The sequence below is a fragment of the Arctopsyche grandis genome, chromosome 9, assembly GCF_051622035.1.
Source record: "Arctopsyche grandis isolate Sample6627 chromosome 9, ASM5162203v2, whole genome shotgun sequence".
NCBI lineage: Eukaryota > Metazoa > Arthropoda > Insecta > Trichoptera > Hydropsychidae > Arctopsyche > Arctopsyche grandis.
Window position 1 is genome coordinate 12,715,595 of NC_135363.1, and position 72,089 is coordinate 12,787,683.

Genomic DNA, 72,089 nt, shown 5'->3' on the forward strand with positions numbered 1-72,089 from the left:
TCTACTATCAGGATTATATAATATTATATATGTATTATACATTTAGATGTACATATAGAATAGGTATTGCATTTTCGATTTTCACTTCATCCATATACGAAGCATCAATAGAAAAGGTTATTTTTTAATCGTGACAAAATTTGACTTCAAGATACTTCTATGGTGAAAAATAGTTTTAAGCCTTCAATTATTTAAGTTTAATTCACACCTTGGACGATTCGTTCACAATAGAAAGATAATTTGCATTAAAAAGCTCTATATATAGAGGTTTGGAATTTATGTAGCTTTCACAAAAATAATTTTTATCGTAAAATAGGTTACAGGTTGAATTTAAATTTTTAATTATTAGATACAGTCTTCATTACAACGATACATCAATATTATCTACCATTTAATTGCATTCACTGTAATCATGGTTTGAGTAAGTGCGAAAACACACAGCAAGGAACGTGGCACGTGGAATGTTGACGAAAAGTTCTCATTTTTTTCTCACGTTTAAAACTATCTAAAAAAACCATGTACCACGTTCATCGCTGCGTGTTTTCGCCCTAACTGTTGTGAAAAGTGCCAAAAGAAATTGGTACATTGCACTTACATATTTCAAGAGTATCCAGTCAGAATCTTATAAGACTCTTTACTAAGCACATTTCAAAACAACACATTAAATCAGGACTATAGAGTCGGGGTCATGGAGTTGTAGTTTTTTAACTGGATTGGAGTCGTTAAAAATTCAAGCGAATCCAACACCGATTTAGCCATTTAATTGCATTTATTTATTATTGTATTTGAATATTTAACTACGAACTAAGACCTACTCAATAATATCCTATGTATGCATATCTGAAACAGTGTTTCTATCTTTGGCTTCTTCTCATATTTATATCAAATTGAGGAGAGGCCTGATATTTGACAAATGCGTTACGTCAAATGCATTCATTTCATTATTTACATGTCACCATCACCATCATCATTTACAGTTATTCTCTATCCACTGTTGGATGAAAGCCTCTTCAACACATTAGTTTCACGTATGCCAGTGTTCCCTAAGTGAGCTGTTTTTGGGCGCAGTTTATATTTTGAACCTTGTACAGTGAACCTTTTTTTCAACTAATTAAGTACGAATACTAATCAAGAAATTGATATTGTTCACGCATCTTTTGAAAGGAAATAATTGCAATGAATACTACTTATTGTATTTCATTACCTGCTCTGCCCGTTCATTGAGACTATATTTTTGTATGAAATTACTGTTAATTAAATACTTTTTTCTCTATGCTAGACATGGTAAAAGTCGGAATTCTCGACAGGGCGGACCCTCTAGGCTCGGAAGCGAGGCTCGGTCGACCCGCTCCTCCCTGTGATTGGCTACTCTTTGCGATGCCAATAGTATTGCCGTGCCCTGAATTAACTCGATTTTTACCTGATGAAATACTCCGACGTATACTGCCAGGTTCGCATATAATTTCGGACGGTTGGGCAGCGTACGGAAATATTCCAAATTCCGGTAAAAGTGGTTCACCAGGACAATTTCGTGGATCCAAATGATAGTGCCACACGCAAAAAATGTGGAAAATATGTGGATGCGTGTGAAAAGAAAGATGAGGCGTCAATTTGGCACAACGCCTGCCCGTTTTGATTCATAATTAGATGAATTTGTATTGAACCACAAACCAATGCGTGTATATTACATTCGCAATATGTGGAATATTCCGTACGCTGCCCAACCGTCCGAAATTATATGCGAACCAGGCAGTATATGTTGGAGTATTTCATCGGGTAAAAGTCGAGTTAATTCAGGGTACGGCAATACTTAGAGTACTCGCAAAGAGCGACCAATGACAGGAAGGAGCGGGTTGACTGAGCCTCGCTTCCGAGCCTCGTCGAGAATTCTGACTTTTACCAATTTTGTTAACTAAGTTATATTTTAGTTGTTAGTTTTAGTTTAAAATTGTTAATTGTTAAGAGGGCTGTACACCCGAAACCTTACTTTTGTTTCCGTTCCTTTCTTCGATATATACATATATTGAGTGAATGCGACAATATATATCTATATATTGAGTGAATGCGACAGTCCCGCTTCGACCAGATAAAACGTATTTTAAATTGACAAAATCGAGGTTTCGTATTGTCCTATTTTCTCCTCCGAAACTGGACCAATTTATAAAAAATTTCATCATCGGTATGAGAAAGATATTTTCTGTGCAACTCGACCGTTAAATAAGCACGCTGGACTCTTTTCGTTGGTGTAAAAAAGAGGCGATTTTATTGACGTTTGGCGGCTTCTAGCTCCTATAAAAAATAAATAATCAAAAAAATAAAACGATAGATCCAACCCAATGGTGGATATCCATAGCATATTAAAAAATAATTTCACTAGTGCCATAATTGAGGAAGTCTAATAAGTTTGTATGGACAAAGCGCTGGTGTCCAGCCCTCTTAATTCATTAGCAATTTGCTATTTAATAATAAATAAATAAATAAAAAACACAAAACATTTGTCATGCTGCCGAAGGCATTTCTTGCTATTCGGATCCTTCTTCTTATCTCCATTTCAGAACTGACGTCCGAATTGATCATTGCTCCTAGGTATTAATAATACTACAGAACTATTCGAAAATGAACCCAATGTGAAAAATATAAAGTCGAAGTCGTATTTGGATAGTGGGAAATTGAATCGAAGTTGGAGTCGTGTTTTTACTAACCTCTTCGTACTTTTTAACGACTCCACTGTTGAATAGAACGTTTCGTTGCAGTACAAATTGCATACATACGAGTAGTGTGCAAACGTACATGTTTATGTATGTAAATACTGGACACGCGTGCAGGCATCGCATAGCTGAGAACGAATGCAGTCATATATGTAATATGAATTGGGCTCGTATAATTGTAATTGTGGAAGAAATGCGTTGACCAATAGCGTGCGAGGTAGCCAGCAACGCCCGCCTCTCGCCAGTCCTGCGAGCCTATCTCTGTCCTTGTCTCGGACCGGGGGAGGGGCTTCAGGAGCGGGTTGAGGAGGCTGAGGGGTGTGGGGGGAGGGGCGCGCTCCCTCAGTCAGTGTTGCCGGGATAAGCGTCGCGACAGCATCGCCGACACGCTATATTTTTTACTCGCGTTCAAACACCGACAGTTGGTGAAACATGGCCGTGGAGAGTTTTACGGTAATTTCGATCGCTCGTGTTGGATCGATTTTGAGAATATATTTTCCCCGTGAATGTTCCCGTTCCGGTTTGTTTTGAACGATTGATTTCGTCACAGTGACACGTGAACATAACCTCGCACGTAGACAATAATATTATTCAATGTATTATATCATTTATTGTTTTTAATTACATATTGTATCAAGATTTATTCTGAGCTTTCGTCGAAGTACCAAGTAACTATTTTTGCGTTTATTGAAAATTAATAATAAGAATTACGTTGAGCTTTCAAGTGGGTTTGGTGCATCCGCTCTAAAATCGCCAGACAAACGAACGACAGATTAACAGAACGGCAGCTTTAAACGTAATTCTCTTTTTCTCGAATGATAGATTGCACATCAGATGACGAGTAACCTTTCGATGTGCACAGATGCAATTATTAAAATTGAGTTGGATCTTTCTGGCGAGTTTAATAAGGCAAGATTCGGAACTTATCGAATCTTGCCTTATTAAACGCGCCTGAAAGATCCAACTCAATTTTAATAATTACCATTTTAATTATTGCATCTGTGCACATCGAAAGGTTATCCGTCATCTGATGTGCAATCTATCATTCGAGAAGACGAGAATTGCATTTAAAGCAGCCGTCCGTTAATCTGTCGTTCAATTTGTCTGGCGATTTTAGAGCGGATGCACCGCATCCCTTTCAAGTATACAAGTATTATATTTATCTATGAATAATGAGGAATTTTTCAAATGTTGGTGTGTTTTTTTGAGAGTTTTTGGTTTTCTATTGCAAATAGATACATATATAAGGAAGCTTTCCCATCATAATGATGTTATTACATTGTGAGTGATTTTTTTGTGTTTGTTTGCTTGCTAATAGATTTGGATTTAAAAGTAGGTACCAAATTACATTGCAATTCCATGTTAAAATTTAATAAAAAGCATTATTTTCGATGTAATACAAATTAGATTTTTTTGGCATTGAAGAACTAAAGTCTATTTTTACTTTATCTATGTACGTAGTAACAATAGATGAAGTTTTGTGATTTTATTATCAAATGTGGTGCATAATAAGTAACATTTTTAAAAAATTGTTTGTATTATATGTAATACATATTAAGCTTTATCTGAGTAAGATATTTTATCTTAGAATTTATTGTTAATATAATATAATATAATACATAAGAGCAAAAGCAAACTTTTGGCGGTGAAATTATTATTTAAAATTATTATAGTATTAATTTATTCTACATAAAATTAAGTATGCAAAAAAATATAATATTATTTATTAAAGTTTTGAATGCTTTGAAAAATTGATTGTGCAAGTGATGAAAATTTTGTTTATATTATACGTTTTATTATATGCTAGTGTTTTTACCCGGCTTCGCTCGGTATTTGTAATATAAACCGCTTAAACATTGCCAATCTAATAGTCAACATTTTATTTAAATTTATTTGAATATTCATTTGTTTTTCTATGAACCAACAATAGTTATATACAAAGTCTCTTTCGAAATTATATATTAGATTCAACAGGCGTTTATTAATATGGATGTTAGAATTTTAAAGCATTTTGTCTTTAGCGGTTTTTATATTTATATAAAATCAATGCGATCTCGAGAATCGAATGCCGTCGGCAGATTGGCGCGTTCTGATATTTATTAACTGATTCTAAATAAATAATTTGATACACATTACTTTCAAAATGCACAAATGTATAATAATATAATCCAGTATTTGGCCGTAAATCACGTTAACTTTGGCGTCTCATAAAAAATATCGACAATGGGATTTTCGAAGATCTTGAGATTCCGACATAAATCTTAATCCGATATTCGAAAATCTTTCCACCGTACCGCAAAAAACCCTTTAGTTGGCTTAATCCTTTTTTGTATACGCTCGATTATTTTTCTTATAGTTTCAATAAAGAATTAAAAAAAACATTTGACTGTGTATAAAATATAATATACCCATTTATGATATTTTATTATATTATCTAAAATCAATATTTGACATACTCATTTAGTTATGTTGGTTACAATACAAATATATTTATCCCAATTGTATTTTTTTTCAGTGTGGTGATACTACTTGTACCAAAGCTGCATCTGAATGAAATTTTCACATTGGGCGATGACCTAATAAAATGTGATTTAATATATATATGAAGTAAACTAGTACAACCGTAGTTTATTATGTGCGCGTACAGTGCAAAGTGACGCTAGTGTACGTATTTTGTCTATGAACTTTACAAAGCCATAAAACAATGGTGTCCATGCAATATATTTCATGATGAACGCCTTCATGGAGACGTCCCACGCTCATTTGGCGACCTTCGGCTTGAAGATGTCGCCCCCACAGGCTGAACCACACCATCCCCATCCACACGGCCATCCTCACCCTCTGCCTCACACACAGACCAACGCGTACCATCCTCATTTGAATCACCATCCAGGCTATGCGACGAGAGACTTCCTCTTGAGGAGAGACGATTTCATGGCGCAGACACCCTCATCCGAAAGTGTCATCTTTCCACCGGCCTTGCACGACCACCAGGGTCTGAACCACCACCATCAAGGATTAGGAAACCACCACTTCAACCATCACCACCACCAAATGAGGCTGGGGATGGAATGGCGAGGCGAGCATCACTACCACCCTCAAGCACCCCCTCACCAATTCGCCATGTCGCATCACATCGGATCTTTGCCACATCATCCGGCACACGGCGCTTTCTTTAGATACATGCGTCAGCCGGTGAAGCAAGAGATGCAGTGTCAATGGGTAGAGCCTGAGCAGCCGATGCCTAGGAAACAGTGCGGGAAGAACTTCAGCAGTATGCACGAGATTGTGACCCATCTGACGGTGGAGCACGTCGGAGGACCAGAGTGCACGACGCACGCGTGCTGCTGGCAAGGATGTTCGAGGAATGGAAGACCGTTCAAGGCCAAGTACAAGTTGGTCAACCACATCAGGGTGCATACTGGTGAGAAGCCGTTCCCCTGCCCGTTTCCAGGGTGCGGGAAGGTCTTCGCCAGATCGGAGAATCTCAAGATTCACAAAAGAACTCATACCGGTGAGTGAAATTAGATACTAAATAATACTTAATTTAGATTAGGATTAGAATTTTTTATTATATATATGTGGTAGGTTTGTGTACATATGTAAATACATACAATATATACCCATATATATGTATGTACGTTAAAAGAACAGTGACTATTTTGAACTGCATCTATTACGAATATATTTTTGTGCAGTGGTGCTGCAATGAAAGCAATAAATTTCGCATTTTGGCTGAGTTTATTCAAATTCAGTGAACCGCTTCGACCTCTTTTAAATAACAGACGATTCTTATTCATATTAGAGATTTTCTCTATTTATATTAAAAATATATTATAATAATATTCAAAAATATGGGATATATTTTTTTGATAAATATTATACATGTTATACATAGGTGAGTTGAATTTATACTACACGTAATACAAATAAGTATTGCAGTTTTCACTATCAATATAAGTGTCGTATTTATTCCGATTTGGTGATCAATTTTACTATTAAAAAAGACGGAACTAAAAAACATAAAAAAGTGAGATTTGTCGTATTTTTTGTACCTTTTGATTTATTATGAATAATTTGAATGAAATCAAGGACATTATCCATTTTTTTGTTATTTATAGAACGATCAAATTATACATGTTAGATATATGTAGATGACAATTTAACAACCCGGAAAAATATTTTAAAAAATGTGCAATAAGGAATTTATCACCTTTGATATCATTAGTAGTCACCGGAGCCTGAGGGGCCGTGTATTGTTCAAAGGTTGTAAATGCATTGTTAAAGATTTGCCGAACAATGGATAGCACTGTAACTATCCTACCTCTAATCATTAGATATGAAGGTACTAAATAAGCATGTATCTCACAATTTTCAAACGCTTGTACAGAAAAAAAAGAACTGAAGCAAAAAGTGCCAAAATTATTATTTTTTTTATTTTTCTTATAGTTTATAGGATTAAATCCCAGTTTCATTGCGGTCATAAATATTAATAAATCTATAGATTCAGTAAGTCTTTATTTGTTTCTTTGCTTTAATGTTAAAATTAATAAATATCTTAATAATAGGACCTATTGTTTTTACAAAATTAGTAAATCTGTGCTCCTTATTGAAATATTAAAAATAATACGACATTTTATATCAAATATTCAATCTACATAATTTAAGTTATTTTGGCATTCACTCTCAAATTGAATTTCGTATAACATATTAAAGTTATTTGAAATTTATTCGTAAGATACAGATCAGTGTTTGAATCGTATAAAATAAAGTTATTACACATATTATATTTTGGGAGCTTGTATATCTTTTACACAATAAAAAAATGGGAAAATGTATATAAATATAATTTTGAGCCAAAAGATGTTTTACGATAATGGCTGCGACCTGTGATTTTGGGACCACGAGTAGCTCCGGTGTCACATTTCTTTACGGTGGCTTTCGGTGGTTCAACGAAACCTATCTATCGTTCAACAAATTCCACCATATCGGTTTCATCTACAATACAGATGTCCTTTGCGTTTATGTGGGTGTTATAATATTTTTTTCCAAATTTTTTCACCTCAGAACACACATATCGCGCACCCTGAAACGGAAAGTATCGATCCGCTCAGTTCATTCGCTAACCAACCTATCGTCGTGCTATACCCAAAAAGTATTATAATATACTCGTATGCTTCGCACAAAAGAGGACATGTCGTAATATTTACACGAATATTCATGTATTTAAAAAAAATTACAGTAGGTATGTGCGGTTATTGTGATCGTCTCTCCCCCGTATTGTGAGTCCCTCATTATTCGCGTGTTTGGAGTTCATTCGTGTGCGTTCATTCGCGTATTCGGAGTATCTTCATTCATTTTGTCCACAGCACCGTGATTACATTCGATGTTGAATAATAAATAATAGCTGGAGCATCACTCGACACATGTTCCACGACCTAATCTCAGCCCCTGTAGATTCTTATGAATATTTTCCGAACGCAAAACGTATCAATTTGAGTTTGAAGTTTATCTTGTATCTACGAGCTCACCTGCTATTTGATTTTGATTCGTCTTTTGTACTTCGAGACGGTCGAACGCGACTTCCCGGTAAAGAAATAGAAGCCTGGTCAACAAAAGATGGGAACTATATTCAACGTTCGAACGCTATTATCCACTTCTAGAAAGTCGTTTTGGTTGGAAACCAAAACATCATAAATTACTAGTCCGTCGCCCGGTGGGCCTACAATGGCGCGATTTCGAACGCCCGCCATTTCACAAGGAAAAAATCGTCCACCCTCATGCCCACCCCTATAGTACTGGGTGGTCGAAAACGATCAAATGAGCCCACTACTCCTATATAAATATAAAAGATTCCTAATGAAATAATTAGACAGTAATGCAACTTTATATTTACAATCATTAATTTATACCATTACAGAATTTTCATTATTTTGCATATGTGAGTTTAAAATTTCATTGATTAAGTACATAACTGGTTTTAAGATGTGTTTAATTTCATTACCTCGTTGATTATGCTTTCATGGGAAATTATCGTATTATATGTAGCTATAGGTTTTACGAAATATCTCAGATATGTTGAAATTTTTGTGTTCTGGACCGAGTTGGGTAAGTTTACTCGCATAGGTACTATTCAGATTCTTTTATAAATTGTAATGAGAAAATTTTGTGATATTGTTAAGATTTTTTTTAATCCTACTATGTCTAAAACGATTGTTCAAAAATTTAAGAAATAGGCTTGCATTGTTCCTTTTCCACAGATGTATCGCTTTTGTTGACATTCCAGTAAATCTTTTCAAATTTCAGCTGTAAATTATTCTCCAAACCTTTTCTTTGTCAATTGTGCAAGCTGTCAGCTATTTTTGAATTCACTCCGTTCTCTGCTTAAATTGCATTACGATTGCAATTAATTATTTTTCGGGCGTTTTTCTTAATTGCTGCGTTGTAAATAAATATAATGGAAAGGGTTTATAATTCAGACATAAAATTAAAATATAATAATTTATCTATAGAGCTTCGTGCAAATGCGCTTTTGTGCTTCGTTAGGTCTCCATTTGAGTTTTTATTTTTCGAATGATATTATGAGTGAAATATGTGTACAATGATCCTGATGGCCGCGGTCCCGGGCCATGTGTGGGCGAGCAACAGATATTTTTAATTTATTGTAAGTTTTGGGTCAAGATACCTCGCTCGTGGGAAACGCACAAATTAACCCATTAAAGACTCAATCGCCGTCTCGCCTCATCTCGTTTGACAATCGAGCGTGCGTGCACGCTAATTATTATCGTAGACCCGTCGTCGACGGTCGAGAATTCGATAGCGTTTTAATTTAACCTATTCGCACGCTTTTTATAGGTATTTTTATATTGTCGGTTTTGATATATGTATGCGGTTTTTGTCCGGCTAGGCGGGTCAGTATAGTGCGCGCGTTTAGCGCTGGCTCACAATGGCGGCTCATCCGAGCGGAGGTGAGCGGACACAATGCGGATTCGAACCCGCAGCCGCCGCCTCTCCAATCTCACAATGCTGTTTGCAAACAAAAACTTAGGATAAGAATGCCCTTTCAGAATGTTGGCAAGCGTTTGTCGACACAGTGTCAGGGTCGTGCGCACCCTCTGACGATTGCGCAAAATTCTACCGGATTTTTACCACAGGAAGTCTATCCATTTTAAATATTAAAAAATATTACACTAGAATCGAATTCAAAATAAAATAAACTGAATGAATCTATCTACATATAATATAAATTAGAATTTTTGTTTTGTTTGTTTAATATGCAAATTTACAGTAATCAAATTTGGTATATCTGCTCATATAACGGTTAACGGTAAATTTTATTTTATTTTATTTTTACATAGATACCAGGAAAGCCTAACAGGTAAAACCCAATTCGCCTTCCTAGCGCCCAAAACGTCTTCCTACCAATTACAAACATTGCAGCATTTTTTGTATTACATAAATACCACATCGCTGAATTTCTAGATGCTGAAGAACTTGAAATCAACTACCAATTAATTAATGAATTAATCCGCATAGACATCTATGGATTTAGACTTGTACATACATTTTTACATATTGTACATAATGGGTAGGATGGTTTTTGCCAATTTGATGGAGGAAACATTTTAACAATGAAATCAGATACATTGGCAAACTCTGGTAGGAAACGATCTACTTGGAGTCACAAATATCCAAGTATGACCAGCAGCATTAAAGATTAGCACGGGATCAAACCCAGTAACCCCTCGGTGCTTAACGTAAACGCAACCACCGAGTCATACTGCTGGCTATGGTGACATATAGCGAATAATTCGTGTCTGGACATTTTATCGCATGACTATTTTATCGCAGGGATAAGTCACTGACAGATTTCTCACAGACAAAATATGTTTTATCCACATATTGACTTTTTGAAATTTATATTGAAACCGTTATTCAAATATTTGGAGCAATGATTTCTTGAATCATGCACATGTACATAGTTATTCCTTTTTAATGAAATTAATTGAAAACTTTCTAGCTCTCTTTTATCAACAAAAAAAAGCTATACCCAAATTTTGGTCAAAATTTTTTATTGCCGTGTATTGTATAATTAAAAAATAGTTGTATGAAATCTGTCGGCGAGTTGCCCCCGTGAGGTCGTACAATGAATTGTCCTAGAATTCTGTAAAGTTCGATTTGATCAATAAATATAAAATGCACACTATTTAATTGATAGATATATTGATTTGTAAAAATATTGTACTTATGCACATATATGAATAAGAATTTTGTATTGGAAAATTTCACACGAATCAAAAAGTACATTGAAACGTGTTCTGAAATTGATATTACTTGATGCATAATTTTAATGGTTTTTGTAATGCGATAGTTAAAAAAAACTTCAACAGTCAAATTCAGATTCAAAATGAGCCCCTCTCAATAAACGTTGTTATAGAATTTTTGCATCCATAACATTATCCAGTATTAAGACATCAATCTACTTAATTGCAATTAAAAAAGCACAACACGATTAAAAACCACATCTTCCATTCACGTAATGAAATCTTAATGAACGTTTGACTTCGCAAGCTAATGATTTTTTTATATTGCAATTAATACATAAATTAAAAATAATACCATTTAAAAATCACTACTGACTTAACATCGCATAATATGATTGGTCCGACGTGTACACATTACATATTATTTTTCATAGTGAATTTATTCTTTACTAAAAACATATCTTACCTACTAAGTATATTTATACAAATAAAATTGCCTCAATAAAAATAAACAACATTACACATCCCTTGTAAGCGTATACTGTATCTAATGTGAGCTCTTCTATTCATATTTGTTGGCTATTATGATCTCGTTTTTACCTGGGCGTATTTTCTGCTCCTTGATTCCTCGATTTATCCCTGAAAACACTCTTCCGTCTATTTATTTACAAGGAGCTCGGGCTCGTTGTTATTGAGTCCTCAACTGGGACGGTTTCATTCGTGAATCGCTATTTACCCAACACAAAACACCCATCGGTTATCTTCCATCTTTACGCCTCTCTCGCCGCGTGCACAACCATCGTTTTGGGTGGCAGTGGGCTTCTTTGCGACCGTGACAATCTTATCTGACAATCAGACAGAATAAAGTCAAAGGATTCTATTAAATCGAGACGACACACTCGTAGCGACACTTCATGTGTTAAATCGGGTATCCGACGTTTTTGTAACACTCTGTATATACATATACAATGTATAAACGTTAATTTGGATGTAATAGCTATCGTGCGTCCGTCCAATGGGCGAGCGAAAATCTTGCTATCGCTTTTTTACCGGCTTGTCTGCCATTTTGAATTCACTAGGGTTAGGGTTGGGGTTGTAAAATCACACCTGCACAAGGGGAGAGTGTGCGTGACGTCACTTTATTGATTTAAAATACGATGATACATAAAGCACAATTTTACAATGCATTTTTAAAAATGAAATAGCTTGAAATACTAAATAAAAATTTAAAAGTTTGGAACAATAGCACCAGTTTTTCTTTAGTGAATATTTATTATATTAGACTTGAGACGATTCTGTACACATTAGAATAGTCGTATCTAATATCGTAATAATAATTATTCATCGCTTTTTTTTAATTTATATTTTCCCATGATGCCATTACGGTTGCCACTGAGCGAAACCTATGATATTAACTTGTACAAATATAAATTTGAAATCGTATTGAAGTAGTAGTGACAAAGTCGGTAGAATGGTTTTGTCAGTTTTATGAGGAAGCGTTTCAACAATGAAATCAGATAAATTTTACCAATTTATAGGAAACAATAGATAGACTCTGATAGGAAACGATAGACACTACATATATACTTTTCAACTCAGGTCAACTCAGAGCTTAAACCCAAGAACCTCTTGGATGGTTAGAATTAACGCAACTACCTATCTACACTCTGGGCTATCTAATTTATATCTTATATTAAGCAATGGAAAGTCACACATGTGTAGTACAATGATATAAAATATTCAGGATACGATATATAGATACATCAGGCCTTCATCCTGCAGTGGATGGAGAATGGCTGTAGATGGTGATGATGATGACATATAATGATATTCTTCATGATATCGAATATGCTATGCCTTATAGCAAAAAATAATTATAAATTAATTAATCGAACGTTTTATCTCATGGAACTAACTCACATTACTAGACTTAGGCGTTGACTTGGTGCTATTTAAATAACAATAGACCTCTCCATTACTCAACAAAGCAAGAGAGCAAAATAGCATGGTTGACAATAATAATTGACAATAGTGAATCATTTTTTTTTTTGCAAAAAGCATCGTCCCAACATGCGCATGACACCCCACGACTTTTATGTATTGTGAAAAATATCTGCATTATCAAAATATTACTCGTATGAATTTGTTCTTGCGAACAAGACTACATACATAGATCTAGTTTCTAAAGCCCGATCCAAATGAATTCAATTAAAATAAATATAGGTTGAAGTACTGAAATCAAATTCCATGCAAATATATGACTGAATGTTTCATTTGCAATTTTTATACAACAGGATAATCTTTTCTCAATCGAACTGTGTGAACTCGATTCTGCAGTCGGAACGATGATGGATTGATTGTCAAATATGCGCATCCTTGTCGGCGCAAGAATGCATATTAGCAACAGCGATAATGCACATCCTGTTCACTCACACGCTTGTACAAACAGGGTTTTCAAACAACGGACGAGCGATCCGTTTCAAATGCAACAATGGGTATTTGGATACGATTGTATTGTAATATTATACTTGAGGGTATATGTATGTACATATATCTATATTCTAGAAAATTGTTGTATCGACACCATTAGGGTCATTCGCAAGTTTGGAATGTTACATAGATTCGATTCAAATGATTATGCTCTTGATCTATTCCGTGCATTTTGATCCCTTCATAGGGTCGGTCACTCTATTGGTTGGTTTGCTACCCCTGCCGTGTTAAATGCGCCGTACGAAAACGCGACGTAAATATTTTGTAAACACCGCCCTTTGATATGAGCCACTACGCCCATGGGGCCGTTTTGGTGGTGAGGGAGCATTAACCCTCCCCAGGCCGAAATTGCACAGATTCTAAATCGAAATCCCTTTGATCTATAAATAATCCAAAGTTTTTTTTTAAATTTAATTTAACTTAATCTTGTAGTTAAACTAATAAGTAGGTCAAGAGAATATGCTCGCGAACATTTTTTAAATATATCGCACTATACTAGAAAAGCCTTTCGGATATTATTAACCTTTTCGTGTGGTTTTTCATGAAAATTTTAATAATGTTGTATGAAAATGTAATTATGTCAATCAAAAATTTTGATATTTTTTAATGATACAATCATGTTGTTAAAATATAAAAATCAATCATCGTTGTTATGTAATATTTCAGATTAAAATTGTAATCAAGATTGTTTTCAAATAAGTTAACATATAAAATTGATTTAAAAGCAAGACTTTGGAGTATTTCAAGTGATGTCGGAGATAAAAAAAATCAATCTTTTATTTAAAAATTTCTTTAATAGTTTTACGGTATGTGTCAACTAGTTTCCAATTTTATTGAAGTAAGTCCACTAATGAATTTAAATTTAATAATTCTTATAAAAATCATGAATTTGCTAAATTTTTATTTATAATTATTTAATTACCAATAATTCAATAAATTGGTTTATTGGTAATTAAATACGTGTAAATTGTTAGTGATTTTTTTTAATTACTTTCATTTTTTTATATTTTGAAAATTGCTACTATTTTTATTACTAAACATTTTATACCTTGGCAAGAAAGTCAATTTTACTAAAATCGTTCAAGTTGGAGTCATAGTTTGGAGTCGGGAGTTGGAGTCGGTAAATTTTGAACTGACTCCACAGCTCTATTTATGAAAATTGTTACTATTTTTATTACTAAAAATTTTATACGTTGGCAAAAAAAGTCAATTTTACTTAAATGGTTCAAGTTGGAGTCATAGTTTGGAGTCGGGAATCGGAGTCAGTAAATTTTGAACTGACTCCACAGCTCTATTTAAAAGATTAATGATTGAATTAGTAACTTCTAGTAACCTAATCCTTTTTTTTTTAAACAAATTTGATATTTCAGTTTATTCTTTTCATTTTTAATTGTTTGTTTTTTATTTTATTTTCCTCCATTTTAGAATTTTTCGATTTTTGTTTATCTTTTTTGATATTTGTATTTTTTGTATTATAACTTTTTAAATTAGCAAACCCCTTGAGTTCATCGGCTATGACACCTTTGCGAAGTATTTTTAATTAAATAATGAATTAAAAAAGACATCATTTTGACGATCCATAACCAGCGAACAGAGGCTACTCAGTTTGAAAACTACTGAATAGGGTTGCTCCTCAAATAGGCGTATGAAGAGCGTCACCCCATTAGGGGTGAAATTTTGTAGGTTTTCTTACTCCATATGTTCAATACTTGATAATGGACCATGCATAAGCAAAACAAATGAGTATATGGGGAGAATTTCCATTCAAAAATTTGTTTGGATCAATTTGAGTTTTTTTGCTAATCGGACACAACTTGTATTGTGAATGATTTTCCCAATTTTCCTTTCCCAATTTCTCGCTTTCCGACCGGAAAAAGATTAGAGACGCGTTCGTCCGGCTTGCGAGGCTACTCTCGGTTATCCGGTCAGCTGATCTGAGCGTATCGACTTGCGACGATCTGGACAGGGTCCATGCCGATTTACGACACACGCCGGCTCGGAGACAACTTGTGTGACCTTTTATTTCGTTCGCGTGATATATTTTATATAATCGAACGCCACTTTCGCATACAAATAAATAAATAAATATGGACGCGCGCATTACCTACTCTGGCTTCGGTAGATTTATCGATTCGTGGGCAACGGCAGCAGCGTACGTTAGAACACGAACATATCGACCGATATTGCAATAGCGAACGATAATTCACCAGTATCGTTGTATCAAAATGCTGAAGCCAACGACATGACTGAAACGTGCGTCGCTTATCATAATAAAAACAAGCTTCAGATCCAATTTAGTATGTCATCGAATTATTTCATAATATATTTAAGTGCCCGCACCGTTGAGACAAAACTAAGCGCCTGTCGGTGCAAAATTTGGCACTTAAAAATGTACTTGATAAAAATCTAATTTTTAGATATACTTGTAATATGTGATAATTTTTTTTAAGACTGTCTTCTTGATAGTCGAGTATTATTTTACTGAGAATAATTTTTCAATTATTCTAATAGTGTAGAAATACTACAATATATACTGAAGTAAGGGGATACAATGTACAACGTGCATGTAATGGGACTTTTTATATCCAGTACTTTGCATAAATTTATAATAACTTCTAAGATTGCATGTCGGTTATTACAGTTATTAATTGAAATTTATTTTTATATTACCCTTTTAGTGCGTGTTATTTATCGATCAAAGCGATAAGTTCATACGATTTAAGTTACAGTCACGTTGGATTAATTTATACAAAATATGTAATGTAATATTATGAGCGATAGTCAACGGGTCAAATCTAAATACGTACAATTAGATTTGATCTCATTGACCAATGACATTGTATCACCCCTACCCTTAGAATCATTTGCGACACACCCACTATTCTATCATACATACATATATTCAACCATTGGTTCTCGTATTTATTTTAAATAACTTATTGAATTTTTTTTTCAAAATGGTTTTTTTTATTTATTATTAATATATTATACATAAATTCCGTAAAAAAAACCATCGTTCAAATAAATTTTGATTTAATGCATTTTAAACCTATTAGCTGGAATGAATTTAGAAATAAAAAAAATATATAGCACATGATGTTGAACGAAAAGGTAAACTTTGCATCGGACATTAATGTGCGCGTTTAGGATGCCATTCGCATTCTTACCTTTAGATTGAACCTGGCATCTCCTTCAGGTGTGTTCAATATTTTAATATATTCAATTAAATGCATTCTAATCCTATTTATTATACATATTAATTTAAAGTACATATATGTATGGAACACTGTGCTTGGCATAACGAGAAGAGAGAGAAAACGGAATACATGGGTTAGAACTATGACAAAGGTGGCTGATGTAATAACGAGAGTAAATACATTGAAATGGCAATGGGCGGGTCACGAAAGAACGATAGTTGGACGAAAGAAGTGCTCGAATAGTACCCGAAAGAATGTCAAAGGGTACAAGGAAGGCCACAGGGGAGAAGGGTGGATGAAATCAGAAAAAAATGTGCAAATCAGATGGATGAGAGTTGCTCAAAACAGCAGAGACAAATGGAAACATATTGGAGAAGCTTTCATCCAGCAGCTGATGACGAATGATTGTGAATGATGATGATCTTACAACAAGAGCTCATCTTACATCAATTCAAATGGAAAAAGACGCTGACATCGTAAGTTTCTTTAATTAAGAGAATGTGCATCTCTGAAGTCAAGTGAACGCTTAAGATATTCGATTGTTGTTTGTAAGAAAATATAATGTGTACATATATAATATCCTCCCTCTTCCGTTTCTCGCAAATTCATTGCATATCGAATTTGTTGATTTTACCAGTTTTTTCATAGATGACGCTGTTGTATTGTATAATAATAATTTTGTCGTAATGTTTAGTACTTATGTACAAAAATGTGATCAAAGGTGTAGCCTTGGGGAAAGCTGTAAGGGCACATATGATAGAAATTTATGTATAATACATAAATGAATAAAGTATGCTTTTTACATGTATACATAAAAACACAATAAAATATTAGGATTTGACAGAATTTGATACATCCCAAGGATATAAAATTAGATGCGGTTGTTATTGTTAAATATTTATCAGTTCTCGATCCGCATTGTGTTGATTTTAGTTAATGTTATCGTTTTCGTTAATTATGTATGTTGAAGTGTATTTTAGTACCGTTATGTTCGGGTCGAAGGTTGAAAATCCCACCGCGCAGATCCATAGGTTTCCACGCCTCGAGCGTTTGGGGATCTCTGCTCGTCTGACAAGAAATGACGCACGAGAATGTTTGAAAAAAAAGCCAAACACTATAACAAATTAGACACGAGTTCGGTCGAAGACAAACAATAAATTAAAAAGATATATGTATATTTCACTTTTATATATGAAATTCTAGGTCAAGAGTACTTTTTACTTAATTTTTTTTAATTATGCAATCATGTATGATGCTGTAAATTTGCTACGCACTCGATTATTACGAATTCGCCTTTGATCCAGTGAGGCTAAACAGTTCTCATTTTCATTCATAAAAATTCAGACATGTAGATTTATGCACTTCGCATTATTTACGTTTATTACACGTTATTTTATCGCGTGGCGTCACAGGGACGAGCCTCGAATTCGTTTTTATTTTATTTTTACTTTTCTTTTTGTTATTTGTAGCCAGGTGAAGACATTACAAATTCACCCGGACAGGCCTTATATCATTTCTGACCTCGGAATATTAAAACATTATTCGGTCCCATGTTAACTCGAAACATACGAACGTGTGTATATATGTAATTTTTTTTTAGTTTCATCCATTTTTGAAATTCTCTGAGTTTCGTATACATTTTTTTTCGTAGTCGGGTTTTTGGAATACCTCTTCTCGGAACGTGCCCATCGCATTCCTATACTGATTTATAGATTCAGGCGCACACATAAAAATTGAGGATATCTGAAAGATACTGTATTTGGTCTCGGATGAAGAAGTTAAAATTTACTACCAACTATTTTTGATACTTTCATATAAAGTCGTTATTTTTAAGATAAATCTTTATATTTAGATTTATCTTTGAAAAAGTCTTTTATTTGATGCACACGACCTTCGCATTGTCTCGTGGCCGCTAACAGGTACGCTTTGAACCAAAAGTCGTTTAGAGTCTCGTGAACTTGCGACCTCTCCCCAAAATAAAATAACAAACTCATGCTAAGCGAAGGAATCGTGCATTTTACATGCCTAAGCTCGTATAACACGTCGCATCAACAATTATGCAAAATAAGTAGATTCGGTTTAAACAGACGTGAAAAAATAGTGCAGTGCTGTTGTTTCGTTTTCACTTTTTGTGTGTGTGTGTGTGATATGAAAATTATGATTTGTTCGTGTTGGTTTAATCAAGATGATTTGACGTTTCAAGAGGTCACATGGACCCCTCATCAGAGCATATGACGGCTCGTGACGAGGGAAAACTTCCAAAAGTTTTTGTTTCGACGATTGTAAAGCGGGTGAAATTGATGCTGTGGACTTCGGTTGCGCCGCGTTAAACCGACAATTCAAGTATGAAAGATATAAACATGGAGATACGAACGTACGTTCGTATCCACATACATACATACATACATATATATGTATGTAGGCTGGTACGTGGAGACTTTAGTAGGTGAGGTACATAAATTTGTGTCTGGGCCAGAACCGAAAATGAAATATGTAACCGCTTGGGAAACCACTTCTTCCCAGATCCACCGAACCAGAAGTTGTAAACAGACCGTTATAAATTGTATTTCGTGATTTTAGTACAATATATTAAGATTCAATTAAATCAGTAAAATTCATTTTGTCGTAGTTGAAATATTTTTACATCGGATATTGTTCATATTAAACTTGAATTTTAAATATCCAGTTATTCAACAAAAATTCAATACCTACATATTATAAAATGGGTGCAATTTAACTGTACTGAGAAAAATACTTTGTATCTACATTGATAAAAATACTTTGTATCTTAAAAAAAATGTTTGTGCATTAAAATTTGCATTTTTTTTCAGTGCATTGAACAATCTCTTATGTTATGAATGAAATATTTTGGCATTGTAAAGTGACCATTCAAAATTTTGAAACGATCATTCGAAAAAATAGATTTTAGCATTAGAATAGATACAAAAAGTAGCAACGTTACAGTCTTCCGCTATTGACAACTGTCAACTGTCGAAAGTGTTTACTTTTGTTTGAATATGAATGATGATGTCGAGTCGAAGCCAAGGTCGTAGGTGTCAAAGGTCGCAAGCCGAAGAGTAAAAAATAAGAAAACCAGTAGAGAAAAGCATTGGTCGTTGTCGGTTCGTATTTTGTTATTCGCGACATTACCGATACAGTTCATCTGTCGTTTTAATACACATTTCATCCGCTTTTTAAGTAGCAAATATTTTTTTCCATGATCAAAGCAAAGTTTCTAATGCAATCTGTATCCGTCATTTAGAAATGCACAAAAATTTGTTTTAATATACAGAAACCTTTTTTAATGTGCAAAAAAATTTTTAAATTGCTTTTTTATTACGTTTACATTGTTCCCTTATAAAATTGAAATGTATTCACGTTTTTGATTACTTTTATAAAAAAAAAACTTATTAGAAACCACAGAAAATAATTACTGAATCGAAAGATTTCTTTTTAGTGAAAATGAAATAGATTTTATGAAAACGTCAACATAAAATTAAAGCTAGACAATTTATGGAAAGAATATAAAAATTCGCAATTTTAATAAATATATTGTAAAAAATATAGGATAACATGCATGCGAATCGCGAAGTAAAAATAACATGCATGTTATTTTTACTTCGCGATTACTTTCTTTATGATGAAATGTTTCTAAATTATAAAAAAGGTAGATATGAATGATAATGGACAATGTTAATTTCATATATTTGAAATAGCCGCTTCAATTGCACGCGTATTGAACGTACATATATTATACATGTACATATCAATGAAATACGCTCACGTTCAACCGGTTTCGATCAAACATTATGATAGTGATAAGAACATATAATATGTACGCAGCTCGCCAGTTGTTGGCATCTGACCGTACGCAACGTAGTCGAAGCTTTCGGTGCGAGAGCGGGACAGTGATATGTGAATTGACGCGGGTGCGACAGAGAGCGCGATAGCTTTTCCGACGATGAATGTGAATGCGGAAAATTGAAATCTCACATTGTTATTTATGTCGCGCAAGGTCACGCTGGATTCGCGACGGCGAAAGTGACCTTTGCGCACAAGAACGGAAGGATTAAAATCGAGTGAGGGCGCTCACGCGAGATGTCACCTTTTTATTTTGACGCGTCGACTGGTAATGGACGTCCGCGTGTTGTAATATCGAACGAAATTCGGAATCTTTCTCGAGGTATCGCAGACTTTCAAACGTATAATAAATTTAGCAGTCGAAAAATATATTTTATCCATTTGAAGTTTGATTTTGGTGTTAGTACCCTTTGGAAGTTTCATCACAGTTCGAATAATATAATTTTTATTTTTGTTTTACCAGGAATTCTTATATAAAAAAAACTGTTGACAGAATTTATGTCTTACGTACATACCATTTTACTTATTGGAATTTGACGGTCAATTAAAAAAATTATTTCGTTGAATATTTATCATATCCATCGAATTATTTTGTATTCCTATTCATATTGGAAATAAATTATTATTCAAAGAAATAAAATATTTGACATTTCATAAAAAATCCATAAGAAGACGAAACCTTGTTGATTTTGAGAAAAACAAGAATTTGTATAGTAATTAGTTATAGTGAAAGAGGCATCTTTATTTATTGATATTTGACATCGAAATGGTAATGGGCGGTGAAAGGTGGACAAAAGAAGTGCTAGAATGAGAATGTAAAAGGGTCAAAGGAGAATGAAATTAGAAAAAATGGAAGCGTGTTGGAGGGGCCTTCATCCAGCAGTGGATGGCGAGTGACTGTAAACGATGACATTACATGATTGTAAGATTACGGACTTTAGAATTGAAATAATGCGCAAAGTCAACAATTACAATTAAAAGTAATGCACAAAGTAAATAAAAAAATCTCCAATCGGAACATCACGGAAAAGTTACTAGAATTACAGCTTTTGATATTTTATTTTATTTTTATACATATGTATATACCAGGAATGCCTAACAAGTACACCCAAATATCCTGGCTAATTAGAAACATCGATATTCAATTTTTACAAACTATCATAGGGACATCTACGGATAAACTCAAATTTTTGTTGGAGATAGGACTGGTTACCAATTTGGTGGAATCGTTTCGATGAAATCAGATAAATTGCCAAACTCTTGATAGGAAACGATCGACTTGGAGTCATATATCCGAGGTCTGACCAGCAGCAACCAGTGGAACTCGAACTTGTGACCACTATGTTCGAAAACATATATGCTAACCACTAGTCCACGCTGTTGGTTTATTTTTTAGTGTATTTTTTACGGTCTGACCAGCCAGGGAATGAATCCGTGACCACTCAGTTGAAAACATCACACAATAACCACTGAGTTATGCTGCTATTATGTATAGTGTTACTCATTGGATCTGAATCAGTGAATATTTTTTGGAGTCTGTTGTATTACATCTAATATATATAATATATATATATATATATATATATATATTTCGATTCAAATCAATTTAATAAAAAAACAAATGAGTGTTTACTATTAGATTGTTTTGCCTTGTTTAAGCTGTTTATATTACAAATACCGAGCGAAGCCGGGTAAAAACACTAGTATATTATATTATACAACAAACGTAAAAGTGGATAGGCAAATCATTCTTCAGACGCATAGGTATATTTTATTATAAATTGAATGATTATTTTGGTATCACTGATTTAATCGCCGCGACCGATGATAGCCTCTTCGCAGCTAACATACTTCTCGACAATGGTCCTTGTACTAAGTGGGCATAAGGGCGAGTTTCGCCGCAACTTTCGTCGCTCTTGCGCCCGTGCGCGTGCCGCCGGATGTTTATATTTTATACACGGTTGTCATGGCAACACATTTCGAATTTCTTTTCCTTTCATGAATTATTCGGTGTGACCTCACGGAATATTTCATGCGCGCTCGATTATGACACCTCTCCGGGTCGGACCTCTAATAAAATAAAAAAAAGCGTCAAAAAAGGGAAGATCGCGCACGACGTATACGAACACAGGCTGCTTAAAAAAAATCGACTCGGTAAAGACGACCAACGATTTTAGATTAAGAGAAAGAAATACTTAGACTTAAATAATCTTAATTGCCAATTAATTCCTGTTCTATAAGGAACGTGTGGATATTTTCTCATTTATTAAAATTTATTAATAGCACTTTTGCATGGCTATGCAGCATTAGTGTGGTTGCTGAGTTGACCTTAGTATGAATTAAAATTAATTTATTAATACGAATATGAAAGAACTTGTATTCTGTTAAAATTGTAATTGATGTGCTGTGAAATATTTTATGAACACTCTGTGAATATAATGTTCGAGGATGACAAATTGGGCTTCGTACATTACTTTCATGACAAATTTAAAGCTTTTAAAGCGTCTGCGACGTTCTTTCTCGATTCTAATAAAAATATTGCTATAAATAACGCTCGCTTGTACAGGTGTGTTCGATATATTTAAATTTTGATGTATTTCTAAGAAAATAACTCAATTATTCAAAATCGCCCGTTTCGATGTTCAGAAATGTGTCTAAATGATTTACGCATTTTTTTGTTACAGAAAGCTACACATTTTCTTATGAATTACTTTACGTTTTTCGTTACGGATGCGTTTTAATCGTTTCAGTTACAAAAGCGCGAACATCACAATAGATACAACCGATAAAAAAAATCGGTGAAAAAAAAGAGGAACGGAATGAGAGAATTGTGTTCTTTGTATAGGAATGAGATTAGGATTCTAAATCCTTTACTTTGTTACGAAAGGTTGCATTTCAAATGCATTGTTTTGATCCCAATTTTCATAGACAATGAACATCGTTGTACTTAAAACTCAATGAAAAAAATAATGACAGTGCAATAGCTGAAGATAAAACTTTGACTATTTTAATAATGATTTTGTATATTTAGTTTTAATATCAAAAAGTTCGAAGCCAAAACTTAAAGCTAAAGCTCAAAGGAACGCATTCGTTGATACAATAAATATGTGCGGAATTAAATTAATGTATTCGTGCGCTCATATTTTATTCTATATAAAAGCCCTGAGAAAGGAAATTGTATAAAAAAATAAAATAAACTGATTTTGACAACAATGAAGTTATTATTTAGTGGGCTTGCATATATGTATATATCCACATTCGCATCCCAAACGAGGGACAGACAAATTTGCCAATATGGTTGTCTCGTTATATTTTCGCAGTGACTCATTTCGAGTTGAATTTAAATGCAATATTAATTCCCGCGAGCGAAATCATCACAGGTTGAAAACGTTTGGTTTGGTCCGTTGTACGTAGGTGTGTTTATATTGTAATATTATTCATAGGAACAAAAATATGAGAGTAATTAAATTAGCCATGAATTATGAGCGGGGTTTCGGTAATTATTGGTTGTAGGTGTTGATGTCGGACCACCGCACCCTGGGTTATTGTGCCCTCGGGGTGTTTTTGGGGCTCCAGACCCCAATTAGCGCAACGGTGGCAACGACGGAGGGCGGGGCCCGAGGAATGGGGAATCCGCCCCCCACAGGCGCCTCTCGACCACTTACTAAAACTGACAAACCTCTCGAATCCCTTTATTAATTATATAGATATAATATGCACATCCATTTATTATCGAAGATTATTGGAAAAAGTGTATCTAAGTTAAAAAGATGTGTTTAAATTATTATAGAACGTAGTCTAAGCTCATACCTACTCTAAAATAGAAGTCTATGAACTTTTTGAACCACAGTAAATCAAATTTTGGAGGTTTTGTTTTATTTTTGTTATATACGTTTCGTATATTGCTTAGCGATAGTCTTCTAGCGATATGTTGATAGTCTTCAAGACTAATGGCGCCTACAGACGAAGCGATTTGTCTATCGTAGAGATGGCCTAACCAAAGTTAAGCAATTCGGTGTAGTAAAATTGTTAACTACGATATAAATCTCTACGACTGAAAATTCGAACGAAGAATCTACCATTAACAATCGTAGAATCTATCATTGTTCTAACGAGTTAAAATAACTCCATATTCATTATTATTATATTAAATTTGTCATGTATTATTTTTAACCTGACTTTTAAAATAATGCATTTTTAAGGCAGTAATTTTTACCCTTATTTAGCTTACATTCCTTTTTAAAATCAGTCAATAGCTGGGAAATTTTTAATTAATTAAATTTAAAATCAGTCAATAGCTTTTTTTTTCAATAGAAATGCATCAAATTTGCAAATTTGTGATTCAAATCACCTACATGGGAAATTGTGATGCCTTCAAACTTTATTTGACGAATGATTTTGAACGGTTGATAATGCTCTTTTCTTTTCCATTGAAGTTTAATGAAAGAACAGCAATCAAAAAGCGCTATTTAAATGTTTTCGTTTCAAGAATTTAAAATAGAACTAAGAACGATATATATTTTTACTTGAGATATAAATGGGTGGGATACGTAGCTTGGTAAACCATCGATAGATGGACGAAATAAGTGCTCGAATGGTACCCGAGTGCAAGGAAGGCCACAGGTTAGATGGGCGAATGACATTAGAAAAATGTATGGGATGAGATGGATGAGAGGTGCCCAAAACCAGATATTGGAGAGGCCTTCACCCAGCAGTGAATGGCGAATGACTGTAAATGATAATGATGATGATAAAGAAAAAAATAATTTTGCGATTTTGAAATTGGGCTGACAATACGTCCTCCACACCAACTATAAATGTATGTATGTAGTCTTCCATTGATTCTATCTACCATTATGTGTGTAAATAAGTATTACAATTATATCGATCGGACGATTTCCAAATGACCAATAGCGAAATGACTATTCAATTTTGACACAAAGCGCTCGGCTCGCCGTCAATGTACTGTCATTTAACCCCGCAATTGCCGCTGCACCGTTACCTTAATTAATTGTTACTTTTTAATTTGCACCATCTGGCGTATAAGGATATAGCTCACGAACATGTTTCAATTACGTATAACGAGAAGGCTCTATAAGGTATGCGAAATCGGGCCAACGTGTGTCCATTAACGACTGATATAATTAACCATCGGTCAGGGCGCATTATTAACTACGGACATTTGACTTATTCAATCGATGTATGGACATGCATATAAGTAATTATAATAATAGATACCTACACTCGTGTAAGTGTATACGTGTTCGAACATAAGAAGATATTCGAACTATTCAATATTAATGTGCATATAAAATTTAATTTGTTTTTGTTTGTTGTTGTTTTGGCCTAACGTCTATGCCCGTTCGATTTCTTTATTGGCCACATGTACTTTTTTTATAAGCACAATGACTGGTCATTTTGTTGGATCTCCATTCTTCTGTTTCGTCTGTCTCTCTCTCTCTCTCTCTCTCTCTCTATTATTATTATTACATTAATATTATTTTACAACAATGCAAGGCTATTGATATTAATTTTCTACATAAAATTATAATTGTTTGACCGCTATCGATTATTAGAAAGTATTTTTCATGTTTTTTTTTTAACTAATTCATATCATAAGCACGTTCAATAGATATCAATCATTCATATTTGTAAATTGAGTGTAAAATTTTCACACACACAGCAGCGAAATCATTAATTTGTTTGACGTGTGAACATTTGCGATTTAAACAGTCACCCATTCAAATGTCATCTATCGAGTATGATCAAACGTACATTGCCGTACAAAGTGATCATTGCTAATTTCTATGCAAATATAATAATATTTTAATTTCGCACGCATTAATAATAATAATAAAAATATGATTTAATACAAACTAGAATTACGAAGCGTTTGATAGCATCGAATAGATGGCTCATTTGAATATTTTTAAAGGCTGTATAAAAGGATTTAAATTGTGAATTTATTGTGCATGAGATATACATATGTGTATAGCCAAACGTACACATGTATTGGTTCTCGACAAACCGTTTAGTCACGGTTAATTAAATTTTGGTTGTTCAAACTGATCGGTTGGACGCGCTTCATTAAATCGTAGATCCATAGTCATTCACCGTGCCTTCTTTTACGACAGGTCATTGTGAACTCGATATTTGAAAACGGACACGGAAATTCTAACCCAAATATTAAATGGCATTATGCATGTATGTATGTGTGTAATTTTCTCAGAAAACTTATTATGGATGCGCTGAAATAAACTTACATATGTATAAGGATGCATATTTTGCAAATACCTGTAATAATATAATAATTATCATAGCAAATACAAGTCAATAATTGTCCAGCAGCAAATTAATTTAAAATAATGAATCATCTTTGCAAACATTGAACCCTGTTTTTCAGTACATGTACATACATACAGTCTGTGAAACGAGTTCTCTTTAATAGCCACATTTACAGCGTCTTCCCCAAGTAAAATTATTACTTAATTATGTATCTATTTTTTACATATTCAAAGTGAAATACTGCACTACTTACTGTACAAAACTTCTAAAACTATATTTAATACATATTGAAAAGAAGCGATAGGTCATACGTTGCGATTTCGTCGGTCCAGTATGCATGTAGCTTACCTTGCACAACTTTCATGTACTAAAATATCGCATTCCAAACATTTTTCGTAGTTCAAATATCTAACGTCAATTCGAAGCTACTACCTTCTATATTTCATACTATTGAGAACTGACTTCATCCTCACATTTAACAATATTTCTCATCCATGTATTCCTTTTCTTATTCCGAACTTATCTATATATATTCTCATACCTTAGTTTCTCGAATCCATACTAAAAAACTCATTAAAATCATATTGGAAATTTTACAACTCCACAATGTGTATACAATTGTTTCCTTTTAACATATAAAGTCGTCAAAATCCCCCATATCGAAAAATCCGGGAGTGATCCTGCAAGTTGATGTTTTTCATGTAATACGATATTTTAGTGTATACCGATGTGGCTACCGTTGAAGGTGGTTATAATACTGCACTGCATCCGACAACCGTGTATACTTGGCCGGTCTGTAATCCCATACCAATTTATAACAGTTAATTTATAACCGTGTCCAACTATAACCACGTTCTGCCTTTGCTCCTCGTGAATTTACGAGCTTTGAACGCGAACGCCCGGACCTCGACCATACCGGTCTGTCATACGTCACACGTTCATACTAATCACTTTTGGAATGTTCCCGAATGTCCTGTCCTTTCCTTTTGGCCGTAAAAATAACTGTAGTAAATACACCCCCGCAAATAATTCAGTTCACAAAATCCATAAATCGGAAGCGCGCACTTTCTCCGTACTAATAATCTCACCTTTTCATTTTTCATCAATTTGAAAGGACCTTTTGAAAATGTCCAAATTTACAACCAGCGAAAATCTATTGCTCTTCGTTTGTCTATTTACGATGTGTATTCTCTTTTTCACCTCATTCGTCACTGAAGGCTCGCTTCTAAGGTCATTTGAGATATTATATTGTTCAGCTCCCCATATTGTCTTTACGGAATGATTTATTGTCGAGTCGTAAATTGAGAACCGCTTTTTTTTCTTTCGCCCGGGCAAAGATTTATTGTTGGTCCTGAGTGATGTTTGTTTTAATCCTGGAAAATTTCCTATATTATTTATTAATGTTTTCCAAAAAGGCTCAATATGATTGATGTTGTATTGATTTAACGTAAATTTAATTCAGGAATAGTACCTAATAATAAATGTACATATTTATGATACACATACATATGTATGTACATAATTATATCCGTAAAAAATGTCCAAAAACTTACAAAAACTATCACAAAAAATGATTTGTCTATGCATATGCAATTTCCTATTTCATGAAATGTTGTCATTCTTTGGAAAAAATGTCAATATTGTGTAGAAGACAATTAGTTCTTTCTTATTTTGATGTATTTGGTTTAAGTATTGTATATTTCCGCATTTGAAAAAAAATCGAAAAAGGGCCACACAATGAAAGGCAAAAATAATGAAACGCTATTGAGATCTATATTTACTATTGTGTAATATGAAGTTAAACAAATGTATTGTTGCATACAATTGTACGAGTGGGTAATGTAAATTATAAAAAAATCTCATAGAAGGGTGTAATTAAAACTGATTTTATGTGGACATATGTATGTATATTATAAATATTGAAAAATTGATAATATTGAAGCTACATATTTCCTAAGAATTATCTATAAATATTTAACAGGTTTGGATGGTTTTTATGTTGTGGGTGTGACAATAAATATACCTATAAATACCTGTCAGAAATAGAAAGAAAAAGAAATTCTGAAAATATCTTAAAACATTGCTGACTTCTAAAGGTGCTCCATTGTTAGGAAGTAATTTGAATACGCTCGCAATTGAATACATATTTAGAAATCTGCCATTTGTGAAGAAATAGATATACATATATATTCTGAAAAAAAAAACCAAACAGTTACGAAAAGAATATTTTCTATAAAAACCATTTGGTAGAGACTTGTTCGAGAGCATTCAACGGACAATGCGGGAGTGCGTTGTTGTTTTTTTCCCTCTTCTCGGTTGTTATTCCCGTGTTATTTATTACCTGGCCAATTCCTCAAGGATCTGTCCATTGTGACCAGACGTCTTCAATGGCCCTCGATTTCTATTGTGACCATTCGAAATATGGTTTATGGTTGTTACCGATCATTGTCATGTGGGCAAAAGTGATTCTGCACTCTCTCTAATCGATATTCACGTGTCGAAAACAACTTTTTCATTCTCCCAAATCAAATTAAAATTTAATATTTTCACAATAATACGCGTCGGGCGTTAATTTGTATAGTAAAATAAGGAAACGGATGCGTGTGTGTTCACATTTCGAATGGGTTGTTTTCGTTGGCCGGTGTCGTTTCGGTGGCAATTCAATATCCATTACCAGCTCTAGAACGACAGTGTTGGCTGTTAGCATAAATATATACCTAAGCTTACAACAATAAAAGCTCAAACTTTTAAGCTTATTTATGAAATGAGCTTATGTTAAAAAAATGTTTAAATAAAGTCATATATCTGACTTAACCGACCTGCCTTCGGGATTGTGCAATGAACACGTAATCTTGCCCTAGAGCTATAGGATAGGGGCTGCACGAATGTATTATATTATAGTATGTATGCCCACACGCACTTTCAAAAAATAATACAAATTGAATTTCAAAATATAAACAGAAAGTCTATTAAAACGTTTACAAACGCAACATTTTATTGATGTATTTATCTATTATTTTTTCACAATTTGTGCCGAGCTTATGTAGTTTTTATATAATATTTTATTATAATATACTTTTATGGAATAAATTTTCTCAAATATAGTACTTTAATTAAATAAAAATGAAATCGATCGAATAAAATATTATAATCGCTATGAGCTTCAATGCCATTGATCTTTGTATATGCTTGTCATAAATCATAATAATAACAATAAAAGTTAAACTTCTTACTTTTTTGTAGTCACAAGATAGTGCACCATTCCGAATGTATCATTTCTTTCAGTTCGCTTCGCCGAATAGTGGAAAATATTAGTGAAATTAATTTTTGCACGTCTAAAAAATGTACAGGCATAATATATTAAAGTTGCGTTTCGTGATCGTTCAATTTTAACGTACCTACCGATTTTTTTTTGAATGGGAAAATCGTGAGCGTAGTCAGAATTGGCGAGTAGAGAGACAACACCTCGTTTAGATCCTTTGTGAGAATTTTCGGCCCTTTGTGAGGATCCTGATCCCCGTTCGCGTATTCGCTCAGCCACGGACGTTTTGACAAGAGACTTATTTGTTATGATAATTTAGAGTCCTTTCCGTGCAACGAGGATTATATCCTCCGAATCCCGATAACATTGACAAAAACGTTTCGGTGCGCCGTAATCCTGCGAGACATTTGTGATGTGTAAGCGATGCTAAAGGATTACCCGATGAAAGTTTCATATGAGAACAATGTTTCTCAAACTTTTTTTACATGAACTGCACTCAATTGTTGCCTACTAAATAAATTTTACTTGTACCATTGTACTTTAGTGAATCTGAAAGAATACCTCAACTTTGAAAAGCTTGATAGCTAACACATCTTAATTAAATTTTAATCGAAATTTATTCCATATATTTATAAAAAAAATATCTTCATTGCTATAAAAATGAAAATGCTGTGCGAAAATTTGTTATAAGCCCGTATAAATTATTTTTTTATATACAAAAAAGACATCAACGTACGTACAAATATGAAACCCAATGTTGCTTCGTCATATTTCTTTTATGATATAAATATTTTCCACTGTAGGGAAATAAATCATTTTAAACGATACTATTTTTTATTATCAATGAAATTAATATGTTTTTTATACAATGCATATATTATACATACATATACATACAATGTATAGTTTCGAATTGAAATATGTCAGATTGCAACTACATGTGTATCAACATTGCAGATTATTCCTGCAGAATTATTTTTGAACATCCAGAACGAAAACCTTAAAGTTGACGTTGTTTTTAAGAGCAAAACGAACATCTAAACCGCAAATGTTAAGATTAAAAGTTAGCATAAAAAACAAGCTGTCCGCTGTCCGAGACAGCGAACCAACGTTGCCCTGTGATTGACACACGCTTTTCCATTTACGGTTTTCTCATTTCTTTTTTAAAAATGTACAGTATATATAAATAAATACACAAAAATAAAGCACATTTTCTATGACTTTCCCCGTATGAAACATTTTATGTTACAAAAGAGAGGTGTTTGTTTTTCCATCATAAAATTGATACCCAAAGAAAAATCGGAAAGTTTGAAAAATACTTTCTTATACCACTTTATACTACAGAATATCTAAACATGCTTAGTCAAAATAAGTAGAAAAACTATTTATTATTAACACATGGATATCTTTAAGGTGCCATAAATATAATAAGCTGTCTACTTTCGTGTGAAATAAAATTTTACCATAGTCCTTTCCATTTCAACGGTTCCTTATAGACGAAAAGAAGATAGCCGTAAAGGCTTACTATTTCTATGACACAGTTAGTCACAGTATTTGAGTTTATAAACATTAAAATGTTGAAAATTCATTTAATATGTATGAAAAATGTTTACAATTTATTTAGCTGGATACATTGTCCCCAAAAGTACATACAATAATTTTTTTACTGCGCAATCTTGATTAGCAGTAACCAGAATTGACTGACGTTTCGACATTTTTTCAAAATTTTAACCAATTTTTTTTTTATTTTCAGGAGAGAAACCATTCAAATGCGAGTACGAAGGCTGCGACCGTCGTTTCGCCAACTCTTCAGACCGGAAGAAACACTCACACGTACACACTTCAGATAAACCGTACAACTGTCGAGTCTCCGGCTGCGACAAATCGTACACCCACCCCTCAAGTCTAAGGAAGCACATGAAGGTGCACGGTCCAGGACACGGAGACGACCGATCGACCCACGGTTACGACAGCGACGGCGATGATTCCAACTCCTCGGAGAGCATCAGCATCACGAACGGGCCAGCGAGTCCCATACACACACCAAACCACAACCAAATGCCTCCGAAACAACAGCAGCAGCAACAGCAGCAGCAGCAACAACAACAGCAAAATCCAGCTGCTACGACAGCCGTCGGAACAGTACCCACGATAGACCACGGCCATTCAATAACGGCCAAGTTGGAGAACCTCAACAACAAGTACTTCAACACAGATAATAAAATAGGACCTCCGTTCAATCCGAACATTGGCGGGGGTTTGATCAACAATCACCTGATGGACCATTTGCACACGCAGCCGGGCCACCTGCAGACGAATCACCACCATCACCTGAACCATCCGATGAATCACCATCATCAGATGGCTACGACGAACCTCTCAGAGTGGTATGTCTGCCAATCGGCGTCGGCTGGCGGTTTGCAGACGCCTCCGTCTCAGGACCACTCGCCGGCGCCGCATCCCCTCAATCACCATCACTTTGCAAATCACCATCATCATCTGGTGCATCACCATCATCACGGAGGAGCCGCCACGGCGTACTGACTGCAGTGAACTTAGGGACCCTATTCGAATTTAATTATAGTCGTATTGTACGCCATGTTGATACTGTCGACCTTGGATGAAAGCAATGACAAGTTGTAATTTTTTAGTGTTATAAATATTTTTGATAGTCACTGCTTACAGTATCGAAGGTTTGTTTAAAACGTGTTATCACATTCAGAATTGAAGTAGTCAGAAGAGATGTGGCGTTACTTACGATACAAACTTTTACTATATATTGATTTCAGTTACAAGATAGTACGTAAGTATTGTACCTACCTATCGAATTTGCCAACTGAAAATTTCATGGTTATTTTCCATACTATTAAATTTATTAAATTATTTTCAAGATTTCTATTGTTGTTATAGCTATTAGAAATATCAAAATTGTAGATTAAAATCCAAACAAACTAAAATTTATCATATCATAAAAAGTTGTACAAAATAATTTCTTCCCAATGTTGGTTTGTATTTATTTAGATATTCAAAAATGTCTTCAAGATTATGAAATAAAATCCAAATATTTAATTCTAACAATCTAGAAATCTAATAAAGGTAAATTTCTGTTTGTGTAATATTAAATATTTTGAAGCATAAACAATTCGAAATCAATTTTCATTAAAAGTAATAAAAACTGCTTTGTCACATCTCTGCCAACTGCTTCAATTTTGATAATCTTTCAACTGTATTATAAAATCTCCTTTATGGTTTTATATACATATTGAGTTACCACTTATTATGTTCTAAGGAACAATCACAATATTAAAAAAATAATTATAGATTTTTTATACAACTTTTTGATATTGTAACATTATTCAATTCAAGAGTCAATATTTGACACACACACATACACACATCTCATAAAAAAACCAAAACTAGATCCCAAAAAAAAATATTTACTATTGAATTGAATAATTTACAATCCAAGGTCGAGACAGCAACAAAATGCTACGAATTTAATTTAAATAATAAAAAATGTATGATCTCGCTTTGATTCGGTTATTTTTCATGTTTTACTTCAATCAAAGTTTATATTATACCTGAAAGACCATTTTTTCACCATTGAATTGTTATATAAATATTGATCCGTATTAATTTTCAATATCAAGAATGAGAAATCAATTTACCGTAAATATAACAATAAATTTCCCTATACGGAGTAAACAACTTGATTCGGTGTATGCACCCGAAATAAATCCCATTATACACGTGTTCTGAACATCATTCTAACCGACGTTCAGGGTATTTATTTAACTGTGAGGTTGGCCTAATGGCACGTGTCTAGGGTTACCTGTAAGTCAAGCAAACAAAAATGATGCTACACGGCTAACAACGCTTCTCAAAAATACATAGTTTATAATGTTTTACGCCAATCACTCAAATGTTGGTTATTCGTTCAAAAAATGTTTCAATAAAATAATTATGTATCTATTAATAATATTTCTTGAATTTACACATGCTAAGTACTTATTATAAACTCAATAAACAAAATTTTAATTTTGATATTTCACGTATTAAAAAAAATAACCAGATGCAATTATTGTAGTTAAAATAATATGTCTGATAATTAAATGTGAGAATTAAATATCTGGTTCAGTTAATTTTTAAGCAGTAAAAAATGTTGAAGCGCTCAAGTCTCCGACTACCAGCTTGATGTCAGTATCTTAACATTTGACATTTGGCGTTAAAATGTTTTCTCTATAAACTTCTCGTATTACCAGAAACAAAAATATGTCAATCAGTAAGCGGGAGTAGCTTTTGTCTTAATTTATTTTTCGGTATCTCTTAAGAAGTGCCGAAAACAAAGGAGACACAATCCAAACTAACGGTGAAAAAATGGTCTTGTGCATGTATGTATGTATGTACATATTTTTAACAGAGGAAAAATATTATATTATATTTATCTGATTTTTTTCCAAACATTGGTGATATATGTATAAAGTAAATAATATGAAGGACAATTTTTAAAATCATTGTAATTAGGCACTATTTTTTTATAAAATTCTGTAAAATATTGTATATTGTTGTATGTGTAATTGAAATTACCGATAAATATACATACATATGCTTCATAATTTAAGAACTAAAAATATTTTATTATTTTATAATTGAATTAAATAAAAAGAGGAAACTTGCACATTTACCAACGATGAAAGAAAGAGTGATATAAATATTGTTTATTTGAGGAATAAAAAAAGTACTAAAAAACCAATCATCAAAAAAATATGTAAAATGATAATAAATAATTTGTGAGAAAATATATCTATTTTTTTTTTCATTTCCTATTAAATAGTATACCGATAGAGATGTTTTGTAAATACAAATATCTACATTTTAGAGTGCACAATATATAATAATATAACGAATCGCGTCAACCATTCGCTTTGCACGATGTTTGCAAAGATTCCAATCTCACCCCCTCCCACTAGAGTTATGAGCCAATCAGAGAGAGCCATTATTGTTGATTTTCCTATTTTTATAGGATTGAAAACAGGGGTATTGAACTGTCGCAAGCCGACCCAAAATATGCTCAGTTAAAATGAAATAAAAATTGATCGTTAGTTGACAAAGAATTAAATGCCACTTTATCATTGTAACGCTTGAAAATAATAAAAGGACTCGTTGAATTTTTTCCGTTCAACGACGTACATAAATAAGTATATTTGTGTACTTGGTCGATGGAAACGATGTTTTTACGACGCGCATAAAAAAATCCCTTAATGAAATTTGCGCAGTAACGCATTCGACATGTTAAAAAGTCGCAGAGTTTTTTTTATATGCGTTTTTATGCGTTTAATTTTGAATAATAAACCTTTAAATCATCGTCGTGTCGCAATTTTTCATTTCCAAATTGACATTTTACGATCACGACAATAATTGTTTATTGACGTCACGTTAATATAGAAGAATTTCGCATAAAATGTAATATAATAATCGCATTTTTATACTAAGCCGATTTTTGTTTCGAAATGGGTATTTTATTTTCGGGGCCAAAGGTGCTGGAACTCTACTTTGGTAGGAGATGAACTCAGCTGATCTTTATCTTAATGTTGGGGCCGCTCCATCTTTGTTGGAACTTGATTTATGCGTGTAAACATGGCACGAGATATCAGAATGGGAGAAAATATACATTCGAATGCGAAACGGAAAAGGACGAAAAACGTTGCAGTGAAATACGAGGGAACCTTCACCGGAAAACGCTTGAAAATCACGAGAAAATCTGGAAAATGTCTCCACTAAAAGCCCGCATAAGCATACATATATACATACTACGTACATAAATACATACATTCATCTACAAACTTCTTTGAAAATATTTAAATAGTTGACCTACGTATGTACATACAAATAATTTGTATAGTATTTTGACTTAAATATTGTTAAAAAAGTTAACAAAATTTCTGTCAGATTGAGTTCTCACAATCCTTACGAACACTGTAAGTGTCTATTGAAGATTCATTATAAAAGTTTTTGTATAGAAAATCAACAAGTGAGAGAGGCCCAATGAAATATTACAAAAGATCTTATATCAATGAAACTCAGATAAAATTATATTCCCCCGTATAAAATATCGCATGAGTTATTACATGTTGATTTGTATATGAATAATCATGCAACAAAAATCGCCCATTTTTTCTGAGCTGGATGTATGTATGTATGTATGTATGTATGTGCTTTGTAGTTTTTTTCCCCGGCTCGACAAAAAAAACTGAATCGTCCAATACCACAGATGAGATCAGCCAATAAAGACAGTTCATTCGACATGTTCGATCGAATCAATTTTATTTCCAATACCTGCTCGTTCGCTTATGCCTTGTATAAACACACTATTGTGGATAGTAATATAATTTATACTACAATTATTGCGTGTCGATAATTTACGAGTGCTGACAATAGCAAAAACGTATCGAACTCGTGAAAGTACACATAAACATGGCCGTCATACATACATATGTATAAACATATGATTGGTTGAATATTTACATATACAATGAATTTAGTTTCAATAATTGAAAAAAAAATAAAGCCAGCGATTTATTTTTTGCTACGCGAACTAATATATTATATTTATGCTACGCGAACGTACATATATACATACATACATATACATATATGCATAAAATACTGTTTGGCCATAAGATCAAGAAATTGTAAGTTGAATTGTAAATTGAACTGTTACAAAGACCAAAACTGAGTATTTTATGAACATATGTTGCAAATGAATCAACGACTTAATTCACTAATGCGATTTCGAAATGATAAAATTGAAGATGGAAGCTAAATTGACAGTTTAAAAATTTCAAATATTTACTTGTTACTGAAACTGCCAGCAATATCTGCTAGAATTTAACAATTTTATCTGATTACAAGGGAGTTTAAACAACTACTCTATTATACATAAATTCACTGTTGTTGTAATTCATATAATAATCATTTACCGTCCACTGCCAGATAAAAGCATCTCTAACATGCTTCAATTAGTCTCTGATTGGGTGACTCTCATCTATCTCATCCCACACATTTTTCTGATTTCATTCTCCCATTTCCTATGTGGTCTTCCTTGCACCTATTTAAATTCTCTTGGATACCATTCGAGCACTTCTTACTTCTATCTATGGTCTGTTCTTCTAGCTACGTGATCCCCCCCCCCCTTGACATTTCAATCTCTTTACTCTCTCCATTACATCAACTACCTTTGTGATACTTTTACGTATTTTCGCTATGACAAGCATACAGTGTTCCATAACTCTTTGAGTTCAATTCCCAAGTTTCACATCCTCGTGCCATCACTGGCAAGATATTATATGCATATTGAACGAAGATCTTTTTCTTCGGACAAAGTGGCATTTTAGATTTGAAAATGGCATTCATTCGCCTAAATGCACTCCATCCCAACTTTATACATCTCTTTATTACCGGACATGGAAATGATTTGACCTCGATACAAATAATTTCTAACTACTTCTACTGTCTTATTGTTTAACGTTCTAATAGACAATATAAATTCAATTGAACGTGTAACTGTTTAGTCATAATCAGAGCTCGAAATGGGCACTTTCACGAATGGGAGCGCTAGATAATTTTTAAAACATGATTTTAAATTTTTTTACTGTACCTATTATAATAGGTAAAGTATATGCATACATATCAGAGCCGGTACTAGACATTGTGCCAAAGGAAAAATTAGCGCCCCTAGATAATTTAAACTATTATTTCCATATAGCTGAACTCGTGCAACGCATGCAATTCCCGTTCCTGTTCCCGTTCTCGTTCCTGTTCCCGTTCCCGCTCACGTTCCCGTTCTCGTTCCCATTCCCATGTGACTGAAAATGCAGGCGGCGAAGTTGACGTGACTTGACTAAAAATAAGAAGGCGTTGAACACTTTTTCAATTATTCAATTGTTTGTTAATTTTACGCTAACAACGTAGGTTGCGAACTGATTTGAAATTAAATCTTTTTTGAATGTTCGAGAAAACCTAGTGTAGAATATGAACTTAATGGACCACTGTTGGAAGAAGAGCATTTTCAAAAGTTTTCATATTTATACATACATATATTATTTGTATTGTATATTATTTGTATTATACATATATTATTTGTATTTATAATAGATTGACATCTTTGTGTGTGATGAGTCAAGGTTTCTCAAGTTGATCATCACTGACTTATCTGATACGTTTGCTAAATTCAAGTTTGCTCATAAGAGGAATATGCAAGACCGAGCGATTTTTAAATTTATGAAAGGGTATGGAAATATTGGATTTTTCACGAGAGGCAGCGCTACATTTTTGAATTTCACGAAAGGGAGCGGCGCTCCCATGCACTCCCGTCTATTTCGAGTCCTGGTCATGATAACATACATATATTTATCAACAGCAACACGCATACTGAGACAATTTTTTGAAAGAGATATTTTTGAAAAAAAGGTTTAAATTTAAGTCACTGGGGAATTTCCACCTTCTTGCTATCCATATTTGTAAAGAGAGAAAAAAAGCCCAATAGCAACTAATTGAAAACTGTCAATATACACGAACATGTTACAACAATATTTTCAATTAAAATTAATTAGTACGCACATATAAGGCTTCGCACATTCTGATAGAATCCATTTTTCGTAATTCAATTATTCAAAATGGTAGATATCTAGCACGCAGAGGGATATTTGTACTTATATAGACTTACTTAACGGTTGAGAAAAGAGCGCGGTCAGCGCGACCGGTCTTAGAATATGGTCAGTAATGAAGTGCACAATATATAAATAATGCAACTTGTACGATTATAATCCAGAAGTTCAGAAACATGGGTAGCTTAGCGCGCATCAAACGCGCATTTAGCGTTCAACAAGACCGGGATAATAAATCTGGCGTTGAGCCGGTGCGCTGAGAACGCGAATAAATCACAACAGCACGCATTATTTCGACATTATAGCGAGTAAACTCACACCAAATTCGGTTTTCATAGTGATAGCTTGAGATTTATGGGATTAATCAGAGCTTCGAATTAAATGAGAACTATGCCACACTACAGGTTATTAAATTCGCCAAACTTTAATAAAATATTTTATTATATATGTACATACATACATATGTACATATGTACTATGGACGTATGTATTAGAGATTGCATTACCGGTTTACCGGTAAATCACCAAAAAAGCAGCTTTGGTAATTACCGGTAAATTGTAAAATTACCGGTAATTACCGGAAATGATTTTTTGGCGAATTAAGGACAGCTCCAGGCATATTATAACGAAAGTTTAATGTATGTAGATATGCATATGGAATGGGTAGTTTTGTTTTTCGACTCTGGCAACATAAAATGAATTAAATAACGAATTAAATTTATTAATATGTAAAGTAAGATTAATAATAAATTTGTATAGAAGATCTCCTTCAAAAAAATGATAATATTCGAAAACATATAAAAGACGAATTAGGAAAAGAGCTTACTTTGTATCGAGATTACAAAACTCGATGGAATTCCCTACAGAAAATGCTGGAACGATTTTATGAAATTAAAAATGCGATCTTAAAAAGTTTGATTGATATAAAATCGGAGATAAAAATCGATAATATTGAATTTGATAAAATCTCTGACATAATATTGGCTTTACATACAACCGATAAAAATAGCTGTAGAAGCTCTATGTCGTGAAGGCTATATAACAGCCGACATAACATTGAAATGTATGCTTGATGAACTGTCTAAATACAGTTCTTTTTTAGCTATGGAACTTAAAGAAGAGCTAATAATTCGAATAAAGGAAAGAAGAACGATATATTCCGACGTGGTTAATTATCTTAATGATCCTGATACAATAAATGATTTTGATGAATATGGAATATTTAATATAACGAATAAAACTACAATATCATAGATATAACTAAGTATGAATTTTTGAGGGATGAGAACTATAAAATTTCTGAACAAAAAGACAGAAAAAGGAAATGAAATAGGAATAGTCGAAATATTAACACAGAAAGAGAAGATAAAATTAGCAATAAATAAAAAATTAAACGACAAAAATAAAAAGGATAAACCGAAAAAAGATGTAAACAATATTATTCAGAGAGAAATGTCATATTTGGATGTCACATTAACTCGAAAAAATTCGTGGCAAATATTTAAACATTGCATTTCAACATCTCATGACTTGCCGACCAACAAGTGTTGAATCAGAACGAGCATTTTCATCTGCGGGACAAATATGCACAAAATTTAGGTCTAAAAGACGAAAGTATTGATATGATTTGTTTCCTGAGAGCATATTTTAATTCTGAAAATTCATTGTACCAAATAAATTAACATTTTTTAATAAACTCAACAAAGACAAAAAATTGTTATATTATGTTTTATTATTAATTTTGTTTTTTATTTACCGGTAAATAACCGGTAAACCGGTAATGGGGGAAATTATTTACCGGTTACCGGCTATTGCAATTTGACAGTAAATTGCAAGCTCTAGTATGTATAATAAAATCATCATCATCATCATGTACAGCCATTCACCATTTACAATTGGATGAAAGCCTCTTCAATTCGACTCTGTTACGAGCAATTCTCATCAATATCATCCCACACATCTAATTCCGCCTACCCATTGCCTTCCTTGTACTTTTTTTCATTATATCGGGTACCATTTCAGCATTTCTTTTGTCAACCTTCCGCTCATTCTTCTAGTCATGTGATCCGCCCATTGCCATTTTAATTTCTTCACTCTAACCACTATATCCACTATCCTTGTCATACTTCACATTCACGTATTCCGTTTCATTTCTCTCCTCCTTATACTGAGCACACGTCGCTCCATGCTTCTTTGAGCTTTGTGTAAAGCTTTGTGAATCTTGACGTTCGATTTCAAAATTTTAGATCCATATGTCATCACTGGAAAAATTTATAATATCTTTTTCTTCAGGAAAAGTGGCATTTTTGATTTAAAAATGCACTCCAACCTAATTTCGTACGTCTCTTTACATACATAAGTACCTACTACTACTACTATATAAATAGCAAAATCTACAGAAATAAATAGTGCAAAAATTTTAATGTTATATTGAACTCGACAAAGTATAAAATGAAATATTTAAGCTTTTAAAATAGTCCAGTATAGAAAACATATCTATATTAAATGATTTTTGCAACTTTGTTAACCATTTTTAAATTGGAAATGTATTGTACATACGTATTATCTCTTCCGTTTTTGATAAAAAGTCTTCTAATATAAGAAATAACTAAGCTGTATGTATACATATAAATAATCATCATTTCATCATCCACTGCTGGATAAATGCCTCTTCAATATGCTTCCACTTGTCTCAGTTTTACGCTACTCTCATTTATCTCACTCCACGCATTTTCCTAATTTCGTCTACCCATACTTTTTGCGTTCTATCGGGTACCATTCTAGCACTTCTTTGGTCCACCTTTCATCCATTCTTCTAGTCACGTGGCCCGCCCATTGCCACTTCAATATCTTCATTCTATTCACTATGTATATCTACTTCCCTCGTCATACTTTTCACCCAAATATTCCACTTCCTGTCTTTCCTCGTTATGCTAAGCATGCAGTGTTCCACACTTCTTGGAGTGCATTGAACTTAGTGTAGCATCTTGGCGTTCAATGTCCAAGTTTTACATCCATACGTCATCACAGGCAAAACACATTGATCGAAGTTCTTTTTTTTTCAGGCAAAGTGGCATTTTTGATATAAAAACGACATTCATTCTTCCAAATGCATTCCATCATAATTTATTTCTTCTTCTTTACTACCGGACACGTCTATTATTATATGAGAGTGAATGAAATAGAAAAATATATAATATGATCAATTTTTTTTTCGCAGATGTCTCTAAATTATATAAAATAAATAGGATATTTATTGTTTCAAAAAAATATCTATTTTAAGAAAAAAAAAACCACCTTGTGTAAGGGAAAATACTTTTTTAACAATCAAGTGCATTCTATTTTTTATGATACATGTTAAATTTGACTAAAAAAATCAAAATATTTAGATATTATTAAGTTTACTTGTATGTATATACCTATTTCAGATTTTAAAGGTGGCTCAAACCCGAGCCATTAAATTTATGATATCATTACTTAGGGAAATTTCTTTTTATCTTGCTTGTCAATATTATGAGTAATGCTAAAACATTCTATCAGCTGAAAACGATGCGCTTGAGTCGGATTGAATTGCCACGTCGCGTTGCGTCGATTCCCATTGGAGGGAAAAAGGCGTATAAAAGGAACGAATGACAAAGTGCCATAATATATTTTTATATTGTAATATCTCCAAAATCAAAAAATATCAACGGCGTGTTTGTCAAACGTTTTATGACGGAATAATAATAACGAGAAGAGCGGTGAATAACTAATATTATAATAACGTGGGTCGTTACGATCGTTTTTATAAACACGTAGAATTGGGTGTAGTATAATTATTTGAGTTTCCATTATGCGACAAGAAGAAGAAGAGTGCCAGGACAACTCTCTGGAATATAATTTTGAATATATGCATGTGATGTTGACTTTTTATTGTGACAATCCGAATTTATGGTCGATAGAGGGTCTCGGCAGCTACATCACACACGCAGCACGATCGCTTATAACACTTTCAATTTATTTACATATTCAATATGTTCACGAGACAAAAGACACTCGACAACTTTCATCAGTCGCGGAAGAAAAATGATACATTTATTTTTTTAACATAAAAATATAACCGGAGTGCGTTGTGATTGAAAACACGTATAAATTTGGCGCACATAATTTCTAAACGGATTCGAGACTATTAATATCTTAAATTATAATTACAACACGGCATTGAAAATCGAGTTACGATGATTTATAGTGGTCAGCTATGGGTTGGTCGTAAACGTTGACGTAATTTCACAATTTCGTTCGGTCATCGTGAGTCGCACTTTTATTCAATTACAACGGTTGAAATATTTTCGGTTGTAAGACAAAGGACTTCGTGTGTGATATCGGCGCGTAAAGGGTTACAGTATACATACATACATATCTTTAATGTACATATATAATATTTGTGGCTATTAAAAGGTTTGAAATAGTCTGTCTCGGTCGGCGCCAGCAGTGTCTCCATATACAGGGCACCTGCATATATTGTTCGACACATATTCATAACATTATTACACTATGTAGATTGTAGAATCTACATACATACGACAAATTAATTAAAATCGCATAACTTATATTAAAAATAAATAAATAAATTATTGCAATAGCATTCGAGCTTGATAACTAGGTGACCTGAGAAGTGAAAATAATTTTGATATGAAAAATGTATCGTCTTATCTCCAATAATAATAATCGTAGTCGTTCTTGATGCCTAATGTTTCGAGAAAGATTTTCAAAATCTTCAACAAAATTAAACAAAACTAAAAATATGTATAGATAAGTAGGAATTACATAGGAGCGCGAGATCTAGTCGAACGATCTTAATTAGTTATTATTTATCGACGACCATCGGTATGTAAGGGGTTAAGGTGACAAGAAATTATGTAATGTCCACATTCAATAAATTACATAACAATTTTTGTTCTGAGAAATCGTTGACGAGGGGGGGGAGAGTTCGAAGCGAGATATCAAAATATTTTGATTCATTTTTATGTCGCGTTCAGTGGCGTGCATAATATATACCTAAATTCTACCAGTAATGCTACTCACATGTAATTGAATTTGTTAAAAATTAATTCAATATGACGTTGAACATAAAACTTACTTGACGTACTCGAGTTTTAAAATTGTGCCATCATAATTCTTTTAAAAAAAAGTATGTAATTATTTTAAAATTTAAAAAGAGTACGTACCTATGTTACAATCAGAGTGTATTTACCAGGCGTAATATATTTTGACTATTTAAAATATGTTTCTTTTATCCCACGTAATTATTTCATTGGACATAGAGGATTTACAATCTGACTGGTCAGAATCAGTTAATGTGTATTCTGCTCTTCGTTGTATTCCGTTTCTTTCATCCACTTTTTGAATATGATCTAAACATAATCTAGGCTTTAAATGCAACCTGATTTTGATGTATTTTATTCACAGTACCTGAACCGTCAAATGAAAACGTCACTCGACTAGTTATTTGAGTCGGATAGTCATATTTTTCAATGCATTCTTATCGGTTATCGCAATATGAAACTCTTTTCCATAATTCGTAATAGTAAGTAATATTAACACATATTATCCTCAAAATAACTATGTATTTCATAAAGTAAACGACTTTCTTGAAAAATCGCATTTTATCATATCATCTGGCTAGCTAGCGTTGCACAGTGGGTTGGTAGTACCACTTGCACTATCACACGGTGCATTACCGTTCGAATTATAACTTCATTGACATTGAGAAGTGAATTTGTAATTCTATTATTACGTCCGTACTCACAATTTGAGTCAGTGAAATTATAATTCCACTGACAATAACAATTTCACTGTAACATATACATATGTATATACAACACTGGCCAAAAGTTTATATTGATGAATAGGTTTTTCTTTAGGCACATACATAGTTATAAGGAAATATTGGAGATAAACAACTCCACTTACTACGTTCATGTTTTATTTATACATACATACCTACATATGTATGTATATTATGCTCACATGTATTTTTTGATTTTTACGATACTTTTTACGACTTTTTCACAGGCACTTACTCGTTCACAGCCCCCCAGAATACATTTTAGGAAACAATAGCTAAAATTTCGCCTGTTCTACATATGTACATGTGTATGTACTTGTACAGTGAGTATATGACGTTATATAAAATTACTACGCCCCTGATGGTACATAGTAAGCGTTCTCGCTCACCATAAAATATAAAAATGAACGGGTCGCGTTCGAATCACAGAAAAATAATAAAATATCCTAATTTTATTAGGGTACATCGGCATTAAAAAAAATAATATGCGTTATTTACGGCGCCGTAAAAGCGCTCATCCCTGTTTGTTCAGTGATTGTGTCGCAGGACAGACTCGACACTGGGAAATAATACATTTTCTTCTACGTCCAACCTTTTCTATTCTGAAACCTTTTCTCGACTTTAATTGACTTCGTATAAATCTACCTATATACTATATAAATTTGAATGTGTGTTTGTTTCTTGATATTCTTTAGTATATCTAATATAATATGACAGGACATTACATTTCCATAATTCGCATCGAAATAGGTGTGTGAGACGACCATAAATAGCCAAACGTATTTATAATGCTTTAACTTTTTGTTTAAAAACTATACTTATTATTGAATGAATATTTTCAAATTTAATTCTAAAATTTTACACTCGAAATAAACCTTACAAATTTATTAAAAGGTTCAAAGTCAATCGGACATGCCCGCTAAATTTAATTTAATTGAAAATTTAAAGGTCGTTTTACCATACTATAAAATACCTACATATTCATAAAAATGAATAGTTAGAATATTGAAAATTCGTATTTTATTTCCCCCCACCTCCCACGCAAGAAAGGTTAAAATAGGCGTATATTAACAGTGTATTAAATGCATATATCGACGGAATTGTTTATTCGAAGTCAAGACGTTTAATATACGATCCACGTTATAACATTTTGTATTTTTTTCTTCATTTTTAAGTCAATCGTATACAAAACTGGATATAATTCCACATATAAACGTCACTGAGCCTAGTTGTTTATACAATAAATAGACCTATTAATTTTTATACGCAAAGAAAGTTTATATAATTTTAGACGTGTATACCGGTGACACTAAGTGTGAAGGCAGGCGTACTAAACTTCAATTTAATCGTAAAAATAAATAAATCACATTTCCTGCGATGAACGCAAAATAAGAACGATAGATTATCTGGCTAAATTTGGGGTGCTTTTTATCGGAGTCAATTTTAACTCGAATCCCCATGCATCTTTTATCCAATAAATAAAATTAAAGCGATTTCTGTACGACTGGCTCAGCTGTCCGTTAGTAATGTCTGACGAGAAGAAATATTGACGTCAATTTGTTATGTTAAAGTTGTTGCTCAAATTTAAACGGTTCATTCTTTTTTTTTATTCATCGTACTAACGGCGAGGATCAACCTAAAAGTCCTCAACGCTGAGTCTTCATTTAAACCTGGCGTTTTTACAGGTGTGAATTACAATACCTGCAACTAATACATTTTCATAACGAATTTTCATACTTCAATACATACTTTAGGAAAACTCATCCGGATCTAATTTAAATTGTGAATGGGAAAAATGTCAATAAAACATTATCATCATCAACACCCATTCACCATTCACTGCTGAATGAAGGCCTCTCCAACACACTTCCACTCGTCTCTGTTTTGCGCAACTCTTATCCATCTCACCCCACACGTTTTTCAAACTTCGTATACCCATCTTCCCTGCGGTCTTCCTTTTAACCTTTCGCACTCCCTCGGGTACCATTCTAGCACTTCATTCGTTCACCTTTCATCCAGTCTTCTAGCCACATGGCCTTATATCTTATATCTACTACCCTTGTCGTACTTCTCATCCAAGTATTCCATTTCCTGTCTTTCCTCGTTAAGCCAAGCATACAACGTTCCATATTTATTTGAGTGCATTGGACTCTGTGTAGCTACTTCGAGTTCAATGTCCAAGTTACACATGCATACGTCATCACTGGTGAAACACACTGATCGAAGACCTTTTCTTGATTTGAAAACCGCATTCATTCGTCCAAATATACTCCATTTTATTTCCATACGTGTCTTTATATGTTCTTCGTCACTACTGAACATGTTTATTAATTGTACTGTCAATAAATATATATCCCAAATTTACATTCTTTTAAAAACTTTATATTAAAGACATGTCGAAATTATTTATTATGTTACTACATCATTTTTAAAAACGAAAAAACACAATTCGTTTTCAAAATTCTGATTAATTTCAAAATCAATATCAAGTAAGTCTTGTTAAGATTTTGGACTTTGAATTAACTGAATTCCAGTCTTTAAGATAGATTACAAGATATGTACATCAAATCTGCGAAAAAAAAATACTCTACGAAAGTTAAAATCTATACAAAAGCTCCTCACATTTGCCATTAACTGATAAGCTGATAATCATTCCGAATTTTAAAAATTGAACTAAATTTCTGCCAATTGCAATACAGAAATAAATACAAATAGTCATCACCTATGTAATCTGACATACGCATTTGAATACTTTTAGAAATGTGATTTGCATGTAGAATTACAACATACGACGCGTGTTACTATTCAGTTGCTCCGGTTCTCATTGGTGTTTTATTGTGGAGCATTCCGTAATGTCATCGTTTTTTATCGGCGTTCCCCCGTTCCCGAGATAAATGGTTGGCGTCCCCTGTCGATCGCCAGCGCGATAGCGGATAAACAATCCCACCGCGCTATGCCACGAGATTAATTGATTATTTGTTCGCTTATTAATTTATGCGACGAATAGACGGACAATCCAACGGGCCACTCCCCATGCCTACTTTCGATATAGCGCCAATTAAAAACCAATTTAAAGAAACTATTATTAATACAAACGTTCAAAATACAACGTTTGGTCCACGCGCTCAATCGTACAAACGATTGAGCGCGTGGATTAGTGTAATATTTAGAATTATGTAGTATTAGTTCGATAAACTGCCATTTTTAAACATAGTATCTCTCAAAGTATGCGATCAAAAAAAGAATAACGTAGGTAGATTGATCTATTAATATACTAAATATACTATATTATACTTGATAATAAACTATAATATACTCGATGACATTAGATGAAAAAAATCACAGAGACATCCAAAACGATTAAATGACAGGTCTCAAATCTTCACAAAAATAATAAACATTTATTATATTTACAAATTTATTATGCGAGTTTTTGTCTACAATTTTACACAAGACTTTCCACAAAATTTCGCATTTTACATTCAGTGCACGCAGAAAGCTTCGGAAAAGTGGAGATAATATTATCTTGATTATTGTCTTAGTAATCAGGACGGTACTTAAGAAGATTAATAAGAAGGTGGATTAGTCTCCAATCTCCATTCTCTTGGGTGACAAGATAATGTACAATGTAAAAACACAGTATGCACATTGCACATACTGTGTTTTTACTTCACGAAGGCGTATTTTACAAATACAATTGGGCAGGTTATTAGACGTATAATTAAACGAGATCGAAAATATTTATATTTACTTAAGTACTAATAAGTACTTAGATAAATTAAAAAAAACCATGAAACTGTATTGGTGACCAATAATTGTAAAAATCTTATTTATTGGGTTTATTTGAGTTTTTTTTCGAGGAGGGAAAATCCATTTTTACTAGTGTGAATATTTTTTTACTCATGTGAAAGATAAAATATACCGTTGTGACATGAAAATAACATTCTTATATATAGGTATGTTTATGTAGAAATAAAAGATAAAAGTCACAAGAACGTTTGGTTGATAAAGCAGGCTTTCATTCAGAAGTGTAGATACATATAAACGACATTCACTAAAGCTTGATTTGCCAGGATCTAAAATCATAATTTCTCACTCAATTTACTAGTTCTAGACATCATTACGTTCCATTCAAACTAATGACCCTCGATACTTTTTCAATCGCCGCCATTTTGTCCGTGTGAATCTTCATCGAAGCTTTGGTTTCCACTATAACGAGGCTTATCTCACCGCAGCCGTATGAATAAATTAAAAAAGCAATTTGTTTTCTGGTGGGAGTAGCCAGTGTCGTTTTTGTTTTCACTCGTCCGATTCACTTTGCCTTATTTACCTAACTGGGGCTGGTGCTACCTATAGTCAGTGGGCCACAGTTTGATTGATTGCACCTACGTAGCTAGGTATCGCCTGATTGGGAGCCTGTTCGCATTTTTTCATATATATTATACCTATATATCGATATGTATACGTGTTTTTTTTTCAAAACACGAATTTCCTCGGATGATTTACGCTCGGTTTGCGATCTAAGTATATACCCTTGGGAATATTTTATAACGACCAATGGACGATACGCGAAGTACAAGTTTGCCTGCCGATCGAAAGTGAATGTTTCAATGTGATTTTGGCGACCGATAGATATGTCTCATTAATCAACAAAGCCAACACTGATGTGACAGTTGAGTGTGTGCAAGCGCCAAAAGTAGGTACACTCGAGTGTCATCTGTCGGGGGACCCCCCCAGATGAGACCCTTGGAAACACCTGGTTGCCGCATAAGGGTTATTCAAAGTTGTTTTATAATTAAATCGAATAAAAGTAACAGAGAACCTTATTTGAAAAATAAATTTCGTTTAAGGTTGTATGTGATTTTTCATAGATATAAAATGTACGAACTAGTAAAATGTTACATTAGTATCTCGTACCCTATATAATATAGAGAAAAGTTTTTATTAAAAAATATTATAATTTGAAACATTTTTTTAAGAATCCAGAACATCACCACCAGAAAGTTTCCAACTTCACGGTGGTTTATTATCCCATGCTTCTAGTTAAATTATTTGGATATATCTATTATTTGGAAGGCCATAATAATATGATTATTATTAAATTTATTCATAGTTATAATGAGATTAAAATAAATATGTATGTATATACGTTGCAGTATTTATTGTAAGTCATTGAAAACATTCTAGTTTTAATAATGGTCTTTTCAAAAAGTCTTTAACCGTGTACTTCCGAAAATCGAATGAAGATCAATTTTCAAAATACCTAGATGAGATATTCACGTTAACGAAATGATCCACCCCTTAATCAGGGTTGTAGAATCGTGTTGTTTAATCTTAATTGTTCAATCTCGCTACATTGTCAACCACGTGGTTGTTTTTCCCTGGGATGCGGGCGGCAACCGCCAACAAAAGATCGACACGTGGACACACGGTGCGATAACATTTACAAACAAATCACTCAATGATAAGAATCGCCTTACACACACATACACACATATGTACATTTATTTATTCATATATTCGACCCCCCCGGGGACGTCGTGAATTTTCGATCGTCCTGTCAAATGTCCCGAAAAAAAAAGTCAAGGGACAAATCGCCAATTTGTTGCCATAATCGTTGAAACGACACAGACAATACTATATGTATAAATTCATACCAGTCTGCGGAAAATTTGTTTAGGCAAAAAGCGAGACGCCGAGACTCGGACAAAAACCAGGACAGACAAACTTAGTTAAAGCTTTGGGTAGGCGCATCTTGCGCTTTGAATATATTTAAAATTAATTCAACACTCATCTACAATCTCATTATTTCGAAATAATGGCTTGATACGAAACCATATATTTATGGGCAATGGGAATTTGGCATACCCACCTTACGAGCATTCACAGTCGAAGTTTATTTTCAGTTGTAATATATTCCAACTGGCGTTTTAGGTCATTCATATTCGAATAAAATTCAACTAGCAAATTATATGTCTACAAGAGCAAATACACTTTCAACAATGTCTGTCAGTTGTAATATAACAGTTTAGTTTTGACAGCTCTGATGTTTTACGAATGCGTTAAATTTGAATTCAATAATGCGTTAATATTTGCTATATATTACGAACAACGGTAATGAGTATCGTATTACGATAACTATAAGAATGTGTTAAAAAAAAAAATGCGACTTTCCAGCTCAATTTACTCGTCGAATGACGTTTTCACGAAAACCTAACCTCTCTATCTTATTTATAGTTGAACTGTATTTTCAGTTGTAATATATATTTTTACCAGTTGGAATGTAATTCGCCATATTTATTTTATTTATTTATGGGTTACTTTAATATATGAATTAACTTACGTGGGTTAGATGGAATATAGATTACAACTAGAAGATACACATCAACTTTAACATATGTGCATTATCTATGGATTTAGTGGAAAATTTTCATCGTATCAAGGGAATGTTAAATAAAAAATTCATTGATATTAAAAAATGTCCCGTGCCTCCAACCAATAAATTTTTATCGTCGAAAATTTCGACGTTTTTTTCGAGCTCATACTTTTCGAAATCTTTTATTCGAGCATAGTTTCGATTTTTTTTAATAATAAACTCTTAAAATTCATCTATTGAAGTTTATTTGGGTCGATTATGATCATTTTTGACTGATAAATGAGAATTCAAAGTTGCCGTTTTGCTCGAAAGCGCGCTGCGCTCGCAATGGTTGTTTGAATTGGAGAAGCGTCATTTTCAGTAAATCGTCATTTTTTTATATTCCCGTGTATATTTCGAAAATGAAAGCCTTTTTAGGTACACACCTTTAATTTAAACACAAAAAAATACGAACTTTTTGAAACACAAGAGGCCGAATGACACTAGGACAATCAATGAAAATCCTAAATTCGCATTTTCGCTCCAGCCTAATATATGTATGAACATACATATGTAGATACTTATGTGTATAGAAGTCCACTTTGAATATCAACCTATCAAGTTAAATAATAAAATAAGTTCAATTTTACAAAATACGTATTATAAAATCAAACCACGAAGTGATGTTTTGACCAGCTGTATATATCAAATTTGGGTGAAACCTTTTTTCCTATTAAAAATCACCAGAAAATGTTTAGAAGCGCTGTAATTTTATTATTCAGGCGCCACTAGCGGTGCCCGCATCTTTAGCGTAGCGCCATCGAGAAAAAAAACGCGCTGAAAAACCACGTTAATAATTTATTTGCCGAATGACCACTATAGTCGAAATTTATTTTGGATAAACTTCAACTTTAAATTGGCGCGAACGTCAATCGATCGCGACTAAATTGATATTCGTTTTATAATAGTTGTCTACATATATACTTATGTATACAGATACAATAATGCGTGTAAAAATGCTTGAACTGCAATTGAACGGTCAAATTGCAGGGGCGGAATCGGGCATAGAATGCATTCCCAGTGCACTTGACACACCGGCCCCGCCTCGCATCGCTGCACAAAAGAAAATGCGTAAAACGCATCGATGAAAGTGCTCAATTTTGCAGTTCTTTGATGTGAAAACGTTCACAAATACCAGACACTATTTATATTTGCAGTAAGAAATATAAAAATTTCATCAATTTATATGTCTTATTTCAATTTCGATTTGATTGATTAAAAACAAACCTTAAAAAAAGTTTAGAACGATCTAATAGTATTTGAGGATCTTTTAAATGGCAAAATACAATACAAACAAATAAAGACCGACTTACATTGCAGTTGCCAAATGAATCCAAAAGCTCAGCATCCCCACCGATGGAGTAAAAGACTGCATCAAATTAAGTTCCGACCCGATGGATGAGGGGACGAAATGGGATGATGATGATGATCCAGCCAGAATACTCGAATCCTAAAGGTTATGTCTAATACAGACTGTATTCCAATAATTGCTTATCAATTTAAACAGGTATAAAAAATTTAAATATTGCACCTCTCAATTTTAATGAATACATTATAACAATATTTACACACAAACAATTTACATACAAATCACTTAAAATGTAGTGCCATCTAGCGACAAAATTTAGTACTAGTTTTTTAAAACTAATTTTATACAAATTTTACAAATAAACATTTTACTATATATTTTCATTATAAATCCTTTTATTTTATCAAATTGATCAATATATCTGTACAAAAAAAAATCATTATATAAACTCAGTGCTATGTATGTATGAAATATGGAAATGTATCGTTGAATTAAAATTACAACGCCGACTTACATACACAGTATTACATATCCTAATCGTCTGATTTACATACATACATCCGATATACCCAAAGTAAATAGATAATAATCGACCGCGAAGAATTGTTAATGTGTATGGGGTCATAATATAAAGACATATTGTACTGTTGGTAGTGTGTCAAGTGCAGGGTGCGTGATTCAGTGTCAAGTGCAAGAATCTCGACACCCTCACCCTACGCACATATCTGCTCATTGTGCGTATTGTATTTATATTATACTATGTATTTATTTTGCTCAAACTTAGGGTTGGATACGCACAATTTAACATCAAATTCATATCGCTCTTTGGAGCGTGCGAGTCGCCGTATCGAATCGAACGATTTCAATATTTGCACATAGATTTTATTTATATTTATAATGCACTTAAGTCATATGCTTACGTACAGGCATATCTGTGATTGGATGAGAAAGAAATATCGACATATAGAAGTACATTATATATCCAATTCGATAAGCTAATGATTCCACTTTAATGTGGCAAATCAAAGATTCTCTAGTACAAACAGCTAAAATGAGACTTTTGATTTATAGCAGTAACGAAAAATACAAAATCTTCCGATACGAACTGTAAATCTTCTTCATTGAAAGGTATCAATTATATTGGATGAAGTGTGAAAGCAGGCCACTGGGATGTCTCAAAAGAACTTGACAAAAACTAGTCAAGAAAAGTTGATACTCTAAATATGACACGTTACAGAATTTGGTACCTCGAGTTTGAAAGTTTGTAGCTCAATCCGAATAGAATAAGTAAAAAAATAGGAGATTTTGACGTAAAAATATATACGTATATGTATTCGTGAGGGTACATACATACATATAAGCGGTAGCTGCGACACGATAAAATGTCGCCTTGAAAATCATTGTGATTCCGAGATTATCATATCGATTGATAGAGCAAGTGCTGCTTTTAAGAATAATAATTAGTTAGTTTGGCGATGTTAAGTCATTTATGGAAAATCCAAGTTCCATAAATGATCATAATAAACAAAACCATGTATTTTTAATTAAAATGGTTCACTTTGGAGATGAGAGGTGATCAAAGTCTATAAAATTAAAAATAAATAAAACTTCAAAATAAGCAGAGAATCCTTCTTTTCAAATAGAGTGTCTAATATTTCGAATAGTTCAAATATTGAATTTAAAAAAAAAATGAAGATTTGCTTGAAATAAATGAGGATATTTCAATATTTTTTTTTCTTTGTTTAATTGTTTATTTAGTTTTAGTTCCCTCATTTTGATAATTTTTTTGAATTGTAACAAATCCTTTCCGGTCCATCGGCTATGCCGCCTTTCCCAAGTTTTCTTAAATAAATGTTCAAAATTCCCTAACCTAACCCAACCAGTGGTTGGGTGCAAAAAATGGGAAAAATGATTAAATAAATAAATCTTTGTAAAACAACAACCTTGCTATTTTCAAATTTTAATAAATGTACAGTCAAATCGACTTCGGTACCATTCATTTTTAACGTAGAAAATATGTTTCTATACCAAAACGTATTTTACAAAAGTTTGGGCATGAAATAAATTATGAAAAAAAAAACAGAATTAAAAATTCAACCACTTAAATCCACTTTTGATCATTCTCAGCAAATGCGAGCGTAACAAACACCACTGAAAATAATTTTTATTTCTATGATACATCGGAAACGGAAGAAGCAACTGCCGCCGTTGCACGAGGGGGTGTCACACGGAACCGGGGGGGGGAATGGGGGGGGGGAGGGAAACGAGAGCCCTACAATAAAAATATTTATATTTATCGTTCATTGTTGCGGCCGTAGATCAAGATGCGTCATTGCGGCGGCCCGGATGCGTCACCCCTCAGCTTAACGGCGTAACATACGACAAAAAATAAATAAATATAAATACATATTTGACGGGGCGCCAGATTCGAGGGATTATTCTGCGACATGGGGTGGGGTCGGGTGGTTTTGCCCGCGGAAAGACAACCGAGTCGAAAGAGCGCAACGACGTTGGTTCGTGCAACGCGCCGTTGTGGTGTTTTTCGTCGATGTTCGCGGTTGTAGCAAAATAAAAATTGCCAATTTGTTGTTGTTTGTGGTAAACGCGTGTTAAAAATGGCAAAAATTAGCATCGACGAGGATGGGATTCGAACCCACGCGTGCAGAGCACATTGGATTAGCAGTCCAACGCCTTAACCACTCGGCCACCTCGTCTTTTTGCGCAGCTGCTTATTTAAAAACAACATTGCTACGGAATAATTGATGTGCTATTTGTATACTTCACTTCATTTGCATTTAATTTTGTAAAATTTCAATTGTGCCGATTATGAATTTGATATTCCTTTGATTTTGACCAACAGACTAAACAAATATTATATCAGCACAAAATGAAAATCGTTTTTTAAATGAATTTATTTTTGAACTCGACCTACATATACATATGTATATATTATGTTTTTATCCAATGATTAAATTCACTATTAAAAATGCAGTGTTAAAGGTGTGGATTTAATTAAAAAAGATTGATTAAAAAAAGCGGAAATTTTTAATTAAAATATACTTCAATAAAATGTAAAAATAAAGAGAACTTAGTAGGTAATAATTTCAAAATTTAATAATAATCAAATAATATAAAAAATAATTTGAAAAAATATATTATATATACATATGTATGTACATACATACATGCATGTCACAGTGAAATTATGTATGTATATTTCAAGTGAAAATATTTTTTCACTGACGTTTCAGTGAAATCATAACCAATTACATTTTCAGGGTTGGTTTTATACATTTAAGATTAGATTGTTAAGGTTGGTATTATTTAAGGGTTAGTATAGGTTAGGTTAAGTAAGGATTGGCCCTATTAATTTAAGATTGTAAAACGTTGTAAATTCATTGTGTAATACACTGTTTTCACTGCATGAATTGGTGAAAATATGTATATTTTCACTTGAAATATGCTTTCACTGTAACACATACATACATATACTCATATATCTATAACCCACCTCATATATCTAATTCAATGGCTAATATGTGCAACTTAATCCACAAAACTTTAGGCATTGTTCTAAAAAATCAACTATTATTTCATTAACTATTCATCTTTCATCAACTATTCCACTAATTCAATTTTATATATTTATCAATAATACGGATTAATTAATCTTTCTTTTTTGTGCCTAATTTTTACTTATCTGATGATATTTTGTATCATACATACATACATACGTACACACAAACATATGTAGATAAAACAAAAAAAAATGATAAAAACAGTCATCATTTAGTTTTTACATCATGTATTTTTATTTAATGGAATATAACTAAAATTTCAATGTATGTATATCAGTTTTAAATATATTTACGTATACAATGCATGTGTGTATGTAGTTATAATTTAACTTAAGTACCTACGTATAATTTAAATTGACATGAAAAAGTGTTAACATTTAAACTACAGTACACTCGGCAATCATTAAGCGTTTCAACGATGCGTGTTCCTTGAATGAATAATGGATATAATCTTATCAAAAAAGGAACTAGTGAAAATGTACTGTACTTATTGGAGCGATAATGTAGGGTCTGGAAATAAATACATACATATAACATCAAGACCAAATTGTCACTCTAGTGAATTTTTAATATATTATTATTTGTGTATGTTATACAACTTGTACATATCTACAAGCGTTTCGAAACGTGGCGATTAATACACAGCAACCGAGAAATACATAATTGATTCGAGTATGTATGTATGTAGGTGCGTCTGCGAGCCCCAGTTTGACAGCCGTCGCACCAGCTTATCACACGCTGCAGTCAATTTTAAATTTATACTAAGTCGCGGTGAATACGAGTTGTATCGGCCGTTCGGCGATATAACAAACTAAGCAAATAAATACGCAATTTGTATGCAAACATCGCAATGGGATCGGAAACTCTGACAAACAAGCAAAAAAAAAAGAGCAAGACCTGAATTACAAATATCTTACGATCGCTGCAAACCAGCTGTACGTATCAGCGTGCTTGTCGATTAAAAAGTTACCGAAACGATTGGTTTTACATCGAAAAATAAAAAGAAAATACCACCAATCAATTCACTGTAAAATAACATTCGTTGGCGAGTTATGCCCATCGCCTCTCTTGCACGTACGTCGCACAAACGTACATATATGTATGTACATACAAGTAGTCTTAATGTAACTTTATGCCTTGAAATTGTACGAAAATTGGTACGAGCAGTTTTTTCGAAAATGTTAAAAAAGGTTTTATATTTCAGTGTATCAAAGCACATATGTGTGAGCTCACTGGTTGCTGTATAAGTACACGCAGCGTGCAATCTACACATTAAAAAAGGCTTTAATGTCATGAATATTATTTATATGTATGTACATAGGTTACAGTGAATGTGTATTCCGAATTGAATTTATACTTCCACTAGTATAAGTATACTTTCGTCAACTCAGTCGGTGAAAGCATATCACACAAATCAGGGCATTGAAAACATGCTTTATAGCTTGGTGGTTGCGTTAATTCTAACCACTGAGAGATTCCCGGGTTCAAGCCCTGGTTTGACCTCGATTGAAGAGATTTAATTCGGAGTATTTCTACAGTATTGCTGGTAAGACTTGGATATTTGTGACTCAAATTGATCTGGTTTCATTGTTGAAATAGTTTCTCATCAAATTGTTAAAACCATCCTAAACACTAAGTCACCACTATTTGAATATGATTTTAATAGCCTTGGTGTCGGTCAAGGGCGACTCGTAATAACATCATGGAAAAATATAAATTTTATATAATAATTAAAATCACAAAACTTATATTTTAACTACGTATGTATGTATGTAGATAAAGTAAAAAAAACTTGGAATCTACATACATATGTATATACCTACTAACAGCACCAATTGAAAGAAAGGACAGAACTATCCAATTTGTGAAAAATAGGGCATTCCATTCGGGAATAAAACGGTCCCTACATAAAGCTATGTATATTAAATACAGTACATTTGGACAAACTGTAAAAGTTTGTCTCATATCACGAAATTTGCCTTCTGATGTATGTATGTAATTAAACATTCATACACTGAATAAGAGATCGAAAATATTTTATTGGAGGTAGAAGAAGAAAATACAGCATTAATAGAAGTATCAGAAGTCGCCAATAACATAGCTCAATAGTATACGTATGATGCTATAAATTGAAGCGTCATAGGTTCAAGCCCTGACCCGGTATTGCTGGCCAGACCTAAGATATATGTGACTCCAGGTCGATCGTTTTCTATCAGAGTTTGCCAACTTATCTGATTTCAATGTTGAAACAGTTCCAAACAAATTAGCAATCTATCTTCATTTATCACCATCATTTGAATATAATTTCAAATTTATACTTATAATGTTAAAAATGTAAAAGTACCCTTTGTTAAAAGTGTCACTTTGGGGCAAAACACGTGATAATAATAAAATAAAATTTTAAAATATTTGTATGAAATCTATAAAATGCCATTGAAAGCTTACTTTCACTGCTAGTATAAAATAATTGTAACATATATAATAATAATAGTATTATATAAGTATTTCCTAGCATGTAAATTCATACATAAGGTAGCAGTACCATTCTAAACCCACTTTAAAGTTTTATTTGCACCTTTTATTTATTTAAAAAGTAACCGATTTCATTAAAGTGCAAATAAAACTTTAAAGTGGGTTTAGAATGGTACTGCTACCTTATGTATGAATTTACATGCTAGGAAATACTTAAACCGATGAATGGGTCCAAAGCGGAGAATGTTATTGTTACCGTACATATAATATAATATATATTTTTTAAATAAATTTTCCAAGAAATATATTTTTCGTTCTGAAAGAAACTGGGGTGGTATTATGGAGTTTGAGATGTGGTGTATATCGAGAGGGAGGTGATGGGGATGGGGGCACCTTGGTAGGGCTTATGGGGGCGCGTGCCCTGCACGCTCCTACACTGCCTGGTGATGATCCCCATTGTCCTGGAACCAGGAGTATGAGCCCTGCCCCATTAAACACATGATAAATGCCCTTTCATAATTATTTATTTTCCTTTCTTTATGAATGCATTGCAGCGGACGAATCGATACCCCATCATCCCGCGCACAACTTTCACGAAAAAAAAGTTCTAAAATTTCAAATCGGATTTATGTATTCGAACTTTTATACATTTAATAATATAAATATATATGTATATAGATACGCTGCATAATAAAAAGAAGATAAATCCCGAAGAATATGAAGAACATGCTCGTACATAAATAAACAGGCGCTATTGTGGTTCGCTTTGGACGGTGTATCCTTTTTAATATTATGGATGTTGGGGATGACCCGAGATAAATGAAGATACGATAAGCGTGGCATAAAAAATCGATTTTGGATCATTAATCAACCGAAACGTTTTTTTGTTGTTTTGTATTATGATTATTTTCAATGCATTATTTGAAAAATTATACAACTTCGCCATGTCATACATCATCAATACAACGCGCAAAGAATAATTTTTAAGTGCTAAAGAAAATTAAATGCAAACATTCTAAATTAACAAATCAACCATATCAGTGCTATAAAATTCGATCTTATTAAATTTTTAAATATAATATACATACATACATATGTAATTGTATATAAAAATACTTTCACGATTCTATTGAGTACGAGGATTTTTTTTTTCAAAACAGGATGCCAATGTCTTGATAGGGTCTGGGACTTGAGCCCAATCATTCGATAAATGAAACAATTATAATCAAGCGACCATCATCGGTTCAGTTGAAAGCGCGGATCCCGTGGCAGCAGATAGCCTCCGAGACCATCACTCATAGTGTCGGTGTTGTGATCACCATGGTCGGAATCCAGAATAAAAACCCCCATTGTCGACGTAATGATGCCCATTGTGCTCGAAAATTAGCCCACAAAGGACGACGACCATGGGATCCTCTTCAGTTTCACGTGCTTATGCACAACCTTTTACTATCATTTTTTTTTCTTAATTTAATTCCCACATCTAATCACGACCAAAACAAATCTATAAAAAATACAATTCAATCCAAGTCGATACAGTTTTTCAGAATTTGAAAATTTTAAAGAGAACACATCGATTGCATCCAATTTTGACCTAAAAATTACAGATAAATACCCACAAGAAAAATATGCAAAGTACCACTAGTGATCGGTGAGCATGTGAAAGTGACAATCTAACCGCCCCCTCGCTTATCCATCCCTCACCGGTCACGAACAGAACGTTACCATAAAAAATGTATAAAAAAAATGAAACAATAACGAAACGATGCACACGTCTGTGATTAATAATAACATGAAACGGGATAGAAGACGATGGTACATATACTCTCTGTATGTATCTACATATGTATGTACATACATACTCCGTTCCAGTTTAGTAGGCATCTACGTACTTCTGTATGTATTTCTATTTATATTAATCTAGAGTTGTGGTCGTTGACCTTTATAAAATACAATATTTTTATGACATATGTACGATTGCATTTTATCGGTTACATGAACTAGCCTCAACCTCTCTATAAAATGAAAATAATTTTTAATCAAACACCAGAAAAAAAACAGCACAATATGATATGGATAATCCCAATGCCTAATATGTACAAATATTGGCTTTACTTTAAAAAGGCACAAAGTAAGATATAATAAGTAAGTTTAATACGTCATACAGGTCGTTGCTGTAACAGTTGGAACGTCCCTAATAATTACGTGCGTTGTAGACACCATCATTTGATGGTTGTACCCAGTGGTGTCACCCCAATTTTGGAACAACGGGTTTCCAAATTTGTTTTCAATAAAATTATTTTGAAAAAATATGTATATACATAGATATACGTTTTTTTTCATCCAAGGCACTAATACATGACAATTTATTTAATTTTCAAGGTTTCTATAATTTTTGATAAAAATTATATGAGTTTTTAGAGCAAATAACGGGTTTCCTGAAACCCATGGAAACCATTAGGGTGACACCACTGGTTGTACCTCCTGCTTGCACAGTTCTTTATCGAATGGCTACTATTCCAAGAGCTATTCGACTTCTCAATGAAACCGTTGATGATGAGCCTGAATTTAATATTTTCCACCTTAATGAGCGTAGATTACCAGAGATTATTTTAACATATCTATCTGGTAGCCTGCGCTCATCATTATTTTTATCATTACATGTGATATATGAGTGGAATTTTGATATTATCTCTTCCATTTGGGCTTCGCAGGTTTTGAATTTTGCAGCTGGTTCTTATACATATATTGGTCCTGGCTGTAAATGCAAGACGCTCCATACTACATATGTATTTTGTTTATTTGCAATTTCTATTGTATTATTAATGCTGTTGTTTTTAATAATTACTTATTAACATATTTTTTTCTGTATAATTTTTATTTCCTTTTTCTCTTCTCTATTATATTTTCGACCATTGTGGCGATCCAAACTTAAATAAATACATAATAGCACTTAAGTAAGTCGATTTAAAGCAAAATGATCTTACCAAAAAACTTAAATTTGAAAAATCAATGCAATTAAGACGATGTTAAAAATTGACTTAATGAAACCATCAGTCACGTTGATCTTTAAGGTCTCGATAAAAATCGAATGCTTCAAATTGTTGATTCAATTCCAATTCACGGTTCAGAATAGCGCGATCAATAATCTTAAGTATATGTAGGTATATAATAGTATATATGTACATACATATATACGTATGTACGTTCAATGCAATGAACCTAACCAAGCGTTTACGTTAACGTTAACATCACGACGATTCTTCGAAACAGGTCACGGTCAATTCCAGGTAATGCGAACGTTTACACTATCGATCTAACATCACACGTCGATTCGATTAGAAATCGTAATCACACACCGGATTATGTTCCAGCTGATTAGAACATACTCTAAAGTGCGATCGCTAAAACGTATGAATTATATGGTGTTAATAACGCCGCGTAAAAAAAATGGTTCAAAGATGTGCTCGCATCTGTAATAATGTCATACAGGTCTACATATGAATGTTCATATTATGTTGTAAATTAATTAATATAAAGGTAGACAGAATTCGGCGTGATTCTACAGAGTGTTAATTGCTTTAACACGTTGCGGGTGGTCTTCGATTCGAGGACAATAGCGTGTTGACCGTGAAAATTTCAGTGCCGGAAAATTCGATGAATTTTCTTGACGTCAGACGGGGAAATTTGTCGGAGGCCGGAAAACCACCGAAAATTTTCATAGCTGTTGTACCGGCGCGGCTCCGAGGGAATAACCCTGCTGTTATTGAAATCGCAGTGATCGAAAACCAACTCAAGACAAAATTATTTTTTTATGTATTATATGTACAATATACATACATAGGTAAATAGGTACAGCCGTGAACAAATGGATTAGGCCACTAGTAAAAAAATCTATTCACCGAAAATTCTCGGGTATTTGCAACAGCTACTACTTGCATTGCATTTTACTAGAAATTCCTCTATTGGTTATCCCTACTTTCTCTTCCTTGGGTTGCTTATTATTTAAAATAATTAATTGTCCTTTTTACGCAAATCAGTATTTCGTCGTGTTATTTTTAAAATGTCCGTTTCTGTATTTTTTTCTTTTTTGGCTTTTTATTTTAAGTGCATCTTATTTTACTAAAAGATGACAAAAACACGGAAATCGAATGGAGAGAAAACGGCTCAGATTATTTTAATACATTTTCAAAATTTCCAAACAACTAAAATTATCGAGATGTGCGATGCAAACGACATTAAAATATACAGTGAAATTGGTTCTATAAAAATCTCTACGAAAAAAACGGGAAAAACAAGAAAAATAAATCTCAGTTTAACGATCATGCCTTTATAAATCCTAAATATGGACCTTCTAAGCTAGCTGGAGAAGTAAAAAGGTAATGAAATAAAAAATTTTCTTCGCAAATCTTAAGAAGACGTCTGACGCAAGCTGGATTATGGGGTTGCATAATCCAATTATTCAGTAGCCGCTAGTGGAAAATGTTTTCCACTAACTAAACACCAATCTAAAGTTTCTTCATACAATAACCGGTTTGGTTGGGGTACTGCAGAATCTCAAATATTATGCACAAGCCGCATCTGCCTAGAATCCTAACGTATTGATAAAAATTAAATAATTTATTTTGACCCATATTCACTCACATGAAAAACCACACGAAGGGAGCATTTTAAATGTACATATGTAAGTCTACGGCTATATGAAGTCTTAGCTAATTTAAATTATCAATCAGTTTTTATTTATATGTTAGTGAAAGTCTATTTTAAATGATTTAAAATTCTAAATATGTTCAACTATAAAAACTATCTACATACATACGTATATTTAGTTTTTCATTTATTCTGATATACATACATATGTAATCGGCAGTATTCAATTAAATGTTTCCAATTTCATTAGAAGTTTCAACTTTATTTTGTTATTTTAATCCAATAGATGTATGAAGATATAAAAAGGATTATTATTTCTAATGGAGACATTGTTATAATACATACGCAAAATAAAACAGTTGCCGATCCCTTTTACATTATCAAGTATCACCCTCGCTGTCTGTCAAACCCAGAGACTTTATAGGTACAGTCGCGCATCCGTCGCACAGCTGAAACCAAAACGTCAAAAAGGAAAAAGAACATGCAAGGCAAATGAAGTCTTATTGCCTGACGGCCAAAGATACCTTTCCCCGTCGACAGTTTGTCTCGAAAACTCATAGCGACCGTGCAAATACACTTCAATCGCACGCTTCGTCGTGTGAAAGTAGACTTTATGGTGATTGTGCGTTAAGGTCGCTTTTCGCGCGGGTCAAGCTCTCGCCGACGGAAAATCTGCGGATGCGATCGCACGAAATATAATAAAGTTGAATATTTCTCGTATGAAACGAGGGGGAAACTGGGCGTTTTCGATTTATGTCCAGCACGAGAGAGCGAAGGGAAGGGGGAACGTGGTCTAAAACCTAAATTCATTTTCTGGTTCTTCCACACCCCTTACAACCCCTCGCAAACGAACGAACACGACTTTAGTCCGTGTGCGATAATTTAAAGCCTTTTTTTACAAACCACCGATTGAAAATGTTTTGTTTCTTGCTTATATTTGAATCAAATTGAAAGTCATCTAAATATAAATATCATTTGGGAAGAAAGTTATATTTTTTTTATCAAAGTATGTACATATGTATGTATGTACATACATAGAGCTGAGAAAGTGACTTTTCAATTCCTTATAAACATTTAAACATTTTACTACTTGTCATTTACATAAGTTACACAAGAAATACATTCAATAGAATTTTCTTTTTACCCTCTGATGTGATTTAAATAAAAATAAAATAAAAAACGCACTTTTGGAAATTAAAAATGTTTCAAAACTAGTTTTTTGTATGAAATCATAACAAGATAGATAAAAACGATGTAAATATTTTAAAGTCATTATTTAGAAAATTTATAAGAAATTTATGTAGTTAAAATTACGTTAAATAAAATTGATTTTTGATTTTTAAATGCTTTTTATTATTACGAAATTATGTTCACAATACATCTTATATTTATTTTAATAGCTACTGATCTACTGATCATTTTCTATTTTACAATTTTAATTTAATTTGGTTAGTAATCACAGTATTATATTATTCTAATGTTAATCTAAAGCATAATAGGAAAAAGAGCTCAAAAACCTATTTACAATCCTATTAAATAAAATAAAAACGCCAAAAAGTACCAAAAACCAAAAATACATTTTTTATGCCTTTTTTTCTATTCTTGAAAATAAATTCAATATCTAAATAAATACATTGATATAATTCACAATTTTTTCTTGTTTTATTATTTTAATTCCTTTTTCTTTTTCTTTTATCTCAATTTTATTATTTAACAATTTTAACAATCAAAAATACTTCTGCAAATCGAAACGAAATGAGATTATTCGAAAATTCACGTAATTCACGAAAATTCACGTACATATAGTATAAATTTATGAATATAAACTAATCATGATATTTTTAATTCCATACCCTTTTAAGGGATTGATTACATTGTTCAGTAAGGTTATACAAAAAATAAACCTATAGTAAATAAAGTTTTTCTTAAGTTGAATAAATCTATATACATACATATATATCTTTACATATCTATATATTTACATATTTATTGAAACTGGCTGTAGGTGCAAGGCATTCCTTATGCTATATTTTATTTGATATTTTTACTTTATCTGTTATTATAAATGCTATTTTTTATGTATGTATGGATGTATTTATGTTTATGTTTAATTGTTATTTTGTTTTTTTTCTTTTTTGTGTTATATTTTTTGACCATTGTGGCGCTTTAGGAATTCCTGTTATGCCACAATGGTCTGTTTAAAATAAATAAATAAATAAAAATCAATGTTTGGCTGTTTGTCTATCACGTATGCGTTCCTATACCATTCAACCGATTGCGATGAAATTTACAAAATTGTTGTGTTTAATTTCAAATGTGTTAGGGTAAAATAAACAAACAATTGAATAATTTCAAATGTGTTCGCTGACTGCGTTTTTCCGACAAATTATCATTACTGAATTTTAATTTGATTACTAAGTATTAATTTGAAACTGAAGCATTCACTAATCGAAACACATCGAGAAACGGAAATTACTTGCGTTATTGTGGCCAGTGCCGGTTTTAGGGGGGGGCTGGGTCGGGCGGTGCCCGAGGGCGCCAGATAAGTTAAATCGTCAAAGGCGCTTTAAATTTTAAAATAAGAGCGCCAAAAGCCATACAAAATTTTAGATAAGAGCGCCAAAGTCGAAATTTTTTTCTAAGGGTGTTTAGAAAACATTGCCCGAGGGCGCCATTGAGTGTAAGGCCGGCACTGATTGTGGCATTGCAACGCATGCCGGGTTCAGCTAGTAATATTACAAAAGAGCTAACATTATATTGAAATATGACAATAGGTAAAAACTGAAAACTATTCAGAATACCTTACCTTTGCCTATAATATTAATATACATATATTAACAACCTGTAAATTTCGCATCAAAAAAATAAGGAAGATTTTTTCAAAAAATTATATTTTGTGGTTTAAAAATCGAACAAGAGTAAACTGCCACTTCCGGTCGACGGATGCTTACCAAATTGTATACATAACTTGGTATTAAGCTTAAACTTCTAGATATGAAATTTCAGTTCATTAAACTAAAATGTTTCTGAGAAAAATATAAAAAACCTCGATTATCTAGAGTAAAACTACTACTTCCGATTCAGGTAAAAATATTCAAAAAATATTGGGCAATAAAATTTATAATTAGTATTACATGTAAACAAAAATTCAGTCCGATTTCGTTAACGACTTGGGAGGTAATTGAATTCAAAAACTTAAAAAAAAAGTACAATTATAAGGGGAGGTACCATTTCTGGTCAACTAAAAAATTTAAAAAAAATTGCGTCGTGTCGATAAGAATTTCAGTAACTGATACTAAGTTTCAATTCGATTTGACTAACGGTGTTCAAAAAATCCCCAAAATACACACACACACACATTTTTTTCTAGATTATGAAAACGTGATCAGTAGTCACCGGAGCCTGAGGGGGCCGTGTATTGTTCAAAGGTTGTAGCACTGTGACTATCCTACCTCTAGTGATCAGTGATCGATTCTGAGTTCGAATCAGTCAAAATCTCGAGTTTGAATTTTCGCATGATCACAAAACTTCTACTATTGTTACTACGTATACATAGATAAAGTAAAAAGACACGTAATTAATTAAAAATTAATTTTTATCAACAGCGCAGACATGTTCAGATGTATGTGCATGTGTCTGGAGCGGGCAGTAGCTAAACCTTCCATACTAATTACGTTTTCAGGCGATGAATGTAGTGTCTGAAGAGAGGCGTCCGTTGGTGTTTGTGCAAGGGGTGCCCTTTGGTCTCCATGGAGACCCTCAGCGGGGGGCGTGGCCATCGATCGACAGTGAGGGGACCCTCACGACTGTCTCCTTGGGGGCCTTCCGTTTCCTGGCCCAATCGATAGGGTAACTCACGCCGTGCCAGCCCTACCACCCTACAAACGCACTGCCGAATCTCGCATCCATCGCCGCGTCGGAAAACTTTGCGGAAAACTCATGAGAATTTTCACCAAGTCTCGCACTGCTTCACGCACACGTGCATGTACATATGTACATACATACGAAAACGTGTAAGTTAACACTTTCATTATTTCTTTCGCGCATTATACATGGTATGAACATACATATATATGTACATACATACATATATTCTTATGAATTAGTAAAATCTTCAAATTAAAATTATTTTTAAATGCTTTTTATTATCACGAAATTATGTTCAAAATACATCTTATATCTATTTTAATAGCTACTAATCTACTGATCATTTTCTATATAACAATTTTAATTTAATTTGTTAGTAATCATAGTATTATATTATTCTAATGTTAACGTCTTGAACTCTGAAAGCCACTATAATGGCTTTCGGATATTCGGCTGCCAGCTCGGAAAGCCAGTATAGTGGCTTTCCAGATAGTCCCAAAATAACTGAGCATAATATTTAGTTTTTATCTAAAAAAAAAATTGCGTATTTTTTGTTATAATGAATTCACCAATTTGATCTTCGACATAATTTAATAATATGAACAACTAAAATTTAAAAAAAAAATCATATAATTTTTTCCATCCTAGAGTAGACTAGTGGTGAAGAGAAATTCCAATAAGAGTGCAAAGTGTTAATGTACAGCATAATAGGAAAAAGAGCTCAAAAACCTATTTACAATTCTTATAAATGCTCATAATACATCTAATACATAATATTGATTAAAGACTCTCTAAAGTCGATGACCTAAAGCAGATTGTGTTTCGGTAATCATTATATGTATGTAGTGTATATAATGCATCATTATATGTATGTAGTTTAGAAACTTTTAAAAATAAAACAAGCATTTGAATTTGCGTGTTGAATACGAGGCTTCAACGCTTTTTACATTAAATTAAATTGCAAAGGGATGAGTGGCTATTTTATCAAACTTATATAATTATTTTACAAATAATAAAAACAAAATTTAAATATAAATTTTAAATAGTAAGGAATATGCTCGTGGTAATTAATTTTATAAATTAGTTTTAACTGTTTAATCATTTGTTTGGTTCAATCAATTCTTAGTATGGTTAGTTATTAAAAATCTTATTACGTAACATAGGTATGAATGTTTTACATTTTTATGTACATAAATTGCACTTATCTACATATTATGTACATACGTATACATTTGTATGTGATAAATCATATCTAGCCTCATTTCTGCGATCCGTATACATATAATATGTATGTATGTACGTAAATATGTAATCGTTGGAAAAATGAAATGTGTTGTGAATAGATAAAAAACATGTAAAAGAACTCTGGAAATATTCGACCGCTTTACTTCGAATATTTATAAAATTATACTTCAAATATTTATAAAATTAAGTAAATTTTTTTAATCTTAAATATTAATCTATCAATGCTAATTATAAATTGAGATGGTGGATTTGTTATATTACATCAAGTGATCTAATTTTACAATGACTTGCTGAAAATCGAGACTAGAGGATAATAATAATGAATTTTCCAGATACCTACTTATTTTTTCGTATTATTAAAAATATTGTAATATTAACAGTTTACACTTATACATATTTAAACAATAAGTAAGCTATGTCCAAGCAATCAGAAATGATTTTTCAGAAAAATATTTTTCAAGAAAAAAAATAATTCTCCTGTGACTGTATAGTGTACATACATATTATATATGATATATTCGTTTATTTATAAATTTCATATTCGATATTCGAATAACTAATTTTACGAATATTTGGGATGCCTAATTCCGAGTCAGCTACGCTAAATCTTGAGTTTGAGCTCAGATTTCTTCAGTTCTACTCCCAACTATTCTTTATTTTCGTATTTTTGATTTTTTTTTGATTTTTAAATGCTTTTTATTATTACGAAATTATGTTCACAATACATCTTATATCTATTTTAATAGCTACTGATCTACTGATCATTTTCTATTTTACAATTTAATTTAATTTGGTTAGTAATCACAGTTTAGGTAATCTGTGTTTATACCTGAAGGGTATAGACATTTTGTTGTAATCACCGAGACTCTTCACAAGTGTGTTAGTATGGTTATTAGTGATTCTGTCATAGAATCTACTGGTTAGTTTGTTAGTAATGTCTGTAACAAACAGAATATTATATATGGCATGCAGTTTTTTCAGGTTAGTATATATGGGTGTATTATAAATTATTTTTAGGGATTTATTTTGTATTACTTGGAGCTTGGAAAGGTTCGTATTTCTCTTTAGAGTTTTGTAGAAGATTCGAAATATTTTTGATAACTTTGACTCCATCAAACGTATGCAAAATCTATGACTACGAGCGATATTTTTTAGTAAATAAAAGTCAAACATAATCACGTTAAAACAATCAGCTCTAATATCTACACGTTATCTTATCGTTAATTATTGAAATTGGTTTTATTCTGCAATTTTTAATAACGTTAATAAAATATCTACACACATAGTGGGTACCAAAAAAAAGAAACATATAAAAATAAAATTTGACCCGCATCAATACAATATTTACGGTACATACAATATGTACATAAGTCATAATCTTCTAGGGTCCAGGTGATTTGAAGTCAGAGACGAGGCGTACGTCAGGATGGGGGCGGTGTGGGGTGGCATGGGACGGTATGGGGGTGTTATTCCGGAGACAATGGCCGCCGGCTGCATGCGTCTTGGCCTGTCACTGCCAGCTCTGCACAGCCCTGCAATTATCATCCCCGTGTGAGGGTCGGTCGACCTGACCCCCGACACTCAAATGGTGGCACGCTCGTAACACAAAATCACATCTACATACATATTATACGAACATACATATGTAGATATGTTTCATATTGTATATTCACATTTACTATTTATTTTTTTTCATCAATTTTTACGTCAGTATTATTTCATTCAAATTTAAATTAAAAAGCTACTTAATTACTCTAGTAATTATATACATATGTACATACACTGGTGTCCAGGGCCACGCCTACCATATGTACAAATGTGTGCAACCCACACAGGCGGCCGAAATATAAAGGAAGCCAAAAGAAATGTCGAAGAAATTATATTCCTTAAAAAATATAAAACAAGACATCGTACTTTTTAAAATGCATTTAGATTGTCTTGTTGTATACTTGTGAATTGCTGTTGCAAGCTACAACTTGTAACACACCCGAACTATAATTTGGGGAAATAGTGGGTTAGCAGATATTGTAGCTTCGGTCTGCATAGAGCTACATACATATGTTTTTTATGTTATATTATCTTTGCGATTGTCAGATGTATTTCTTCAAGGATGTTGAGTATTGGTTGTTCATCGAAAGAACAATGTCTTAGATATGTAATTGGAGGTAAAAACATTATATTTTCTCGAATGAACCTGAAAACATTCAGTCTCTATTGTCGTTTGGTCCTTTGTTTTGGTTTTCTGGTTAGTTTTTATTGTGATTAAAATTTTCAACACTATATTTCTCACAAGGTAAGATTTTTGCACTACTCGCATGCATTTAATTTGTTTTATTAATATGATTTATACAAATGCTGATAAAATTAAAAAGCGGCCGATTTAAGTTTGCACACAGGCGTCCGAATACTTAGGCACGGCCCTGCAGGTACATTATTTCCATATAAATAATCACAATGTGATAAAATGTAGTTACATACATACGAATGTTAAATATTTATCATTTTTAATCACAACTTGTAGTTCATGCATATACATATGTATGTAAAAATTAAAGTTTCGTAGTAAATAGTGATTTTCAAAAGAAAAAAAATACTTAATTAATTACTAGTGTTACATTTGAAAAAAAAAGTTAAAATCAAAATTTAAATGTTAGATCATATTAATTTTATTAAGTCGTGACAAAAAGATGAACAATTGAGATAGTCGTAAATTTAAGTTGATATATGTATGTACATATGTATGCATAATACTAGAAGCTAGAGTTTAACTACCTTTGTTCTGAAACAAGCTTCATTACTTTGTTTCAAACTATCTTTGCATTTACCGACATAATAGTTTTGTTAACAGTCTCCCTTTTAGAAAGTATCGTCATAGATACAAAGTTAATGAAAATACTTAATCAGTCCCCATATATTGCGACTGGAAATTTACATATAGTTTGGATCACATTCAATTGAGAAACGCTAATCAGTGTCGAAACGTACGACAATCTCGTTCGTATCGATCGCCCCACACCTCATTTGCGATAGGCAAAACAATGGAAATCAATGCAAAAATAAATCGGCACGTTGCGATGGCAGATTATAATTTCGCAAAATTAATTAAAAAATTCGACGAGGATGGGATTCGAACCCACGCGTGCAGAGCACATTGGATTAGCAGTCCAACGCCTTAACCACTCGGCCACCTCGTCTTATTGGCGGTTTTGGTTAATATCGAAAAGTGGTTCACAAACTGCAAACACACGAACCGCTTAACTTTCAGCTGAACAAACACCATTCTCGATCTCACGCCACTAAATCACTCTTTGTGCCCGTCGACGGTTCAAATTTTACTGCGTCTGCTTTTTGGGTAATAACCCAGTTTTGATTATTGCTAAGCGGTTTTATAGCCGATCGTTATGTCGCCAGATAGGACATAGGTGGAATTTTGAAAACGGCCGACAGATAGACCACCGCATTAAAAAAGGTCGTAAATATGTCATTAATGACTTGTCGCTGAACACGGCGGTCCAGGTTCTTGTGGGAGATGATACGGTCTCGAAAATAATAATATAAAAAAAGGACGACTCCTTTCCGGGAATCGTTCGCAATAAGTCAAATGGTAGAAATGTGCACCTATGTATGTGTATATATGTATATTACCTTTGGCGAAAACCGGCTACAGGTGTATTTCATACGACAAAAGATCCTTTGTGACGTTTAAAACAGGTATGCGACTTGAGAAAATTGTCCCACGAAATGTTTGGCGACAACTGACAATAGCATTAACAATCCTACGTGAAATACTTGAACGAGGGTTTCGAGAAACCGAATCGAAACGAAATCATAACGCAATCAAAATAAATAATAAGGACAATGTTTGGGTAAAGATCGTACGAATATTTTATTATATGTTAATTTAATGTGTAAGAAACCCGGCGTTTTATTTATTTTTTATTTTCAATAAAAATCTTCGGTCATCCTAAACGAGCGCCACGATAGTCATATTTC

The 72,089-nt window shown here is 33.0% G+C and overlaps 1 protein-coding gene and 2 non-coding genes across 3 annotated transcripts; 1 reads left to right on the forward strand and 2 right to left on the reverse strand.

Annotated features, from left to right (window-relative positions):
• Positions 1-3,056: 3,056 nt before the first annotated feature.
• opa (Zic family member odd paired) lies at positions 3,057-33,492 on the forward strand. The gene is made up of 3 exons (XM_077438016.1): positions 3,057-3,161; positions 5,224-6,222; positions 31,821-33,492. Exons 2-3 carry the CDS (start codon positions 5,436-5,438, stop codon positions 32,609-32,611), a joined length of 1,578 nt encoding a protein of 525 aa, XP_077294142.1. The 5' UTR covers positions 3,057-3,161; positions 5,224-5,435; the 3' UTR covers positions 32,612-33,492.
• A 21,424-nt stretch (positions 33,493-54,916) lies between these two features.
• Positions 54,917-54,998, reverse strand: TRNAS-GCU (transfer RNA serine (anticodon GCU)). Its single transcript has one exon. It is a non-coding gene; the product is annotated as a tRNA-Ser (tRNA).
• Positions 54,999-71,208: 16,210 nt separating this feature from the next.
• TRNAS-GCU (transfer RNA serine (anticodon GCU)) lies at positions 71,209-71,290 on the reverse strand. Its single transcript has one exon. It is a non-coding gene; the product is annotated as a tRNA-Ser (tRNA).
• Between the last annotated feature and the right edge of the window lie 799 nt (positions 71,291-72,089).

Excerpts from the sequence above, each read along its gene's own strand:
- opa (XM_077438016.1), top strand. The coding sequence starts at position 5,436 with ATGATGAACGCCTTCATGGAGACGTCCCACGCTCATTTGGCGACCTTC. Across the intron at positions 6,223-31,820 it reads TCACAAAAGAACTCATACCG|GAGAGAAACCATTCAAATGC; the intron begins GTGAGTGAAATT and ends TTTTATTTTCAG.